The 71,492-nt window shown below is 36.6% G+C and overlaps 4 protein-coding genes and 1 pseudogene across 21 annotated transcripts; 4 read left to right on the plus strand and 1 right to left on the minus strand.

The window, feature by feature from the left end:
- The first annotated feature begins 5,053 nt into the window (after window positions 1-5,053).
- LOC121237619 (5'-nucleotidase domain-containing protein 4-like) lies at window positions 5,054-14,320 on the plus strand. Of its 4 annotated transcripts, none has more exons than XM_041134460.1 (17): window positions 5,056-5,578; window positions 6,104-6,230; window positions 6,853-6,928; window positions 7,345-7,434; window positions 7,554-7,669; window positions 8,981-9,080; window positions 9,968-10,039; window positions 10,127-10,174; window positions 10,257-10,334; window positions 10,416-10,535; window positions 10,892-10,997; window positions 11,788-11,951; window positions 12,221-12,355; window positions 12,597-12,727; window positions 13,581-13,643; window positions 13,783-13,861; window positions 13,968-14,320. In XM_041134460.1, the coding sequence occupies exons 1-17, from the start codon at window positions 5,263-5,265 to the stop codon at window positions 14,031-14,033; spliced, it is 1,887 nt and encodes a 628-aa protein (XP_040990394.1). In that variant the 5' UTR covers window positions 5,056-5,262; the 3' UTR covers window positions 14,034-14,320. The 4 variants fall into 4 exon arrangements, 3 of the variants coding, with proteins under 3 accessions (XP_040990406.1, XP_040990394.1, XP_040990386.1); XM_041134452.1 differs by having other exon boundaries at window positions 5,057-5,578; window positions 6,104-6,201; window positions 6,809-6,928; XR_005934945.1 differs by lacking the exons at window positions 13,783-13,861; window positions 13,968-14,320 and adding an exon at window positions 12,857-12,925 and having other exon boundaries at window positions 6,104-6,201; window positions 6,809-6,928; window positions 13,581-13,636.
- A 1,098-nt stretch (window positions 14,321-15,418) lies between these two features.
- On the plus strand, window positions 15,419-25,120 carry LOC121236123 (annotated as a pseudogene).
- A 786-nt stretch (window positions 25,121-25,906) lies between these two features.
- LOC121237807 (tRNA pseudouridine synthase A 1) lies at window positions 25,907-28,277 on the minus strand. 2 transcript variants are annotated; one of them, XM_041134693.1, is made up of 6 exons: window positions 28,156-28,277; window positions 27,932-28,055; window positions 27,343-27,482; window positions 26,888-27,250; window positions 26,603-26,665; window positions 25,907-26,507 (listed from the first exon to the last, which is right to left on the minus strand). In XM_041134693.1, the coding sequence occupies exons 1-6, from the start codon at window positions 28,252-28,254 to the stop codon at window positions 26,271-26,273; spliced, it is 1,026 nt and encodes a 341-aa protein (XP_040990627.1). In that variant the 5' UTR covers window positions 28,255-28,277; the 3' UTR covers window positions 25,907-26,270. The 2 variants fall into 2 exon arrangements, with proteins under 2 accessions (XP_040990627.1, XP_040990636.1); XM_041134702.1 differs by having other exon boundaries at window positions 27,932-28,052; window positions 28,156-28,276.
- A 30,356-nt stretch (window positions 28,278-58,633) lies between these two features.
- Window positions 58,634-64,011, plus strand: LOC121237520. Of its 10 annotated transcripts, none has more exons than XR_005934938.1 (5): window positions 58,634-58,863; window positions 59,451-59,800; window positions 60,062-61,979; window positions 63,122-63,231; window positions 63,564-64,011. XR_005934938.1 is itself a non-coding variant. In XM_041134293.1 (4 exons), exons 1-3 carry the CDS (start codon window positions 58,852-58,854, stop codon window positions 61,950-61,952), a joined length of 2,253 nt encoding a protein of 750 aa, XP_040990227.1. In that variant the 5' UTR covers window positions 58,634-58,851; the 3' UTR covers window positions 61,953-61,979; window positions 63,122-63,412. The 10 variants fall into 10 exon arrangements, 3 of the variants coding, with proteins under 3 accessions (XP_040990227.1, XP_040990219.1, XP_040990265.1); XR_005934939.1 differs by having other exon boundaries at window positions 63,122-63,213; XR_005934940.1 differs by having other exon boundaries at window positions 63,122-63,213; window positions 63,713-64,011.
- Window positions 64,012-65,243: 1,232 nt separating this feature from the next.
- Window positions 65,244-67,132, plus strand: LOC121237829 (late embryogenesis abundant protein D-29). Of its 5 annotated transcripts, none has more exons than XM_041134746.1 (4): window positions 65,253-65,741; window positions 66,053-66,144; window positions 66,178-66,738; window positions 66,935-67,132. In XM_041134746.1, the coding sequence occupies exons 1-3, from the start codon at window positions 65,414-65,416 to the stop codon at window positions 66,709-66,711; spliced, it is 954 nt and encodes a 317-aa protein (XP_040990680.1). In that variant the 5' UTR covers window positions 65,253-65,413; the 3' UTR covers window positions 66,712-66,738; window positions 66,935-67,132. The 5 variants fall into 5 exon arrangements, with proteins under 5 accessions (XP_040990658.1, XP_040990680.1, XP_040990687.1 ...); XM_041134753.1 differs by having other exon boundaries at window positions 66,211-66,738; XM_041134739.1 differs by having other exon boundaries at window positions 65,254-65,741; window positions 66,053-66,210; window positions 66,244-66,738.
- Window positions 67,133-71,492: the final 4,360 nt, after the last annotated feature.

Consider the following 71,492-nt stretch of genomic DNA (forward strand, 5'->3'; position numbering starts at 1 on the left):
GTTTTTAATTCTTTTTTAATTTATACACCTTATTTTTTTTTGTTTTTACATTTTTCAAATAATTTCAACAATAATTCTTTAAGGTTTTATTTTATAATTTTTGATTTTCTATTTTGTTTTAACTTTTTAAATATTTTTTCCACGTGGCAAGATGATAGTGCATGTATTTGATGAATGTAAACTTATTATTCGTTATGATGTGGCAATCAGGTGCCATGTCAGCTTTTCCCATCATAATGCTATCGGATGGACGAATTGGAAAAATCACCATTACCCCCGACGACTTATTTAAAACCTTTTAAACCACAAGTATCACTCCGATTGTAAGATCTTCTCATCTTAATATCTAACAGTCATGCTACTTACAACTGGCGGTAGGGAACCGTCGGGTAACCGAGTTGCCATGTCAACACAAGTATAAAAATATATATATATATATATATATATATATATATATATATATTAAAAACCGAGAAGACGACATAAGAGAGAAATGCCCAAACCCATTTCTTGGAATGGTTTGGCCAGAAACGTACTGCCAAACCTTTGGAGCCTTTGGATCATTAATTTCTTGGTGAAGATCATTTCTAAAGTAGGCCAATTGGTTCAGATATTTTGAACTGGGACGTTATAACTCAAATACCAATGCTGGGATCAGACGAAGACACTCGACACCACTCTCCAGTTTCTTTTTCACGAAGATGAAGATGAAGACGAAGACACCTTCCGCGATGGCCACTCTGTTTCGAAAACACAACAACGAGGGCAGACCCAGATCAGGAAATAGATTATTTTCTCAGTGTTTTTTTGAAAACTTCATATGTGCTTAAATTTGAGCAACACAGATGGTTTATAGAGGTATAAGAAACATTTGCAGATGGTTTACTCAGAATGAGGTAGAAAGAGAAAAATCAAAACAGTGTGTTTTGCCTTTTCATTATATCACGCCTGCTACGTAAATTAAACACAGTTGTTTCATTTATTGACGTGGACCCGGTTGCGCAGCATTTGTATTGGGCGGTTGCCTTTAGCATTTTTCAATATCTAAATATTATAAATATAAATATTCACTATAAGAAAACTGCTTATTTGTGGCCAGTTAATTCAAGCGAAATAATTATTTACAGTCAAAATGAGTCTGTTTTGGTCACAAATAGTCTTTTCGTCGCAATTAAATGGCCACAAAAGCCCGTTTTTCTTGTAGTGATTTTTTAATTTTTAATTTTCAAATTTTTATCTAATTATTATCTTATCATTTTTATTTTTTCAAATTTTTAAATACAATACAAAAAATAATTCAACTTTTTTCAAATCTCAAAATAAAAATAATATTAATAAAAATTAAATTCTAACAATATTTTAATTTTATAATATTTTTATTCAACATTTTTACTCTCATTTTTCAAAATCTCATAAAACATCTTAATCTAAACTATTTTAATACTATTTACAAATCATTTTATTACTATTTACAGATCATTTCATTTTATCTTACCGTACAAACGAGGTCTCAATCTATAAAAAACCGAGACTACAAGGACCTAAATGGTAATTTGTCCAAAATAATATCAATTGGGAAACTTAATGTTCTACATTTTTATATCACTTTCATTTCATTATGATAAAACGATATTATTTATCAATTTTTATTTTTATTTTTTAAATAAAGAATGATTTAGATGTCATTTGGATAGTGAGTTGATATAAGATGAGTTAAGATAAAAGTTAAAAATTGAATAAAATATTATTTTTTAATATTATTATTATTTTAGAAATTAAAAAAATTAACTTGTTTATTATATTTTGTATGAAATTTAAAAAAATTATAATGATAAGATGAGATGAGATGAAATACTTTCACTATCTGCTGGGCCTAAGATAAAAGAGTCTCATTTATTACAGTGAAATAGAAGTATATCATTCATCTTTGAGAAATATTATTCATCGTTCTCATAATACATATCAATTGATAACTAATACGTGTGTTTAAATAAAACTAAAAGATGTTACGTGCCTAAGGCACGTATGCCCAATTAAATGTTTTCTATGTTTTTATCTCATTAATAAGACACCTCTTTAATTCACAAAATTTTCACAAGTAAATAAACAAGTTCTATGAGGACTTTTCTCAAACACCGACTGTGCACCCATTTTCTTGTGGCTTCCAACGTTTTGTTCACTTTCTCCTTCACCATTTACATTACTTGTGCACCATTTATGCTGAGAAACCAATGTCCAAGAAGAACTTCGAATTTGACTTTACAGTCACTAACAAGTACTGGTATATCCAAGAAATTAAAATCTAAGGTATTTACTTTTATCCAGCCATCATGCTCAACGATAGTAGCCTGAAAAAGTGACATCGTTTTCCACTAACCCATTACTTGATAGGTGTAATTATTATATACCAGTATAGATGGGAAAAATGATCGATATTGCCTGACACCCAAAATGAGAATTTTATAAAACTCGAGATACTTGCAAAGATATTCCCAGATCTTGCTCTTTTCTCAATCGATCGAAGAAACAATTGGGATTGATCTGACCTTCTTTAGTTGCCCATCATTGCAATTCAATCCGCAACCACATTGAGGGCACTCCTCAAAGTTATCAATAGGAAAATCCGGACCAGCTTTCCCGACCGAGAATCCGAGACTATCCCCTTTCCTTTGTACTTCAACAATGTCAACCCAGAAGAAGAAGAGCTTCACACTAACGCCCTCCAAGCTCGAGAGCTTGCCTTGCGAAATAAAACCTCTGATAGTGGATTTGTACTTCAACTGGTACGACCCTTCGAGCGAGAAACTGCAACTACCGCCCAAGTAGGAGAAAATTTTCCCGTGGAGGGGTCAAGATTATAGCCTCGCATGCCTTTAGGGAGGATGCCGATAGGGAAGTTGTAGTCCTCGCACATCCCAAATCTTGCTCTTTTCTCAACCGATCGAGCTCTTTGTAAAGGAAGAGAGAAAGAGATAGTGTAAGGGACGATGATGACAAATGAAAATGAAGAACGGCGAGGTGGCTAGGGTTTGAGGCTTTGAGAAGAAGAGGTTGGTTCAAAAATGATTATCGGTGATCGGTTTCGACTGATAAGAGGATATATCAAACTCGTTAGTTGTTCTGGATCCGATTAACCCGACTGTTGTCGGGTGGCCTCAATTGGGGTCGGACGGGTGATCGGCCCATCGGGCACGTTGCACAGCCCTAGCTACTGCCTCTGTCCCCTGCACCCCCAAGTGAAGAGAAGACCAAAAGAAAAAGAAGATGCAGAGATGGTGTTACGCGGACCACGCGGAAAATAAATTACAAAAACGATAACAAAACCGTAATAAGACCCAACCACAAATGGCACAGATGGAAGAAATAAAGTGACTGTTCATTCCTGTTCATATGTTTATAGCCACTTTTAGGGATACTAGCAGTAGGTAACGTCAAGGACGTTTGCCTAATTTTTTATTTTTATTTTTTATTTAGTGATTAAAGAAGTATTTTTTAATGATGTTGTGAATTTTTTTTTAAATATTTATGATGATTAAAAAATACATAGAAAAATTAAAAGAAAAATAAAAAATTGAAATACACATTCACGACACAATTTTGGACTATTTTTTTGGTAATTGTAATAGTTCTTTTTAGTTAATTAAAAATATTATCATATTTAAATTATATTAAAACTCTAATTATTTATATAGTTTTAATTTTTTAAAAATATTTAACAAAATTTCATCATTTATTTAATGATGAAAGATTAATATTTTATAAATTAAATTTGATAATTTATTTTTGATATGATATTTATATGTTAATTATCTATTTTAAATTAATTTAAATCAGTATTTAAATTTTCACCATTGATTAAATTTGGAGAGTTATGATGAAATGTTAGATTTAAATTTCAAAAAGTTTCTTTTCCCCTCACTTTCTCTCTCTCTCTCTCTCTCTCTCTCTCTCTCTCTCTCCGCTCAGCCATGTCTTCCCTCTCTCACCCGATCTCCTCTCTCAAGCAGCCCAGCGCCACCGTGGGTGTCACCGACCACGTCACCAGCTTGCCCTCACGCCGGCGAGCAAATCCCACCTTCGAAGCCCCTTGGCAGCTCCTCACTTCGCCGCACGTGAGCAACCCGAAATGGGTCTCAACGCTTGCGCCACTGTGGCTCAACGCCTGCGCCACCGCACCACCACCATTGAGCTCTTCTTCCTTCAACGACCACCCCCATGGACCCAAGCCACCGTCGAAACCTCCATGGTAGCCCTCGTCTCCTCGCAACTCCTTCTCCCGCATGGGTCTGACACAGTTTCTCCACCATACCATCGCCGTATGTTGTCCCCACACCACTGCACCACCACCATCGAGCTCCTCTTCCTCCGGCGACCACCCCCATGGACCCAAGCCACAGTCGAAGCTCCCATGGCAGGCCTCGTCTCCCCACAACTTCCTCTCTCGAAATGGGTCTCTCCGTTTATTGATCATTACATATAATTCAATTAAGATATTGTATGCGGTGATTTTGTGATCTGTTGTGGTATTTTGTGATATTTTTGTGGTATTTTGTGGTGATTTTGTGAAGAGAATTGTTGTGAGGATATAGAGATGGACGAAGAAGAGAAACATAAAATAAGAATATTGTTTATCACTGTTCATCTTACTATTTATACTGTTCATTACTGTTCATCAGGCAATATACACTTTTAAGTATAAGGAGATAAATAATAAAAATAAAAAATCAAATATTCATATATCACATGGAAAATGATAACTAGAATTTGTCGTAATGTTATATTTCGAATAAAGATTCGTTCATGGTGCTGACTCTTTTGTGTTTGTGGCCTGTGGGGGTAAAGTTTCGTTGTCACCGATCGATTATTAAATGAAAATGTCAGTTTGTTCCTTTCTCATTTTAATCGTTCGTTTATTTAAATTTTTTTAATTAATAATTAAAGAAATGATTTTTAATATATTTTTTTATTTTTTAAAAACATTTAAATATGTTAAAAAATTATAAATAAAAAAAATAAATAAAAAATTGTTTACTAGACGGCACGCCAGAGATCAAAAGTTACTGGTTTGAGATATTTTTGTGGTCTTCCAAGTTGCAGTCTCCCTCTGCAAAAAGTAGCTCTCCAGTCTGCTCAGACTTTGAAGTGGCAAAAACCAAAGCCGTGTCCGCACCCGCACGAGGGTCATAGCACAGTTGCCAAAAAACTCTCCTTAACATCTACACCTTACAGCCTACGGAGAGAGAGAGACAGACACAGACGCGCATGTATGCGGCTGAGGTTTTGGGCAAATTCTCAGTGTACAGGGAGAGTGCCCCTCTATCTGTATCAATGGCCTCTACCCAATGTCTCAGAAATTTCATTCTAATTAGCCCACTCACAGCTCATATCAGTACGCATGTGATCTCCGGCAGAGCTCCAATGCCGCCGATGATGATGAGGTATCGCTTGAGAATGGACGCCAAGTCCGTCGGTGGCGATGTGTTCTCGGTGACGTCTTCGAGTACGTCCGACGTTGATTATCTGGGAGAAAGCACCAAAGGGGATTTCAATCTCAAGTCGGAACATCTTCAGGGTTTGGGTAAAAACTACATACATACTTTTTTCTGTCTTTTCTATTATTTTTGTTGGTTTTCCTTGTCAATGTCTATTGCTACTTGATGGCAAGCAGCCTTGTTTTCCCTTTGCACTTGTTCATTACAATTGCCAATAACCTCACCGTCTATCTTGTTATTATGGGAGGAGGAATTGTCATTTAAACTACAGTTCATTCGCTCTCATAGCACTTAAACCAACTTGTTTTTCTTAGTAGTTTTCTATTTGGCCCAATACACTTGGAACGTAGACAAATTCCTGGTGTACCCGAATAGTTTTGATTGCTGGGTTCTTGGTACACCTTGATTGTTGTCCTCTCTTCATAGTTTCCTGGAATGCCGAATGCCCAACATGCTGGCATGCTGCGCCAAAAGCAGTAAAGCATGCACGACTTGTTTGTTGCATTATTAAGTTTTCCTACTAACAGCTGCCAAGCAAATGAGCCGGTGATATATCTTTATGTTTTTTTTCAACTTTTGCTAATCACGTGCGTTTTGGTCTTCCTATGTAGGAATTGACGGTCAGGCAAGCTTAGAAGGTCCAATTGAGGAAATTGCACGGGTGGAAGCTCAGGAAGCTGAGGTTTTGCTTAGAGACTTGGGTATCCCGGTGCAGTTCATTTCCTACATTTGGTCCCTGTAATTTAATAACTATTTGCTTTCAGTTGTGCTCAGAGGATGTTTCTCAATATCAAGAAGCTATTTTCTGGTAGTCTTCTTTGTGCTTCTCCATATCTCTTTCATGTCTCATCTAAGTTGTGTTAACCTCTTCCGCAACTGTTATTATAAATTTGACAATACCTCTTCATTAAGATCTCAAGTCCGAAATTATATTTAGTTATGTCAATATGCTCCAAAGCTAGAAATTCAACTCGTTAATATCTCCTTATTAAGTCTATACATACTCCTTGCTTTGTTGTCGACGTACACTCATTTTCTCACTTTCCTTCCACACTATTCATGTATACTTTCTTTCCCATCTTGATATGACCCCTGGCACTTTAAGGAAAGAGACTATTTTTTCAATTTTCCTGCATGACTTGGGCAATGTCGCTGATCTTTGAAATTTTGAAGTTATTGGTGCCTACTAAATACTTGCATATTTCCCCCTTTTTTCTCCTCTTGCTCAGTTGAAATACTTGTGAGAAGCAAAATATTCATTTTTTCTTTATTTTTATTTCTTCCCCCTCCTCCTAACTTTTTTTGTTAACATGCAGAACCCTTCTTCGTCAAGAGATTCACCTCGTGGTATATTTTGCAGTCGTACTTTGAATCTTCGATCAATCAGTGCAATTGGATACGATATGGACTATACCCTGATGCATTATAATGTGATGGTATATATTTATAGATTTATAGATACTACTGTTGATATCATCATCTTCAAAATTTACTTCTACTAAATGAGGCATGCAATTGCAGATAGCTATTCATTGAGTCTCCTTTTTTGGTTTTCTCACATTTTAGTTCAAACGTTTTAGCTTAGATGAAGACTGGTGAAGACTTTATTTTCTCTTTGTGACAATTTGTATAGAGATCCCTATATGTTATATGTGCGATGCCAGAATTGAAGTTAGATGTTTACCTATATAACAGAAAGGGAATTGGAGTTAGATGTTGCTAGAATGTTTTTTAATAGGAATGAGGCTATTCACCTAACTCATATGCCAAAAGATTGTTCATTTAGAGAGTGGTGGTCTGCGTGTGTCATTGAACAACTGGAATTGTCTGTCATGCATCTGTTTTCTTGCAGGCTTGGGAAGGACGGGCATATGACTATTGTATGGAGAATTTAAGGAACATGGGTTTTCCTGTTGATGGACTTGCTTTCGACCCAGACTTGGTGACATCTCCATTTCTAAGCAATTTGAAGAGTCTATAGACAATGAAATTGTTCCAAGTCCTGAGATTTGAACTTTCTTTCCTGTTTATAAGCACATACTGTTTGATTTTGTCATTTAGGTTATTAGAGGCCTTGTCATAGACAAAGAGAGAGGTAACTTGGTCAAGGCTGACCGATTTGGGTATGTAAAGAGGGCTATGCATGGCACCAAAATGCTTTCTACTCGAGCTGTAAGGTATGCTTTGAATCTGACATCTTGATTATGGAAATTTATTTATGTGGAAGCTTACCTATCCATTGTGTAAACTATGGAGCAATATTGAGTCTGATAGTGTTCATGCAAAGCATATACCGGGCTATTAATTAGGTTGGGCTTGTCTCTTTACAAAAGGTTTGTTATGATGAAATCTTTTGGGCCAAAAATATGCAATCTTATAGGATTTATTCCCACTATATTGCCTCTGTTTAGCTATGTAATGCTAATTAGTGCACTTATATCCCTGCATGTGAATTATATCAACTGCTTTGTCTCAAAGACCACCTCATTGCCTAGTACACACTGGTGGAGCCATGTTGTAAGGAGTTGGTGCAATTGCACCCATTTTATATTTATAATTTTTTTTTTTAACTGTAATGCCCACTAGAAGAGTTTATGGACTTAATTATTGAGTTTGTACGGTAATTGAAACTTTGAGTACAAAATTGGTTTTGGTTTTGGTTTCTCTAAAAATAATTCAGCTTTGATGTTCAATCAAGGTTGGTAACTACTTATTTTGGCTTTATATATGTGACAACGGACTGTGATAAAAATTGATGTCTTGCTCAGTTTTTTCATCAAAATTTCAGGAGTAAATCTCACATTACTCGGTAGTCGTGTGCTCCAATAACAACAATGAGTTTTCAAAACTCAAAGGGATAGGTGTCCTGACTAAGAAACTAGTCCAAACAAAAATATATATATATATATGCATATTATAAATTGGTGTATTTGCATGTAAAGTTTGGATGATTTTCACCAATATCAATTGCAATTATAGAAATGTTATTTCTGCAATGAGTATTGTAAAGAATTGACTGTGTAACTGAACGGGGATGGTTTGATGAATGATTGCCTTATTATGTATATAAAGAGAGAGGTTTTCTCTAGCATCAGTGATGAAAATTATACAATGTTTTCAAATATGAAAACTCATAAAGAACAATTGTAATTAGTTTTTTATTAAAAATTCCGAAAATAGTATCATATCAATTATTTTACTTATTTATTTTAGTTCAAGTATACACCCACTAAAATAAAATCCTGGCTCCACCACTGCTAGTACATGTATTTTTTGGTTTTGTCAACCTGTAGTGTTTTGATGTATCACTTGTGAAAAAAATGGAATTACATTGTTTTATATATATTCTAAGCTTAACTTCTATGCATGGAAGTGAGATGTATGGGAGTTATTTAAAAAATAGTGTGAACTTAACTTTCGATGTATGGAAGTGAGATGTATGGGAGTTATTTAAAAATAGTGTGAACTTAACTTTCAATGTATGGAAGTGAGATGTATGGAAGAGAACTGGTGGATCTGCGGAAAGAGAGTCGATGGGAGTTCTTGAATACACTATTCTCAGTTTCAGAAGCTGTGGCTTATATGCAGGTAGCCTTGAACGACTTAGTTGCCTTATATTTAATTATTTTGTTTTTTGTTTTAGGCTTGAATTTTACCATTCCATGTTCACATTGCATTAATAATGATACTTTATCAATAGAAGGACCCCTGATTGCCTCTAATTTCCCTCAATTTTCTTAGAGGTCCCTTGCAGTTTCGTTTACTTCTGTTGCTCCATTTGATTGATAGAACAACACCCCCCCCCCCCCCCCCCCCCCCCCCCCCCCCCCCCCCCCCCCCCCCCCCCCCCGGCGTTGCCAAAAAAAAAACTATACACTTCTTCCAGTTCATTAAAGCTTACGTTAATGATGGCTGGTAGGGTTACCCTAATATTGATACTGAGGCCTTTTGTTCTGAGCCCACGCCAGTAAGAGTTCAAGAGAGCCATGGATTCAGGCTTTTTATATCAGTGGCATTTAAAGTTCTCTGAAATGACAGGAAATTTTATATGGAGTATTGTCGAGATTTTAAAAATTTAGAGAAAATGTGGAGATTTCTCAAATAAACAAGATCCTAGGAAAGAGAAATTTGAAACTATTTTGTATCAGTTAGTCCCCCTGATGGGTTTGTAATAATTTGAACAAATAGAATTGTTGGATACTTTGAGAGGAGATGGGTAATTAATTTGTTAATAACAGAGTCAAGTTAGAATCAGAGTGCAAGTTTTCTCATGGCAAAATTATATACAAATGGGCCACTGACGTTCTGTTCATATCATCTGTTCTGATCTTGATATCTAGGAACCTTTGGATTCTATAGCACTTATCTATTGTGACTCATTTATTCACAAAGATTCTGAGTTTTGACCTGTCACTGTATGTCATTTCTTTTTTCCATTACGTAGTCAACAATTAAGGTCATGCGATTCCTTTCAGATGGTCGACAGATTGGACAATGGTGCAATAGCTGCAGAACTTGGTCCACTTGATTATAAAGGGCTTTTCCAGGCAATATACTCCTGGAAATTTTATTAGACAATGGTGTATTAGTACTAGTTATTTTTGTTTCCTTCCTAACTCTTGGGATGGTTTTAGGCTGTTGGAAGGGCTCTCTTTAGGGCACATGTTGAAGGTCAACTTAAGGTACATATAACCATGGATATAGATTATCTGGTGTATAATGTTTTAGTTCTCAAGCACCTATTAATTTGTGGCATTCTTGCAGAGTGAGATAATGTCCAAGCCCGAACTGTTTGTTGAACCTGATCCAGAACTGCCTTTGGCACTTTTGGACCAAAAGGAGGTACTTTATTGTAAATTTTTAATTGGCATAGCATGTTAAATCATTTTGCTCCTTATTTAATTGGACATTTTCATATTTCAGGCTGGTAAAAAGCTTCTGCTTATTACCAACTCAGATTATCATTACACAGACAAAATGATGCAGCATTCCTTTAACAGATTTCTTCCCAACGATATGGGTTGGCGTGATCTATTTGACATCGTGAGTATACATCTTCTACTTCATGCTGCACTGATTAGTTATTATTCTCTTTGGTCTTTGCTAAGCGCTGCTAAACTATAAAAGGATAAGTGTCAATGAAGACTGCATTTTGAAGTGTGTTACAAAATTGTTGTTATCATTCTTTCCCTAGTCATGCCTGAAACATCATCCTCTCTGAAAATTTTCCTTCTCGCACCATTGAATTATTTTCTCCTTTCATTTTTAATGGCCAGTTTTAATCTGGAATTGGAGCAATTGGATGTAAAGACAGCTATCCTTCACGATAACTGAGCAAAGGAATTCTAAGTGCATTGATGAGTACTAAATATGATTTTTTTTTTCTCCCCTCTGTGTAGGTAATAGTCTCAGCAAGGAAGCCAGAATTCTTCCAAATGTCACACCCGATGTACGAGGTGGTGACAGGGGAGGGCCTTATGCGTCCACGCTTCAAGGCTCGCACAGGTAATTAATGTTTTAGTCCCTGACTTGTTAAATCATTTGCCTGAACATCTTAATTTGAAATGAATAAGTTCAAAATTTTACCCAGTAATAAATAACTAACAGGAGAGGATCATCAGAAATGATTTACATATACTGAAGGTTTAAGGAGTAGGCTTGGTGAGAATAAATTAGCACCTTCTCTCAACAAATTACACTCGAAATGTCAAAAGTGGAATGAATTTCGGGAAAAGATCTCAATGTATATGGTCCAAAGCACACAACCAGTCAAATAATGGTAAGGGGAAAAATGGATTTATGCAAGTTCCCATTCAGCTCTTTCATTAAAAATTTGATCATTTTCATTCCGCCCCATATGACCACATAATGCAAAGAGGAACTGTGCCCAAATCTTACCTTCATTCTATCTTGTTTAGTTTGTACACTGTGAAAAGATCTTTTGGCTGGTAGATGATTGAGTAATGAATATAAGCATATCTGATGCAAGCAAAATCATTGCTTATTAAGCTATCATGAGTGAATATGAAGTAATCACCAGACCATTGGGATGATTTTCTGTGAAGGTAAAGCTTCAGCTGAATGACTATATTCTTATATTGTTCAAATTTGCTATTTCTGTTCTCAACCAACTTTTTTAAAACTTCTCACAAATACTTTAAAACATGTGAGTCTATATGAACACCTTTTATGGTTGGCATTGTTCATTTATATTACTAATCTATTCTTTGATTTTGTCGACATTATTCAACATTCTCATGCACCTATTTTGCATTTCTACTATCTTCTTCTACAGGGGGCTTGTATTCAGGGGGAAGTGCTCAGATGGTTGAGAATTCACTAAATATCCATGGAGATGAGATATTGTATGTTGGTGACCATATTTACACTGACGTAAGTCAATCCAAAGTCCATCTGCGATGGCGAACAGCATTGATTTGCCGAGAACTGGAAGAAGAGGTTAGGGTAACTGTGATTTGCTTTATATGCTGTAGGGGTAGGGAATCATACCTGTTTTTGAAACTTCAGAAATCTCTAAAGTTCTCTGTTGTAATGATGGGCACAGTATGTCAGAAATAAGAATAGAAACTAAAATTGAATCTAAGAGAACATTATCTGGCCCTAAATGCTGCTTTATATTGAACTGTTTCTGTTCTACAGACTAAAACACGACCAATACCTTGCGCTAACAAGAGTATTTTGTGGTTAATGAAATATTGGAATTGCAGTATAGTGCTTTGATTCGTAGCCAGGGTCATAGAGCATCACTGATAGAGCTTATAAATCAAAAGGAGGTAGTAGGAGAACTTTTTAACCAACTACGGCTTTCTCTGCAAAGGCGAATAAAAGGACGTCCTGCTCAAGTAAGCTTTGTCCGTTCACCCTTCCTTTCCATTGCTGTCTCCATTTTGTGATTATGCACAATGAATCATGTTTCAGTGTGCATGTCCCTCATGTACTTGGTCTTGTGATGAAATATGGGTCATCTTTTGCCTTTCAAATGAATTGAGATCCTAACCAGATAAGTTTAATGATCTCATAAATAATGTGAGATAGGTGAGGTAGTTCTTGGTAATTCCTATGAAATTCTCCCTGTACTTTCAGACCCTTGCTGCAACCAACATGGATGATCAAGAACTCGCAGAAAGCATGCAAAAGCTGCTTATTGTTATGCAAAGACTAGACGAAAAAATTGCTCCAATGCTAGAAGCGGATGGAGAGCTCTTCAACAGAAGGTAAGATGAGGTCTGCGCACTCTTGGTTCATAACCTCTTTTCTCTCATTTACTTATCAAACCATCTGCATTATCTGCATATTAAATGTTTATGTCAAAATGAGGTTAAAGTTATTATTATCTGCTTCAGATGATGTTTAAAGTATAATTGGCAGTCATCATCGGCTACAGTTGCATTGTAGCATTAGGTTTGGATAACGCATGCCAATTCTTTTAACTGCTTGACTTACCTGACTCATGAATCACGATGATGATTTTATTCAGTTTATTAAGCTAGTGCAGAATATCTCTTATAAGGAATCAATGAAGTTCACATTTTCTTAATATGTTCTGTTATTGTGGAAAGTGTACTTCGTAACTAAAATATGTACAAGGAGCTGCCACTTCACGAATGTGATCATCGGTTGATATGCTCATTGGTTCCATGAGGATGTGCCATTTGCAATGTGGAATGGGTTGAGCATCATGCCGTGGAAGATGACTGTTTTTATTTAATACAGCTAGCTTTCAAATAGTTTCTTCGCAAGAAACTTTTATCTAAATCAGAATTGAAGCAACCCTCTTCAATACCTTGTAAAACTTGCAAATTGTTTTCAATGTCTCGACCTACTTTTAAAGATAGAAAAGGTTGGAGAGAGTGACTGCTGGGGTTACAGCTAGTTTTGATTATGTTGGGGCATATCATTATTGCTGAACCCAATGCCTTCATTGTAAATGAACAAATACGTGGAGTTTAATTTTGGTTTGATATAAGTGCATGGGTTTATTCTGAATAGAGAGTAGATTTTTCTTGTGATGTGCGACTCAGATTTAATGCATTGTGAACCTAACTTGCTGTATCTGTCCTGCATTAGGTGGGGATTCCTTTCACGTGCAGGTCTGTGGGATAAAAGCCATTTGATGAGACAAATCGAGAAGTATGCATTCTCTCTTTTCTTCATCTTACGTACTTCTGTTTTTGAGTTAGTGAATTTTGGTCATATCTGTAACTGAAGGTCAATTATAATTTTAAATATTCTCCTAAAGAATGGTCATCTTAATATCTTTATAATGCAGGTATGCTGATATATATACCTCCAGGGTCTCAAATTTCTTGCATTATACGCCCTTCATGTATTTCCGTTCACAGGAACAGGTATTTGGAGTATATCATGGCTTACTGAATTGGTTTAGAATATCTTTATTAAATGGTTTGGTTGATAGATTTGAGTTTGATATTATGCATATATTCTCTTGTGCAGACGCTTGCTCATGATTCGCATTCGTATTACCAATCTCAGTTCAATGGGACTGCTGTTGAGAACTAACCCCAACATTTGTGCTGTAAATTAACAGAATTTTTTATCGGTAACATTGTTACTCATGACAGTGATTATGGTCATGTAGAGCATCATTTTATGTGTATTTCATGACGATACCGACTCAAACAGTGTTCTGTACAAAGGTATAATGGTAACAGCCTAACACGGCATAATGAAACAAACTAAATAATTGATGTATGATGGATACCCTGAATTTGCCATTTGAGGGTTGTAAAAACATAATTTTGTATCATTTCTGTTAATAATTGGACGAGATTCTTGATTGATTTCAACATGGTCGAAGTTCTGGTCTTAGAATCTGAATTAGATTCAAATAATATGATGGCGAGTTCTAAAATTATTTCTAGATTATGAGTCATTATTATGATATTTATTGGATTTGCGTCGAGCTATATATGATCCTTGAAGAGAGATGCTGTTTTCATCTTAAATTTTTCACTTCTTTCATCACCTTTTTTTTTTTTTTTATAAAAAGAAAAGTCTAGGTCAAGGCTTCTTATAATTAAAACACCCTGAAGCTAAGGAACAACCATGATTACAACGTTTGCATACCCAAAAAAAAAAAACTAAGATTACATAGATGTCGAATATAAGAAATATCGAATTTATCCAAATGAAATAAACCCTGAAGTCGTCCTTGCACAAAGCCGTCTCCAATAAAATTTGAAATTTTACTGTTGGTACCCTATTTTGCTAAGAAATCGGCCACCATATTAGCTTATTTAAAATTATGCCGAAAACAGACCTTAAGCAAATGAACAAGTTCATTCACTTACTCCAAAAAATCTCATAAAAACCAATACTTACGAACACTATAAGATAACATCCCACCACCACTCTTGCGTCGGACTCCACCAATAAATCTTTCAAACCAAGCAAACAACGTAATTGTAGTCCATCAAGCAAAACTCTACACTATGCAATTTTATCTGTCACTTGACCGTAAAAATGATCAAAACCGGCCATAACTCTTCCATGTGAATCACGAATAATGCTTCCACCACTCGACAATCCCGAATTTTTATAAGAACCACCATCCACATTTAGTTTGAAACTTTGAACATCCCCACATCTGTCGACTTCCACGTAGCCAACCTTACATTTTTGCACGCACTGACACTTCTTTAATCACATTTAACACTCATTCACTAGCCTTGTTTAGATTTATAACTCAACTCATTTCATCTAATCATTACAAATTTTTTAAATTTCTAAATAAAATATAATAAATAATTCAACTTTTTTAAATTCTAAAACAAAAATAAAATTAAAAAATAAAATTTTATTTAATTTTCATCTCATCTCAACTAATTATCCAAAGTTTCACTTAACTCATTCCATCTCGTATCCTTACAACATTTCAAAATCTCTAAACAAAATAAAAGTGACTGGGGCAACAACAAAACAAAATCGCTAGGCGAGAGAGGGGAAGCATCTGTACTGTGCTATGGCGCCTTCAGAGGCCTTGAACTCCAATACCCTCCCTTTGATATACTTCTTACTGTGGGTGTGGCAAGCCAAGTGCAAGTGTTGGAAGAATTTTGAAAATCTTTTGCTAGGGGTGTATTTTAGTTTAGGTTGAGCATAGTTGCAGAAAATCGAATAGCTTTGGAAGGAAGGGGAAAGGATGAATAAACTGAGATGGGCAATGGACGGAGGCTTTTGGGACCTCGACGTCTCCACGCCCAGGACCCTTGACGGATTGGCTCGTCCGTTTCCTGGTGACCCAATTCCGCTGGGACTTTCGAGAGGCACCAGGCTCTCAAGGGCCAAGCAGCTGCACTTCATGCAGCGCTTTATGGCCGCACCATTTGTCCCGTCTTACGCCGCCGCTTCCGACGGATTCGCTCTCCATCGCGTCCTCACTATTCCCTTCTCTGAAAACTGGTTTTGTACTTTGTTGGGTCAGTTCAATTTGCAGAAGTTCGTGTCCTCCTTGATGAAGGAGACTGGGGAAATATCAGCACCACCGCCAAACTCGGCATCCTCATTGCTATATGATCAGCTTTTAATTTTGACTTCCAAGCGTAGAAGCTGTCAAAATAATACAAGGGTAAATCTCAAGATCGAATTCACAGGAACAATGAGTTTAGCAAACATTTCATTTTCGCAAGATAACATATTACCGTTTAGAATGACACGAAAGTTTGAAATGATAAGAAAAGATTAAACTAAATGAGTTAGCAATGAACAAAAAAATAATAAAAAGAAAAGAAGAATAAATTTTAGAACTTAACCGCTAACTATATTCACACCTAAATGGGGCTATTTACTAAAGGAGCGTGGAATGAATTATGAGAGAAATTGTCGAGAAGCTCAAGCATAAGTAAAGTTGAAAATAACAGTGAATCTATTTTTTTCTAAAATTGCTAAGAATCAAGAGATTTAAAGAAAATGTGCGGGAGTTGACTTAAACTTGTAAGAAGCAATTAAACAAACACTTGGGATGCAATTTTCGCCCACTAATTTGGTGATGGATTTACTTCTCTTTTCATTTTCTCTCAACCATTTTTTCATTCCTAGAAAATCATGGTCAGATGATATAGCAATGAACAACCATTTTTATTCTAACAAAACTACTTGACAAATTATATGACAATTATATAAAAGTGAAAGAAAAACATCAAAGTCATGTTACTTGTTCAAGTATCAATTGTGCCTTTACGTCTACAATTGATCTAAACCAAGAACAAAGAACTCTAATCTTTCCTAGATGCACATTGAAATATAATCCATCAAGTTAATCATCAAAAGCACTAAATATTGAAGAGAATCCAACCCCAAATAGTCATGAGTTACTCATTGAATCCCAAGCTAAAAATCTAGCCTATCATCTCTAGATTAACAAAATGTTCAAGAAGATTAAAATCCAACATCACTAATTACTGCACTAAGCAAAAATTGCAAAATGAAAATACTGTAATCTCTAAATGTGCTGAAAACCCCAATAGCCGAAGAAGAAGAACCAGCAGCAGAAAAATAATACCGAAAGAAAAATCTCAGAGTAAAAACAATGCTGAAGAAAAAAACCAGACGAAAACGGAAAAAAACAAAAAAACTAAAAACGGAGAGAGCGGCGCATGAAAATTTCTTTTTCTCTTTATACTCTCTGTTTCCTCTCTCAGCTGCGCGTTTCGTCTCAGCCCAGCATGCCGTTTTGGTCTCCTCCCGCATTCCACTTCGTGCGTTTCGCCCCTGCTGTGCGTTTCGATCTCAGCTCCTGCATTCCACTTCAATCCAGTTCTGCGTTTCGCATCTCGATTTCCTGCGTTTTGAGCGTGCGTGAGTCAGCCCAAGATCGCGTTCCATTTTCGTGCGTTTTGAGCCGCTCGATCCAGCCCAGGTTCCTGCGTGCTGCGTCTCCTGGAAGCTGCTATCCGCATGTCTGCCCCTCAGTTCAAAGTGTGATAGCGTGAGTCTTCAAGCATTCTTTGTAGTTGCTGTGTCAGTTGGGTAATTCCGAGAATACCCATATATCTTTAACAACTTTCCCACAATGCCCTGCAATCATTAACAAAAATATTAGAATAAAATTTGAGATATTAATCATAATTTAACATTGAGTCAAGCATTAAACTTTACTATATAATTAAGTGCTTAATTCATATTTTGGTTAAACATATCATTCATTTTAGCAACTTAATCATGTAATTTTTAACACTTTATCACTATAACAATTTGAAAGCGTTGGGAGACACCTTAATGAAATAGACTTGAACAGAGAAACGGAGTCTGAAAATATTTGTTTTCCTTGATTTGGAAATGTTTGATACATACTGCTATTTATACACATAAGTAGGAATCTTCTTTGTAACAAATTTTATCACTACAAATAGAAACAATACATCTGTATAATAGAAAGTTATTCTTGAATATTCTGGCTTGGTACGTCTTCTGCCTTTTCTGATGTGGTGTCCTTTGAGGGCTGATCTTGAGTGGTAGTGATATTGCTGATACATCCCTGCAAGCCAAGCATGTCTGGAAGAACAGTGAGGCTCGATCTTAGTGTTGAAAATCTGGAGATAGATAAGGGCTTTGTAAAAATATCCGCAAGCTGATCCTCGCTTGAAAGAAATGAAACTTGAAGTGCTTTTGCTTGAATTTGATCCCGTACAAAATGATAGTCAATATCAACATGTTTTGTAAGAGAATGCACCACAGGATTCATGGACAGGTAAGTAGCTCCCAAATTATCACATTAAAGAGTAGGTGGTTTTGTTAAAAAAATTCTCAGTTCATACAATAGAGATTGGAGCCACAACAACTCACAAGTGGCATGTGCAAGGGCCTTGTATTCAGCTTCTATACTTGATCTGGCTATAGTAGACTGTTTCTTTGAGTTCCATGAGACCAAATTTTTACCATAAAAAACATAATAACCACCGGTTGATTTTCTGTCATCGGGGCACCCTGCCCAGTCCACATCGGTGTATGCAGCCAGAAATGGAGTAGAAGATGATTGAAGAAATAAACCATAATGCAGTGTATGCTTTAAGTAGCATAAAATCCTCTTAACACTCTGTCAATGAGATAAGCATGGGGCATGCATGAACTGACAAACACGGTTGACAGAGAAAGCAAGATCTGGTCTAGTGAAGAGTAAGTACTGTAAGCTGCCCACTACACTGCGATATAATGTAGGATCTTCTACTGATGTGGAATCAAACGCAGACAACTTAGTGGAAGGAGACATAGGGCTGCTAACTGGCTTACAGTCCAACATATTCACCTCTTAAGTAAATCCAAAATATACTTTCATTGAGAAATCATAAATCCAGTAGCATCACGTCGACATTCAAGACCCAAGAAATAATGTAAATTGCCCAGATCCTTAAGAGAAAAATCAGTGCTTAACTCAGAAATGAAATGGGTTAAAACACTCGGACTGGAGCCAGTAAGCACGATATCGTCTACATAGACTAGAAAATACACAACCACCGATTGATGCCTATAAATGAATAAAGAGGTGTCTAATTTTGAAACTACAAATCCCAACTCAAGTAACTGAGAACTGAGCCTTGCATATCAGGCTCGTGGAGCCTGTTTAAGGCCATATAAAGCTCTGTTGAGTTTACAAATATATTGGAGAAATTGAGGGTGTATAAACCCAGGAGGCTGAGTCATAAAAACATGCTCATCAAGAGTCCCATGCAAGAAAGCATTCTGAACATCTAATTGGTGAATCGGCCAACCAGAGGAGACTGCAATGGAGAGAACTAACCTGATGGATGTGGGCTTGATCACGGGACTAAACGTTTCATTGTAGTCCAGGCCTTCAAGTTGATTGTAGCCCTTAGCAACCAGTCTCGCTTTTCTCCGTTCGACAGAACTATTTGACAAATACTTGGTTTTAAAAATCCGTCGACAACCAACTATATTTTGATTAGAGGCAGGAGGAACCAGTGACCAAGTGTTGGTGGACATAAGCACGTCAAATTCCAGCTGCATTGGATGCCTCCATTCGGGAAATTTAGAGGCTTGTGTAACTGAGGTGGGTTCCTTTGGAATGACAATGGAAGTAGCATGGGCGCGTGGTATCGGCCATGAAACTGTGCCGTCAATTCTTATTTTGGGACAGGTTTTGTTGGCTTTGGCTCTTGTTTGCATCGGATGACCAGAGCTGGGAGTGATTTTAGGAGGAGAAGTCGCGATGGGAAGGGAGGAGTCTGGAGAGGGTAAGTGTAAGGGTGCCCTAGATGAGTCAATGGGTGGGCTTGATGGAAGAGACTGTTCGGGTGAGTCTAACGGAAGTTGGGTTTGTGGGCTAGGAGTTGGAGATGAAAGGATATTGGAGATGAAGGGTGATGAACTGGGCCGTGTGAGATGTTGATTATAAGAAGAAGAAGGCCCATTATTTTGAGAAGGAAAAGGAAGTGGCAGCTGAACGTGAGATGAGTTGGACCGAGAATCATTTTCTGAAAATTTGTTTGATTGAGAGACCGAGAAAGGAAAATTATTTTCATCAAATAATACATCTCTTGAAATGTACATTCTTGCCGTAGGAATATGGAAGCACATATAGCCATGATGAGAAGAACTATATCCAAGAAAAACACATGGAAGAGACCTGAAGTTCATCTTGTGATTATTATAGGGCCTAAGGTTAGACCAACATTGACAACCAAAGTTTTTTAAAAACAGATAATCTGGTTTTTGATGGAATAGAACTTTAAAAGGAGACTTGTTATTTAAAGTAGGAGTAGGAAGTCGGTTAATTAAGTACATAACAGTGACAAAAGCATCAGACCAGTAAGAGTGAGGTAAAGAGGAGTGAGCAAGTAATGCAAGACCCGTTTCCACAATATGTCTATGTTTTCTTTCTACTGACCCATTTTGAGAATGAGCATAGGGACAAGAGAGGCGATGAGAGATGCCAAAAGAGTGTAACACATTATTAAGAGATCTGAATTCTCCACCCCAATCGGATTGTAATGCACGAATTTTTGTATTAAAGAACGTTTCTACATGACTCTTGAAAGAAAGAAAAACTGTGACTACATCATATTTACATTTTAATGGAAAGATCCAGGTAAACCGACTATAGTCATCAACAAAGGAAAGATAATATCTAAAACCACCACGAGATTGCATCGGTGCAGGACCCTATACATCTGAAAACAGAAGATTAAGAGGAGCAGGTGATCTATAGGAGGATCGGCCATATGGTAGTTGATGGAGTTTGGCCTTACAACACGAAGAGCATAAACCCGAGGAGGAAGATGACTTGATAGGAAGAGACACTTGTGAAATTATTTTGTGAACTAGTTGCATAGAAGGATGACCGAGCCGAATATGCCATTGAGAGGAGGAGACACGTTCACCAACATCAGCTTGAAGAGATGGTGATGTTTGCGGAAACACATACATGCCATCTTTAGTAGGGCCTTGAAGAAGAACATTTTGGGTTCGAGAATCCTTTACATAGAAAAAGGAAGAGGGAAATTCAAAAAATAGACAATTATCTTCACAAAATTTTCTGACTAAAATTAAATTTTTAGAAATGGAAGGAACATGATAGAGTTTTGAGAGAAGGAAATTGCCATGAGTGGAAGGGATGGTGGAGCTGCCAACATGATTTATTGGAAGACAGTTACCATCACCTATACGGACTTGATCATCACCCTTGTACTCCGATGGATTAAGAGATAGATTAGAAAAGTCATGTGTGAAATGGTGTGTAGCAGCGGAATCAGGATACCAGTTTGTGTCAGTGGGGTGTGAAGGTGTTTGAGTGGAGTGAGGTCCTGAAGTGAAATGTGCCGAGAGGGAGGGTGGAGGTGGTGATTGAAAACTAAAATCAAACCTATGGTAGCATGTGCTAGCTGTGTGACCTTGCTTATGACACACTTGACAAGTGGGTCGATTAGGTGCAGAGACATGTGGGGAGGGGGGAAACCACGGCCACCATTTCTGCCACGACCACCACGCCCTCTGAAACTTCCCTTGCCATGAGAGAAACCACGGCCTCGTGAGAAATTATTCCCAGTGTGTTTCTGAGTAGCATTAGCAGAAAAATCAAGAGAGGCAGTAAGACCATTGTTCTGATGAAGTATTCTTGACTCATACGTGAGAAGATGACTATATACTTGAGCTGGAGTGAGGGGATCCGCACGGGTAGTAATGGACGTGACTACGGAATCATAGTCAGTGCCCAAACCAGCCAAGAGATAACTAATGAAGTCAGAAGGGGATAAGATTTTACCAGCCATAGCTAGTGTATCTTGAAGAAGCTTAGCACGCCTGTAGTATTCGGCAATGGAGTCCGAACCCTTCTTGAGGGTATTAAGTTGCAGCTGCACTTGCATGGTGCGAGCTTGTGAATTTGCAGCAAATAGTGCTTCGAGGATATCCCATATTTCACGAGAAGAGGATGCCCCTAACACATGTGCAATCAAAGGTTCAGATAAAGAAGAAATGAGGACACTCATGATCGCTTGGTCCGGTTGGTGCCAAGCTAGAAAGGCAGAGGTTAGTTTAGAACTTTTATCAAGCAGTTGGGGGGGAACAATGGTCCCATCAATATGCCCGACTAGGTTCTGTCCTTTGAGGTAAGGCATGGTTTGTGCCTTCCACAAAAGATAGTTTTCATTATTTAACTTGACAGTAATCAAGTTAGAGGGTGAGGAAAGAGAGATATTCGTAGTTGATTTTGGGAGAGTTGGTGTTTCGGGAGTTTCAGCCATGGACGTGAGCTTTGTGCGCTTTGGACTAAAAACCCCGAGGAAAAGAAAGAAGAAAATATGGACGTGAGTCCTGACCAGCTCTTGATACCATAATGAAATAGACTTGAACAGAGAAACAGAGTCTGAAAATATTTGTTTTCCTTGATTTCGAAATGTTTGATACAGACTGCTATTTATACACATAAGTAGGAATCTTCTTTGTAACAGATTTTATCACTACAAATAGAAACAATACGTGTATAACAGGAAGTTATTCTTGAATATTCTGGCTTGGTACGTCTTCTGCCTTTTCTGATGTGGTGTCCTTTGAGGGCTGATCTTGAGTGGTAGTGATATTGCTGATACACCTTCTCGACAAATCCTTATACGCCTTTGGTTTCTCTTCCGAACTATTGTTAACTCCGATGATACTCTGCTTCTTAGCACAGATTCGCATTCATATTCTCATACCGATTAGAAGACACCTCGGAAAAAGCAGTCTTTCATCACAAGGTAACTCTTCTACTATTACCATGTATTCTCTGTGTTGTGTTACATTCACTATTTATTCACAGCTTATTGTTCTCGTACTGTGAGTTGTGTTGTGCCATTCATGTAAAGAAAAGGATTCTTCTTGTTGAGGATTATGTCATTTGGTTCTGATGTATATGCGTATTTTTGAAGTTCCCCAATCACAACTTAACGGTGGAAGCTGTTTCGCCAGCACTTTTTGTTGACAAATCTGGCAATTATTGGGACGTACCATTTTCCATGGTCATTGATCTGGCTTCTCTCTCTCCCAACTCTGGTGCCAGTTATCATCTATGTATGGACCATAACGCCGGGTCACCCACACAATTCAGAGGTGATCAGACCACCACCCATGAACCACCTGCTGCTCTCCTTCCTGGTTTGTCCCTCAAAACTGCTTTTTCCTTCAAGCAGAATTTTGAAATCTGGAGGACTAAAGCTCAGAAGTTGAAAATGATACAACCATATGAAATATTCCTTTCAAGTCCTCATGTTTCGGTATCAGGGATCCTCGGTAAGCAAACTCCTGTCTGTTTTTCTAACTTTAAATTCTAGAGGTTGGTCATCCACATGGGGATGGTGATGGTGATGTAGGATTTGGCACTAAGCTTTTTGTAGACTAGCTTCTGCTTCAATGGAGGAATACTCAGCGAGGTCAAATTTAAGGAAATAAACCATAAGATATTAGATTTTATTAATTTTCATGCAAGTGACTTCAGGGGGTGAAACTAATAACATTGAACCTATGCACTTGTATCTTTATAACTTTAAAAAAAATGTATTCTTGGCTCTGAGGTCAGACCTCTATGCTAAGATTTTTAATCTTGGGAGTAGCATAGTTCATGACATTGTCATCATTGAAGTTTCGCCCAGGGCTTCATGGAAAAGATCTAGCATTTATTTGGTCCTAGCCACAGTTTGATGCATTGCTTAGCATTTTGACTGTTGACTAATGGTAAAGTCTTGTGCAATCATTGAATAATCCGTAGGGTGTATGCCATTCTTTATTACATGCAGGAGCTGCTATGACTGCCTCCGTGGGAGATTGCTCAGTTAGATTGCAAGATGATTTTCAGGATCCCAACTGCTTCTCTTTAGAGGCATCTGGAGTAAAATCTGCCTTCCTTGCATACCTGTTTGCATCGGTGTCATTTACAGCCCAGCATGGAAAGTTCCAGAGGCTATTTCTGGATCTCACCCGGTTTCATGCCCGCTTGTGTTTTCCTTCTGGTTCCGGACTGCTTTCAGGTGCTACGAATGTAGTGCATGATCTTATTAATTCTAGACAGCCAAGTCTTGAAGATGTTCAGGCCCCAATGCCAGCCTACCTCTTCAGCAGCAGGTGCCTGCATCTCTCTCTTTATCTGTCATGTTTATATTTTTGCAAGTATTTCCCTTACTAGGATTTATTTTACAGAAGACGGAAACACAGTAGTTGAAAAAACGTAACTTTGTTCCCGTCTTTTTTCTGTAAAAGCAGATGGTTTTAAACATGTCTATTATTGATTGTTTCCTTTTACGTTTGAACCTGATTAGATTTGTCATGCACCAACGAAAGCTTTGAAATGCTTCTGGCCAGAAGTTTTTTATGAAATGCTAGCTGCCTCTAGATTTATACACCTTATTTTAATTATGGCATAAATTAGTGATGTCAACAGAAGATATAGAATGGTCGCAAACAACATAATGACCTTTTTTGTGCTTATTTAGTAAAATGCTGAAAAGGTTTGTTTTGATTTTCAGCTTGTGAAGTTCGTCTGATTAAAAAGAACGACATGACATGCTAGGAGACTTGGTTTAAAAGTTATCGTCTTTCTTGTTCTCTTTAACAGCCTCTATCATATGTTTTTACATATGCATGTAGCATTGAAGGTCTAAAAAATTTCCCTTTACGCATTTCAGATTGCTGGACCCTTTAGTTTTAGAGTCGATCCAGGCATTGCCGTTGACTTGAAGAACCGAGACCAGCCTTTACGTGTAGTTGAACCTACTTGCTATTGAATATGCATTGCAGGTCCTTGGTTCAGCAAAAGCTGTGGCATGGTATTCGCCAAAGCACCAAGAATTCATGGTAGAGCTTCGTTTTTTTGAGACATAAACCATACCAACTTGTTTGTGTTTAGAAGTCTCTGTTCTTTTGTGTTTACCCATTGTGGATCATTCGAGGGACTGAGGGAGATACTTCCCATACCAACTATCTGTGTTGCAGTTATAAATTTATGAATACTTCCCATGCCAACTATTTCTGCCACCATTGGAAAATCCTTGTTGTCTTTGAGATAATAACTTTGCTAAATATAGTAATTCCGGCAGCTGAAGCTCCATGTATGTATCAAGTTCAAATGTTCATTTGCTATGGGTGTCGTGTTTTCATGGGCATAATTAGTGCATACAGTTGTAGGGTAACGCAATTCTTCATTTTGGATTTTTTCATCTACACGCTGTTTTGAATAGCTTCATAACTTAACCACGGAAAAATCAGAATGAAGTACAGCAGTTCTTCTCTTTGGTGTATCATCACATGGCTGCGTGTGACGCCTTAAGAATCATGTAATCCGCCTTGTCACGTGTAGCTAGCCCACCAGAATGAAAAATTATGCCAAATTCATACGAGCTAAAACATAATGCCAGTGGCGTTCTAATTCCTTAATGACTCGTACGTTCGTTTTCAAAACTATAATTGGACCATTTTTCCAACTGCATACCTAAAATATGCCATCCTCAGAGTTTGGACTACCTGAAGTTTCGTATACCAACCCCTCTTGAGTATAGGATGGAAACATTAGATTTGAGTATAGGAAGACCTTCTAATGTGAATGCATCTCATCGCATATTATCAAAAGAACAAGCTAACCGTGATCAGTAGAACCATAAGATGCTTTGGAAGCCTTAGATATGCTTAGAAAAGGCTTCGCTTTTTGTGAGGTGGTGAAAATTGATTACTCTGTTATTGAAGCTGCTCATAGGCTTGCTTGGAAAGCCGCTTTCCTTCGTGAGTATTATTGCATCCTCCTATTTGTTCACTCGTTTATGTTTGTTTGTATAACCTGTACTCTTATTGGGGGAGGGGGGAAAAACCATATCAATGAGTTCACGGGTCGTGACATCAGAGAATTTTCAGCACATTTCCATACTTCAGAAACTACGTGAAAGAAAATCAACATCTAGCACCAACTTGATTTTCAATAATAATCTAAACAGATGTACTTCAGAATCTCATGCTGCTGTTAAACGCTTCTCATTAAACTGTTACATGTTGCATGATGCCTCTAACAAAAAATCCCCAATAAAAAATGATACGAAAAATAGTGTCTGCCCCTTAATGATGCAGTTCCACTGTTCAAAGAGATCATCCAACTAAATAAAACAGGTGAAGTGAACTGTTCCCATCCAGTCGGATAAGGATTCTCTCCATTTCAAAGGGCACGGAACAATTCCTATATTGTAACCACATATATTGGAAGTTACAATGGCATGAACAATTTCTCGAGCGATATTTTCTTTTTCCTGTTTTGACGTAGCTGGACCTTTAGTAGAATGGAAGCTTACATTTTCTCACTGTATGTTGCCTGCCAAAACTGGTTTTGGGACAGCCTGATGGAAGCCGTAGGTGCTCTTCATTATACCTTACATTTACAAGGCACAGCCCATGAGGTGGGGCAGACAAGGCATACTTAGCAAGTTCCTTCCGATCTTGACTTGTCAGAATCAAGGGAACAATATCTGGAGGAATTGCTCCCTTTCCAATTTGAATCAACAGAGCAACCTGGAAACGTTAATAAACAGAAAAAATGCTTCAACGCGGAATCAAAATACAAAAGCAATCACTTGTCACGGGGAATTGAGGAAACCATTATTTACCATGTTTCGCACTTGTCTATATAAGAAACCAGAGCCTTCAACTTCTAGCTGCAAAAGAGCTTCCTAGACAAGAATACAACCAACATTTCAGTTTTGAGACTTTGATCAGCTTGATTCAAAATGGGTGATACCTTTCTGAGTCTTCAGTTAATATCAAAATGGAAATGGAAAAAGAAAACGAAAAGAAGTAAATATGGAAATGTATAATCTGAGTTTAAACAGATTTCTTTCACCCAAGAGCAGCTATACCAACAATGAAAGCTTGTTTTTAGGCTTTACAATTACCAGTTCAATGACATCAAAACGGAATATATTCTTTACTGGATTTGGCACTCGGTCATTGCGGGATGCATTGACAAAAGCAGAGAAATCATGCTCTCCAATAAAATAACTTGCTGCTTCTCTCATGAGGGTAGTATTAAGTTTATAGGTACTGTGATGAGCACAGTGACGCTGAAAAGGGTCCATGATGGCGTCATTATATATTTTGTAATGATAAATCTTGCTTATTGCTGAGAATCGAGCATGGAATTCAGGCACTGCAGGGCTAATCTCTCGAACTCGGATATCAAGTGGAAGAAGACCATTGAGAGCTGCATGAATGCTTTCCAAGCTGTCATAGTTGAAAGGTGTAACAAAGTGTGCCACCTGAAAGCTTAATTAGATAATTAAATTGGTGGTTTATTTGCAGCTGGGATAGTAGATGGATCCCCTTAAAAGAGTGACAAATTCAGACAGACCTGACCCCAGGCATGAACTCCCGCATCAGTCCTACTTGCACCAACCAAACGAAGATCCTTCCTTTCGATCTTTGTTGTTCGAGTTAGAGCCTTCTCCACAATGCACTGTATGGTTGGTGGCGACAGCTGATATTGCCAACCTGAAATAAATCGTCATGGTGGTGTTGTAAGAACATGAAATGGGCAATGGCCAGGCCAAGTAGCTGCAAGATTACCTGGGAAAACAAATATTGTAATGCATGAATTCAAAATGTAGAAACTGATTATATCTGAAGAATCTAAAACTCCTGCCACAACTTTGAAGTCAAGTACAGTGCAAATTTCATGAATTAATTGTTTCCTAGCTTTCCATCCCACCAAGGAGTAATTTTGTTAAAGTAAGGACTGCCCTTGTGTCCCTAAGGACCGACTATTCCTCTAATTTTGTTCCAAGGAAAAAGTAAATAAATAATTTTCACATATTAGAAGCCAAAAACAAAAGAGAAATGAGAGAAAGAGAAGTAATGATAACAATTTGATGATAAATAAGAGTAACGCCAATGGCTTCTGTCAAACAGGGGCAGAGAGGGCAAAAAGAAAGAACGAAAACCTGCGTAACGGGTGCCATCGTATGCTATAACCAAACGCCAATTATACCCAGAAGCAGAAACAGTTGGCATCGAAGTATTATGGGTCGGGACCTCTGCGCAGCCGCCGCCACCACCCGTGTTCTGCTGAAATACCCAATTCAATAAGAGCTCCACAGCATTACGTTCCATTATCATAAACATCAGAGGGAGAGAGAAATAGAGAGAGGCAAACTGGTATTGTTACCGAGGCATTGTTGGGTGAAGAAAGAGATCCATTTTCATTACGAAGAGGAGGCGAAGAGGGAGAAGGTACCAAACTTGCTCTTACAACTGCGTAGCTCATCTTGTGCGTTTGCGTCTCACTCTCTCCAGAGATAAAAGAAATTTTAACAGTAACATGCTCTCTCTGAACCCTAAAACGGGGCGTTTTGGAAAACAGTAAAACAGTGTATTCCACTCATATCAGTATTTTATTATTGATTAACTCCTAAATATGGAAAAATAAAAAAATAAAAACTGATCTACAGTAAAAAAAAATTATCAACGTAAAAGAATGAGGATATAATTTATAGCATAATTTAAATTAAAAAATATCAGAAAAACCATACAAAAAAAATATCATAGGTTTATCGTTTTATTGTTTGGATTCTAATTTTACCCTTTTTTTTAATCAATAAACAGAAATCTATATATTAACTTTGAACAGTATCATCAATACAATGCTTTTCTTTTTCTAGACTATCAATAATAAAAATTGGCATATCTTCCATCCAAACAAGTTCTGATTCTAAACATAAAGCCCTCTTTGCTAACATGTGAGCCACTTCATTAGATGTCCTGTGAACATACTGCACCTTCCATTCCTCCTGCTGCTGCAACATCTTCTTAGCATCTTGAATTATACTCCCATAGATCGGATAGTCTGTGTTTTCTTCATTGATAGCTTTCACAATGTTCTGTGCATCACCTCAAAAACTACTCTCAGAAAACCAAGATCCCTACAAAGCTCCATGGCTTTCCAAAGTGCCATGCATTCTGCTATTGCTGGATGCTGCACATGCTTCTTTTGATCACAGCAAGTTGTTAATGCTTCCCCCCTTTCATCCCTTATGACTACTCCAATTCCCATTTTTTTCTATTTTTGATCTATGGCTGCATCTCAATTCACTTTCACTCGACCTCTACTTGGTTTCTTCCATCTCATTTGCCTCCTTATAGTGCTGCTATGACAATTCTTCTCTACCACTGTTTGAGCCAACTTAAACTCTCGGATTTGTTCCCTTGCTGCACTAATATCCTGGCCAGGAGATGTGAATTTGTTTTAAAAAACAAATTGATTTTTTCTTAACCAAATATTCCTAATTATCATAACCACCTCCTCCATTTCCTTTTTAGACAGTTTTTGCATTAGTTTCTCTATCAGTTCCAGCAAATTAACTTCACAAGTGCTCCACTTTTGAATTTTAGAACAAGCATCAAACCAAACATCATTAGTAGTAGCACATTGCCATAACACGTGTATGACAGACTCCTTTTGTTCCTTATAGATTGGGCATAGTTCACTTTCTACAAGTTTCTTAGACGTCAAATTACATCTTGTTGCCAGAAAGTTGTTCCCAGCTCTCCATAAAAATAGTTTAACTTTTCCTGGTACATCTAGCTCTCATATCTTAACCCACTTTTGATCAGCTTCATTCTCATTAGAAGATTCCCCTTTAATTCTTCTATTCCTTTTCAATTCAAGATAATAAGCACTTCTCACTGAGAATTACCTTTATGAGAATGACCGCAAACCATCTGTCATCACAGTCCAACTTACTCAAGGGTAAGCGAAGAATTTGATCCACCTCATCCTCATCAAAGATATCTTTGATTAAACCTTCATTCCATTCCCTGTCCTCCTTCACAATCAGTTCCTCAACCTTAGCCTTCTTATGCAATCTCGAACTGGGGACTGAACTCTAAAAGATGAAGGAGCTATTAGCCATTTGTCCCTCCATATTTTAATTCTTCTTCCATTCCCAACCCTCTACCTCAACCCTTCCTTGAATAAATCAGAAGCCTGCCAAACACTTTTCCATATTAAAGAAGGTTTGCTGCCCTGTTTTGCACTCAAAAATGAAGAATCTCTAAAATATTTCTACTTGTATATCTGCGCCACTAGACTAGAAGCGTTATTCAGAAATCTCCATCATTGCTTTGCAAGCAATGCTAAGTTGAAACACTCCACATTCCTAAACCCAAGGCCACCCTTCTGTTTTTGTTGCCCCAGTTTATCCAAGCTGCTCTAATGCACCCCTTTGCTGGTATTTTGATTATACCACCAGAATTTAGCAAACATGTTATTAAGCTCATAACAAATGGAACCAAGACACTCATCATATAGGTTGGGACTGCTTGAAGGACAACCTTAATGAGCACCTCCTTTCCTGCAATAGACAAAAAAGAATTTTTTCAATTTGTGACTTTCCTCCATACCCTCTCCTTTATACCTCTGAAAATTTGATATTTAGACCTTCCAACAACTGGAGGCAGCCCCAAATACTTCTCATAGGTCCCTTCCATCACTGCCTCACCAGCTTCTCTAATCAGAATCTTATCAAGCAAGCTCTGTTTGAGTTGAAAAAAATTGCAGACTTTTCTTTGTTAGAACCTAGCCAGAGGCTAGCTCATACACCTGCAGCATAGTTCGAATCTTTTGCCATTCCTTTACTTTAGCCCTCCCAAATAAAACACAATCATCTGTAAAAAGCAGATGATTGACTCTACAACCCCCCTTATTAACTCCCCTTGTATCCCCTTGCAAATTAGAAAAAGTAATAAGAGTAGATAAACCTTCTGCATAGAGGAAAAAGAGATAAGGAGACAATGGGTAGAATGTAGGACCAAGTTGGCCATTCACCAAAACTGAGTAAGAAACAGAGTGTACGCACCTCATGATCAATTGAATCCACCTAGCACAAAATCCCATTTTTGCCATGACAGATTCAAGAAACTGCCACTCTATTCTATCATAAGCCTTTAACATGTCTAGTTTAATAGCCATGGAACCCTCATTTCCCTTTTTTCTGGCCTTCATAGAGTGCAAAAGTTCATAAGCTACAATTATGTTATCAGTTATCAATCTCCCCAGAATAAAAGCACTTTGGTTGGGAGATATGATTAGGTCCAGAAATTTCTTCATTCTATTTGCCAACAGTGTAGACATAATTTTATAAGCTAATGGGCCTATACTCACTGACTTTAGTAGGGCTCTTGACTTTAGGAATTAGAGCTATTAAAGTATGGTTTATAGAGGAATCAAAAGGGTTACCATTCAGCCAAGAAAGCACTGCAGTGCTGACTGCATCTCCAATTATGTGCCAGTGCTTTTGATAAAAACATGCTTTGAATCCATCTGGTCTAGGGGATTTTAAAGGAGCCATTTGGTTGATAACTTCTTCAATCTCTACTATAGCAAAAGCCTTTTCCAGCCTACATTCATTTTAGCAGAACTTATGGTTCCATCTTCAACAGTCAATTCTCAACTTCTGCTTGACTTGGATTGGATGAGGTAAACAATTTCCCAAAGTAATCATTGAAGGCAACTTCTACGTCTTCTTTTCTTGACCAACTCCTACCATTTTCATCTCTAATTTCACTGATTTTATTTTTGGCTCTTCTATGATTTGCATAGCTGTGAAAGAATTTAGTGTTCTTGTCCCCAAGCTGATACCAGTTTGTTTAGCTCTTTGCCTCCACTTTAAATCTTCCCTCTCCAATAGCCTCTCCACCTCCTTCTGGATTGTTCTAATATCTTCCACATTGCTATTGCATTCCCTCTTTTGTAATCTCCTCAGCATCTTTGTTTTTTCCTTTAGCTCCCTTCCCATACCTACCCCCATCTGTCTACTCCATCTAGTTAGAGCATGCTTGCTGGTTTCTAACTTGGATAGCATCATAGGATCCCCCTCTTCCCTTATCACTCCTTTGCCCTATATTCTCCTCAAGACCTCAGTACACTCCTCCTCAAGACCCCAACTAGCTTCATATCAAAATATTCTCTTCCTCCTCCCCTCTCTGCCAAAACTCTGATTCATGCTCCATAACAATGGCCTATGATCAAAACTTCTGGTTGCCAGTACATCCACCCAACCCTCTTGAAACAAAGTTTTCCATTTTGCATTCACAATAGTCCTATCGAGCCTTTCTTTGGTAAAGTCTCATCTCCATGTTTGTTACTCCATGTGTATTTATCTCCTCTCTAACCCAAATCATAAAGCCCCCTTCCTCTAAAGCATTTCTGAAAGCAACCATTTAACTTTCTTACCTTTGTCTTCCATCCCTTTTCTCATCTTGAGAAACCACTTCATTGAAATCACCAATAACCCCTCACCCAATATTCATGGCAGGTTTAAGAGAGGAGAAAAATCTCCGTGCATGAAGCAGCTCTCTTGCTAGCATCAAGTTCTCCATGGTAACCTGTCAATAACCACATATCCTGCCTTCCTTCATTGGTGATCCATAGGCTAATATGTCTTTGAGAGTAATTAGCCACCTCAACTATAACCGTTTGGTCCCAGAACATGATTAAGCCACCCTTCCTTCCAACTGGTTCCACAACAAAGAACCCTCACACTTCAATCTTTATTTTTGCAGTTTTGTTATTATTGATCTTAGTTTCCATTAAGAAAACTAGATTGGGCCTCTTCTCTTTCACCATGTGGTGAAGGCCTTGACCTGTCCAAGGGTTCCCAAGCCCTTGACAGTTCCAACTTAGAGTTTTCATCGTGACAGGTGGGGTTGCTCAACAGCCACCACCCATTCATTAACCACTGCTGCACTCTATTCACAATCCTGAGAACTCACCATTTTTCTTACTTTTTTCCCTTCTCCCTCATCCCCTTGGTTTCCTTTTCTTTTTCTCACTTGAGTAAAATCCTCACACTGAATCACCTGTTGAACCACTCCCTTTGCTTTTCTTTTCCATGAGCCTCTCCCCTTGCCATAAACCTCTATTCTGTCCCATTTTCAGAGAGCACTTCAGCAGCTTGTACTGCATCAATCCCTTCCCTCACCATGTTATCATTCCCCTCATTCTCACCATGTTTCACAGCAGCCATCCCAATATTAGCTTGCTCAGCACTCTCTTCCTCCACCCCCTCTTTCTCACCTTTCCCTTCATTCTCAACGACTGCCCCTTTTGACACCAATAAGGAATCACTCTTCCCTGCAATTCTTTCACTCCTCTCCCTCAGCCTACCTCTCATCCCTACTCTGAGCCATACTCCAAATTGGTCCCTCCTGCATCCTCTTTTTTCTCACATGAACCCTCCCCATGCATAATACATCCGCATTTGAAACAAAAATGAGGTAATTTTTCATACTTGAAAGGGATCCAATATTTCAATCCCTTAACTAAAATGGTCCTTCCCCTAGCTAGAGGTTTGGATAAATCTATAATCATCGATACCCTTAAGTAATTCCCCCATCCACTACCATCATTCTAAGTATCCACATCTAAAACCTCCCCTACAGTTGCTCCAATCATTGCCCCCATTTCTTTTTTTCATACAAACCAAAGGCAACTCAAACATTTGGACCCACATCCTCTCCCTTGAGAAGTCCATCTTCTGTGCAGGCAGATAGCCATTGAATGGCAATAGAACAAACATGTAGCTAATAAAAAAGGCCATGGCCTACCATCCAATACCTTCTATTTATCAGCTTGGTTAGCAAACTGAATGACAAAAATATTCAGACCTACCTTTTTGAATCTGGCTTTCTAACTTATGCGCCATACCTTACCCATGGTATCTTCCAGCACGCCTGAGCTCAACTTCCTCTCCATCCAAACCTTCCCCACCACACTGCAGTCCCCTTTAATTCTTAGTTCCTCTGATATTTCATCGTCCACCTCAATGTTGAGAGACTCTTCCTTCATTAAACGCAGCTTCTCCCACCTTTTCTCAAGCTCATTCTTCGTTCCCCACCTCCAGCCACCTTGAGTTTTAGTAACTGCCACCCGAAATTCTTTTCCACCAGCTCAGTAACAATTTTTTGCCTTCTGTCGCACCCTCACTCCTTTCCACTCACCAATTCTATTAGAATCTGCAGTGGACTCCACCCTTCACCTTTATTTCTCCTGAGAGAGAAAAAGAGAGAAGACTATTATATAAAGCAAGCTACATTTGCTTGCTATAGTTACGAGGTCTATTATATTTATAGAAAGAGTCTAATTTTACCATTTGGTTCTTTTTAAGTTTGACAACTTTATCAAGTCATATTTCATGTATATCCTATTAACTAGCCAATATGATATTTCATGTCAATTTCATTATCTATATGAAGATGAATTATAAAATAATTATAAAAGAGTTATAAATATATCATTACTCATTATATCAAGCTCCGTCACTTCAAAAATCTCTAACAAACACTTTTTTAAAAGAAATTAGTTTAACAAAACAAAAATTCACTTTAATAGTTAATTGTATCAGTGGTTATTAGGCTTAACTACTCAAGTTTTGCTCCATTCAGGCTTACAACATTCATGCTGCGTTTTGGGGTTTTTTAGGTCCCATTTGGATTCAGAGACGAGATGAAAGTTGAAAAAAATATTGTTAGAATATTATTTTTTAATATTATTATTGTTTTGAGATTTGAAAAAATTGAATTGTTTATTAAATTTTGTGTGGAAATTTGAAAAAATTGTAATGATGAGATGAAATCAAATGAGTTGAGATTACTTCTCAATCCAAACGGAGCCTTAATTGGTTGGATTTGTAGCAGCTTGAGAATGGCAAACGATGGGTTTACTGTGTTCCCAGCAGTGATGGTTCTCGAGTGTATTGGTAAAAATTTGTATGATTATTGCTCTCAATGTTTATATGGTGGAGACTCAGCCTCAGATGCACATATTCTATCATTTTATAAACATTGTCACATGCTTTAATTTGTAAATCTTCCTCTACAACAACTCAACAAATAACTTGAAGAGCTTCCAAACTCCGTTTCAAAATATGATACTAAACAACATCTTTTCAGATCATGTGTACGATATTCAATACAATTTCTGTGTATCCATCATTTATGAATTTACAAAAAGAAGATAATATAATTTACACCAAAGTAATTTTAGAATAATAATGTGACTTCTGAGAAGCTCTACAAAAATAGGAATTTCAACTCCTAAGATACCAAATTTAATGAACACAAAGCTGGAGATATGGACCTTAACTACATAGAGACATTCAAAGGCAAGTAGATACAAGTGGAATTACAACATCTTCGGCTTCAAGTTTCTCTGCCCAGGCATTCATGCCATGGATCATTAACAGCAACACAAATTACAGTATCAATATTTTTTATATAGTTATAGATATTCCCTTCTATTGGCATATATTAGTACATAATAAACCAACAAGTTCACCACATAAACAGAGAGAAAACCTGGTGCTTGCATTATATGTTAGACTTTCATTCCAAAATCCATTACAAACTACACATATTTCATTAATGAAATTGATCAACATCTATTACAAAATCACTAGACCAACTAACAAGTCCATTACAATAGATGTTGTCTCATTGCATTTGTAAGCCACCGGCACTGTCTAATTACATTTGTAATTCCATTAGTTCACAAAATTCATAATTTCAGAATCATTAGTTTGTGATATTGTGGACTGACCATGTGAGAATCATTAGTTTGCTGCTAGAAGTGTTGATCTGAATTAGAAAAAGCATTAGTTTGTTGCTAGAAGTATTTGAAAAAGCATTAGTTTGCTAGAAATATGGCTTCAAAAAGCTCTCTTACCATTTTTACTCTATTTTTGTCTTGTTTCCTAATCCAAAGTGAATACTCTTTTGAACTTTGCAACAACTAATGTGTTCATTTTTTTTAATCAGTTTTTCCTTTTGGTTTTCTGATATTCAATAACAGATCCACTCATCTCCATGTAAAGTTTTGGACACAACATGCAATCTCTTGGCATATTGGTTAATCAGACAGAGCACATCAGTATGCATGAGTTTGATTTCAGTTTTTGGTCAATGAACCTAGTTACAAAAGCCTATTTCAACAACAAGTAATAGATTCTTGGTTTTGTTTACTTTTTGTTTATAGCTCGAATGTGTTTGCTTACCCAATGTTATGTGTCATATAAAATTGTATAAATTTAATTACTGTGTTTGTTTCCATTGCTTTGTTTACAATTAAACTATGAATTCTGTTGATTCTGTAAAATTAAACTTGAATCAAGGATGAACAACACATTTGATGATTCTATTGCAAAGTGGTGAACAAGGTATCTCCAGAACCTAATGGCTAACAAACATGATAATGTTGTACTCCAAGCAACACATTTGAAAGGTCAAAAAAGGCCACATAGTAAGAAAACTCAACGAGATATCTTTCACCATAGAGGAGGACAGTCTCCTCGTGTCGGCTTGGCTCAAAAATTAGCATGGGTGCTATTCGAGAAACTGACCAAAAATCCACACAAATGTGGAAGAATTTATAATTATTACAATGAATATAAAAAACCTAGCAATCCAGAATATTCTGTTATGTCATTGACTAATTGATGGTCAGTGATGCAAAAATGCACAAATAAGTGTTGTGCTCCTGTAGTTAAATAGAATCATTACATCCAAGTAATGCTACAGAATAAGATAATGTATAAATTTCTAATTGCGTCAATTCTGAAATTTCTTGGAGGAATTCTCTTCTCACATTCTCACTTGGCATATTTAGATTGAAAATGCAAAAGTTATGTACATAAAGATTAAGAAGGCCAACTAAATGGCAGTAACATATGTCGACGTTATCAGCGAGAAGGAAATCACATGGGAAACACCCAGCTATTGCAGACTCGACTCCACTAGGAGACGACACAAACGATGACAATATCGAGATCATTTATGAAAGCCATGAGTGATAATAGAACCATGTGCATGGTGGAGAGAAGACGAGCGATCAATAAGGCAGACTTTGATAAGTCTGGATTAGTAGCCCAAAAGAAGAGGAAGATCGATATGGAGATTACGAAATTAGATCTTGTTGGCATGAATGCAATGCTGCAAAAGTATTTCCAAAATTTCTAGAAAGAAACTTTTGAGCAGTCAAAGCGGTTTTCATCTACATCTCCATCTCAACCTTTTGGGGTGCATAGCCATTTGTTGTCTATGTTTCATCTACATCTACATCTCCATCTCAGTCTATTTTGTTATTTTCGGCTGTAAGTATGAGTATTACTCTTGTTATATGTTATGATGTAAGTATTGACCAGCAACTATAGGTACTGTTGTTGTTATGTTTTGGGCTATAAGTAAGGGGAGTAAGTATTGCCTAGCCTACATGTAAGTATGGGTATTGTTGCTATAAGTATTGGCACATATATTTTTGTTTTTTGTTATTTGGGGCTGTTTATTTTCTAGACAACAACATTTTGTGCACAATCATGTGATAATATGTAGGTTGTGATAATATGTGGACAACAATATATGGGTTGTGGGCAACAATATATTTAATAAAAAAGTAAGCGGTGATAATATGTGGGTAGCAAAAATGTATTTCAACAGATAAAAATTTTTTCTAAAAAAATATAAAAATTAATAATATCTTATTAATCGAAAGCTAATCAAATGTTCAAATTTTGAATAATTAGTCAAAAGTTAAAAAGTGACATATTAGCTAAACTTTGACTTTTGGTAGAGCTAATCCAATGTAAATGCCCTCCCTTGATATAAATGATACTCTCGAAAATACAAATTAATCCAGATTTCATCCATAGCAAACTCCATACAAAACCAATATCTTCCTTAGGCACCCAAATGCTTTTATAAAAGCCAACCCTAAGAAAATACTTCTTCCATACTTGTTTCTCATACATATTTTAGAAACTAAGATGACAAAATTATTTGGAGTACCCAATAAGAAAGATAACAACTTTGAAAGGAGTCAAACATAGATAAAATGCTATATTAAGATAAACTCTATGGAGTATAATGGTGTTGAACATTAAAAAGAGAATATAGTTTTACTATTGTTAGAATATGCAACAAAGCCAAGGACAAAGAGGCATGTAGCTATCTCGAACATTGTAAAGACAAAATTTTATTGAATCTTAATAAGGAAATTGTACAACAATGCCAAGTACAAGGGATTGTGAAAGGTCTTAAGTTGTACCAATAGTTAGAGGTAGTAAGCTTTAGAGAATATGCACTAGGTCCACATACTAATGTTTCTAGAAAAATGATTACACAAAACTAAGCTAAAAAACTGATGTAACTTGATATGGTATATTAGATTGTAAAGTTATTTTTATTATAAAATAATTATCACATGAAACTAAGCCAGTTTGTGAATTTATTTTTGTATATTCTCTTTGTGATTGTATCACTTCCCATGTCACTAATTTTCAACACCAACATTTCACAAACCCAATGCCACAGATATGAGATTTTCTAGAATTCAAATTTATGTAACACTTTTTCCATGAAGAATCCATAATTTGTTCTTCTTAATTTTTAAGATGTCCACAAACAACTCAAAAAGCTTCAGACTGCCCCTCAAAAAATCAAATTATACCACATTTTATCTAAGATGAATTAATAAGGAAGTCATTCGTTTGTGGGAGGCAAACTGCTAGATGGTATCCATGTATTGTTGGCAATTTCTAAGACATGAAAGACATAAACATAGAGGAAAAAATGTGAAACAAGAAATAATGGTAGAAAGAAACTTACACCAATTGTTTAGTATCCTGAAGGACTAACATAGACCAATTTATACACATCAATGCCATCTACAACACTAATACAAAATACTTCTTATTTTTTAGGTCGTTCAATGATGACAACCAATAAATGTCCATACATTCCTATAAAACAAAAGCATGAAGCATCAAATGAGCATTGCATGGCAGTAGCTTGGTTGAACTTCCATGCAATAATTTCAAAGTTGTGCTTTAACGAATCACATATGCTTGTTACATTAAGTTGTCTCACAAAGAATTGGGGAGAAAAACAAAGGATATTGGGGGGGGGGAGAGAGAGAGAGAGAGAGATCTAGAAAATGATTGAGGCACTCACAAAAGGAGAAAAGTTACAGGCATATTCAATGTCTTAAGACCAATTACTCACTAATATGGATAAGTAATGGGGTTTGAATGTAAGATTGAGGAGATTAAAATACCACACTATTGGTCAATGCAGTTGCAGAGTATGATGAGGCCTAAGATTCAAGAATAATAAATAATAGAAGAATACATGATTCTAGAAAGTACCAAGATACGATTGCCCACAAATCAAGCAATGCATTTCTGATTGAGTTGAGAGAATGGTTAAATGTATGGGCATTGAGTTAATGCATAAATAGCAAGTTCATGTTTTGATGTAGATGAGGGCCACAAATGGCAACCAATTACTCTAATGAAACTAGTTTGACATTCTGAAACTCTCAGTAAATTCAAGATATTTATGCATGCACTTCCGACCTGATTTGTGATTCTAAAAGGCTACTTATTTAAGCAAATATGTAAAAACATAATGTACCAAATGTAAGCAAATCCCAAAACACAAAAATGCTCCAAAAATGTAACAACTTTGCATTATAAGAATGAGATTTAAGAAGCACCTAGACGTGATTGTTAGAATTATTTAAATTAATGGACATATATAGGTTATAAAATCATACATACTATAATTGCCAAATATTAGGTTTGGATAGTGTCTGTAAGGCCTAATAAATGTGACCAATAAAGTGACAAAACTGGGTCACTGACACATCTTTAAAAGCCCATGATTTGAGTCAAATCATAAGCATTGAAGTGGTATGGACTCAATTGATGTGTAGAAACCCATTAAAGACTCATGTAATTCCATTATTTTATTATGGACAAAATTAGAATTAAGGTATTATATATAGGTCATGGTTCCACTCCAAATTCATCTTTTTGACTCTACACATCTCATTGTTTTGAGTTTTTCCAAAGAGTGGATATTGAACGTGGAAGATCATGCCACTATGCTCTTCTCTCCAATAGCTACATGTACACTCTCTTTGTTGGATTTCTACACAGATTTGACAAGTGATCTTGAAGATTTTGGATTTTATATAGATGCAACAAGTGGTATCAGAGCCTCATCGTTAAATCTGTGTAGAAACAAAGTTTCGTACTTGTACAATACGATTTTCATATTTTGTGAAGTTTTCACTGCTCATAGTCCCTTATGATTTGGTTTTTGAGTTTTTAGGGTGATCGGAAAGTTTCTCTTGAATTGCTGTGGGGGTCATTGGTGTGTAGCTCACTGGATCTGTAAAAAACCGCCACTTATGGTGGCCAAAAGTTTTATTTTATTTTATTTTTAGTTTTTAACTAAAACAATGGGCTACCAGAGGCATGGGAGGAGGCCGAAAAATTTTCTCATTGGTGTCCCTTCATCCAGATCTACTAGAAAAGTGGTCTGATTGGCTGGACCAGTGGTCAGAATAGTGACCGAAATAGTAACTGCTCTGGTGACTGTTTGCTGCTACATTAATTTGGGTAGCGTTTCTTATTTGTGTTGGACTCGGATCTTAACACAAGCCTTGGACTTGTTTTAGCTAGCCCAATTTATGAGTCTAGTTCTTAAAAAAACTAAGGTGAATTTGGTTTATATAATGTTTGAGTTTTATCTAATGGTTTAGTCCATATGTTGGGTCCAAGTTATAAGACCATTTTGTTTAATACCAGTGGGCTGAATTACTTCACAAGCCCACGAACCACTTTGATTGGTTGATTTTAGACCCAGTTGACCCGTTGATTGACTCGTTTGACCCTCCCTGTTTGACCCGAATTTGGATCCTAACTCGGATCTTATAGAATAGAATATTATTATTTATTATTTTAATAATATTTAAAAAAAAAATCTTAATATCTCTATTGTAGACATTGTTTAATATTATCTTATTTGTATGCTGAGTTATAGATGGTATAAGGATGGTATAAGGTTGTTATATGTAAATTGCATAATTTTTCATATTACCCTATGCATTCAATAGATGGCCCAAATGAATGTTTTTTTAGATTAACCTATGCATTCAATAGTCGGCCCAAAGGAAAGCTATTGTTTGGTTAGGCCTAGTTTTCTGCATTATTCATGATAACCAACTTTATTGGGAGAGGACCACTTGCATGTTGTAGTTATTATCTAAAGACTTGATTGCAATGATGCACTAGGTATCTCGTACGGACTTTTATAAAACCATAATTTTTTGTTTAATTTTATCATGTTGTTTGGTTGATTTTGTTTTTCAATTATACCAAAGTTTTCATGACGAAAGTTATTATTTGTTTATTAATCCTTCAAGATTGATGAGATATTTATTTATTGTGAGTCTTTTGTTTCTTAATAGTGAATGTATTTTTTATATCTGCCAATTTGAATAACATTCCGGTTCTTAATGGATCAAATTTTGAAAAATGAAAAAAGCATGTTACTATTGTTCTTGGGAGTATAGATTTAGACTATGCGCTTTGGGTTGATGAGTCACCCAAACCTACTGATCAAAGTTTTGCCAATCAAAGGACAACTTATGAAAAATGGGATCGCTCTATTCGCATGAGTCTTATGATAATAAAGCATTCTATTCCTGATTCTATTCGAGATGCAATACCTGAAGAGGAAAATGCTAAGAAGTACCTGAGCGAAATAGCAGATAGATTTGTTGCATCGGAAAAGGTAAAGACAAGTACACTTCTTAGCAAATTTATCTCAATGCGGTATAATGGCAAAGTGAATATTAAGGAATTCATTATGAAAATGTAAAATCTTGTTCCTAGATTGAGAACACTAATGTTAGAGTTTTTTTATGAAATTCTTGTGCATCTCATTTTGATTTCTCTTCCTACACAATTTGGTCCTTTCAAAATTAATTATAATATTTAAAAGGGAGAAATGGACTCTTAATAAGCTTATTGCTCATTGTGTGCAAGAGGAAGAGAGGTTGAAACAAGAAAGGACAAAAAGTGCTCGTATGACAATTTTCCCTAATGGAAATTTGGGCACCAAGAAAAGAAAGAGGAATTATAAAGCTAAGACAATTGCTGATACTGGAACTTCACAGCTAATTGTCTGACAAAAACAGGATAAGGTCTCTACCTATTACTTTTAAAAAAGGGATGGTCATGTGAAGAAGAATTGTTTCTAGTATAAGAAGTGGCTTGCAAAGAAATATGATTTTTCTATCTTTATTTGCACTTAAATTAATTTGGCTATTGTGTCACCTAACACTTGGTGGATAGTTTAGGAGCTACTATTCATATAATTGTTAGTATGCAAGGATACCTAAAGTGCCGAAATTCAAGTGATAGTGAAAAATTTATTTACTTGAAAAATGACAATAAAGGTAGTGTGCAGGCAATTGGAGTCTATAGATTAAGATTAGAGTTTGATTTTTATTTGGATTTGGGTAAGATTTTTTGTATGCGGTCATTTAAATGAAATTTAATTTATATTTCTTATTTAGATAAATCCGATTATTCTTATTCATTTAGAAACGAGAAATTCAATCTTTTCCAAGATTCAAATGTTATTGGTACTGACTTTTTGATTAATAATCTTTATTTGTTAGACTTAGATGCTTCTCACTTTAGGACAAATTAAGCCATGCATGGGAATATTTGTGGTACAAAGAGTATCGAAATGGAGTGCTAGATAATTTATTTTTTTCTTTTATTGTTGGTTGTCAATGTTATATCATTCAATAGAAAATTTATCAAATTCCTGTAGTAGTATAATAGTAGTATAAGGGTTCTCTCCATTATTGGCTTCAGATTAGAAACTGAAAATCAGATATAATGTGAAGCCGACGGATTGCTTTCGAATAATTCACGAGGGAGATTATCATATTCCTTTCTAATTCAATTAGATGCGAAATTTATAAATATTCTTTCTTTTTGTAGTTGTAGAAGATGTTTTTTGTTGGAACCCCTTTTTTTTTTTTTTTTCATTTTTAAGGAATTGATTAGTTGTCCAGTAACAAGTAAGACTAGTAGATAGTCTTCGATGAAAGAAAGAGAACAAGCAAGTAGAATAAGAATCAATATTCACGATGCAAGCATTGTTGTATTAGGCCCTTTGAGTCTTTCGTGACCTAATTAGAATTAGAAAGTCGGGGCTTTCTAATTTTAAAGACGATTAGATTCTGCAAAACTCTTTTTCTTCTTATTTGAGATATTATGTGAATGAACCTACTACTGAATCTAAAGAGTTCAAATTAAAGTAAAAAAAAAAGGAAAGTAATAAAGTAAGAGGCATTATACTATAAGGTCTTTTTTTGTTCGAAAATACACAATATATTCGATACAATAATAAAAAAAACGATGCTCCAACCTCGGATCGTTGGTGAAGAACATTATGAAACTGCGCAAAGAGTTAAACAAACTTTACAGCGGTATAAAGAACTTCAGGTTCTGTTACTAACATGTTTACTTCCATTGTGAGTAATGTATTTGGATTCAAGGCCCTGCGCGCTCTACGTCTGGAGGATTTGCGAATCCCTCCTGCTTATTCTAAAACTTTCCAAGGCCCGCCTCATGGAATCCAAGTTGAGAGAGATAAATTAAACAAGTATGGCCAGCAGATTAATCAATGAGAATTTCCTAATATTATGGTATAAGTGTTTGGGACATATCTCGAAAGAGAGAATTGAAAGACTTGTCTTAACTGGAATTCTTGATCCTCTTGATTTTTCTGATTTTAAAATCTATACTGAATATATAAAAGACAAGATAACAAATATAAGAAAAATGAGTGCCAACAAGAGTTCAGGCGCCTTAGAAGTGATACATACTGACATTTGTGGTCCATTCCCCACGGCATCTTGGAATGGTTAACAATATTTTATCACTTTTATAGATGACTATTCTCGTTATGGGTATCTATATTTGATACATGAAAATCACAATCATATTTTTAAGGCTTATAAAGCTGAAGCTGAAAAATTAGCTTGATAAGAAAATTAAGGCTATTAGATCTGACCATGGTGGTGAATACTGTGGTAAATATGACGGATTAGGTGAACAATGTACTGGCCTTTTGTGAGGTACTTAGAAAAATATAGTATTCTTCTTCAATACACCAAGCCAGAACCTCACGTCAAAATGGTGTAGCTGAGTGACAAAATCGAACCCTTAAGAACATGATTAGAATTATGAAAATTCATTTTTCTTTACCAGAATGACTATGGGGAGAGGTCATAAAGACCGTAGTTTACGTTCTTAATCGAGTACCTAGTAAAACAACAACTAAAATCCCATATAAGTTATGGATTGGAAAGAGACCTAGCATTAGGCATTTACATGTATGAGGTGTTGAGTCTAGGCCCTCTAAGCCTAGTGAAAGGAAACTAGTCTCAAGAACAGTCAACTACTACTTTATTGGATACTCTAAGAGATCGAGGGGTTTCATGTTTTATTGCCGTTCAGGTAATGCCATTATTGAGACGAGTAATGCTAAATTCATTGAGAATATTCAGGATAGTGAGAGTACACAGCCTAGGGATATTGTATTTGAAAATGGATAAATTAAAATTGTGGCGCCCCCAATCCCCCTTATATAAATACACAGGGATCGAGACACCAGGATGCTGACAACACGGTCACACATCCCAACGAAGTGCTAGTGTGTGTACATACAACAGTCTACAAATAAAATAACGCAGCGGATAGTCAACTAAGTACCAGAATTTATTTACAATCAAACATCAGTAAAAATTTAAATAGCAGTTATATAGTCATCCATAAAAATATATTTCAATAGTTTTCAAATAAACAAACGAGTGATCTCAGATCACTCCTCGGGCGGAGCTGTCTCCTCAGGCTCGCCCTCCTCCTCCTCATCTGCATCAAAATCTGCATTACCACAAAATGATATCGCAGGTAAGTATGACCAAAAATAACAACGTAATATAAAATGCATTAAATGCAACTAACATGCATGCACATGAAACATATGCATTTTACTCAACACATTATTTTTCCCGAAAATAATTATTTCAACACACGCCAAAATCACATTTTGGCCCAAAATATCCGTAAAACATTTTTCCAGAAAATGATTTACCCAGAAATCCAACTTGCACTATTTTCCCAGAAAATAGTGCATTAATTCCATATCCACCATGGCCTCCCCTATGGACCATCCGCACGTCCTGGCTTCGTAGCGGTGCTCAGTTTTGCGCCCGGCGCGTACATGGCCAAGCACCCACACTACGCAACGAGCGATGCCCAGTTCACGCCTAGCGTGTACGTGGCCAGACATCCTCTAGTCCCCGCCAGCAGAAGGACCACGGAGTCGGCATGAGACCATCTCGTCCGATCCCCTTGTCGTCCGGCCACAATCCAGGGGACGTTACTCAGTATATTCTGCTCCAGAGTAACCAGAGGAGCTCCACCGAGTTAATGCCCCATCTCGGCTTGGGGTCGTGATACACACGCACCCAAAAATAATATCACATAAAATCACAGCCTTTCAAATCACACATGAGCATGAATGCAATGCACGAAAACCCAGTTTTCTTTATAAACATGATCATGCATGAAATAATGATATGAATATGCACCAACACTAATCTAACATCCATCCAGAACCAATCCCAACAAATCCAATCAAAACAACTCATCAACAACCAAACCAAATAAACCAAATCAACCAAACAACTCCAATCACAAATCCATCGACCCCCGAACTCCTCGGATTCAGTCCGGCATGCCAAAAATACAGTGAAATGGGTTAGTGCAAAAATACATTTAAATTACGAAAGTTCTTTGGAGAAATACTTACAATGTTATATAATAATTTTCTGAGGATCACGGGTGCACTCGAAGTGGAAAAATAGCTGTCGAACAGTGTAAAATACACTATGGCCGTGGGTCACAGATACCCACTTTTCAACGGTGACAAACGAAGACTCAAATTTGATAGAGTAGGGCCTAGGGAGGTCGGTGAAGCTAGTGGTAGTGGTGGTTTGCCGTGGGTGTTGGTGCAATGGGCGGTAGAAGACCAAAATACCAAAATCAGAAATGTAGATGGTGGAGCTTCACCGGTGGCGGATCGGAGCTGGGGTTGGGTCCAATGGGTTGCTAAGAGGTCGAGGATGAAGTGGTGTGAAGATGGTGGCCAATGATGGTGCGATGGCGGTGTTGGAGCGAAAGTGACGCCGCGGCTTTGAAGGGCTACTGGTGGTTAACGGCGGTGCGAATGGAGGTGAGGTTGGTGGGGTAAGGTCGCCGGCGGCTGGGGAACCAAATGGGGTGGGCGGTGACGGTCACGACGGCGCGACGGCGGCGAGTTGGGTATGGGCGACGGACGCACGAGAGAGAGGGAGAGCAGGCTGGGCTTCGTGCGGGAGAGAAGGAGAAAAAAGGAGGAAAAAGAAAAGAAAGAAAAGAAAAGGAGAGGAAAGAAAAATGAAGGGAAAAGAAATGAGGTCCAATCCTCATAACTTGGGTCACAAAAATGATCCAACGGAAACGATTTCAACACCTCAAGTTAAATAAAATAATTTAAACGTAATGGTAAAGTCAAATTGAAATAATTAAATCCCATAGTAATTAATTAAATATGAAAAATAATTTAAATGCACAACAATAAATAAATATTAAGAAAGCACATAAAAATTAATTTTCACCAATTAAAAAATCCTAAAAATAATCCAATTAAAATCCAATAATTTTAAAACAAGAGAATAATTTTTGAATAAAATAAAAATAATACTTCAATAAAAATACACTAAAATACAGGGTGTTACAAAAATTCCTCTGACGATAATGAGGGTGGTGAGATGATCACACCTGTCATAGTATAGGATGCGTATGAAGATCATCAAACTATTCCTATGGAAGAGACAAAACAGCTTCAACAGAAAGTGTCATTAAAGAGATCAAATAGAGAGGAGATCAGGACTTCCAGATGATTACATTGTTTTCTCTAAGAATATGTGTTTGATATAAGGTTGGAAGATGATCTAATCTCTTTCAATCAAACCAAACAAAGTGTTAACTCTCAAAAGTAGATGGGTGCAATGCTAGATGAGTTAAAGTCTATGAAGGACAATGACATTTAGGACCTTGTTGAATTGCCTAATGGTACTAAACCGATTGTTTGTAAGTGAAACCAAACAAGATTCTAAAGGCAATGTCGGGAGGTATAAAGCATGTCTAGTTGGAAAAGATTATACTCAAAAGGAAGCCATTGACTATAAAGAGACTTTCTCTCTAGTTCCATAAAAGGACACTTTTAGAGTCATTATGACACTTGTAGTTCATTGTGACTTAGAGTTTCATCAGGTTGATGTAAAGAATGCTTTTCTCAAATGTGACATTGAGGAAACAATTTATTTGATGCAACTATAGGGCTTTGAGATTGATGAATTAAGTCATTGGTTTGCAAATTAAAGAAATCTATCTATGGTTTAAAGCAGATATCTCGCCAATAGTATCGAAAGTTTGATCGAGTAATTTTCTCTTTTGGTTTTAAAGAAAATGTTATGGATCAATGTATTTATCATAAGATCAGTGTGAGCAAATTTATATTTTTGGTGCTATATATTGATGACATTCTACTGACAAGTAGTGTCTTAGGCTTGTTACATGAAACTAATAAATTTATTTCGAAACACTTTGAAATGAAAGATCTTGGTGAGACATCTTTTGTGATAGGCATACAGATTTATCGTGATAGATCACGTAGTACATTTGGCTTATCACAAATGGCATATATCGAGAAAATACTCAATAAATTTGGCATGCAAAATTGTGCATTTGGGATGCACCCATTGCAAAAGGCGACAGATTAAATTTGTTCCATTGCCCAAATAACAATATTGAAAAGAAACAAATGGAGGACATCCCTTATGCATCAGTTGTAGGGAGCCTCATGTATGCTTAGGTTTACACATGCGCTCAAATATTGTGTATGCAGTTAGGATGCTTGACAGATATTTGAGTAATTGAGGCATGAATCATTGGAAAGCTGTTAAAAGGGTAACACGATACTTGCAAAGAACAAAAGACTATATGCTCATGTATCGGAGGTCAAAACATTTGGAGATTATTGGGTTCTTAGACTTCGATTTTGCTAGTTGCATTGATTGTAGGAGATCCACTTGAGGTCATGTTTTCATGTTGGATGAATGATCTATGTCATGGAAAAGAGTCAAACAAACGCTTACAGCTTCTTCTACCTTCGAAGCAAGGTTTATTATTGCTTGCTATGAGGCATCTAATGAAGCAATATGGTTGTGGAGTTCTATCACCGGTTTTCAAGTTGTGGATAGTATTAAAAATTCACTAAAATTTTATTGTGATAATAAGGCCGTTGAGTTATATTATAAGAACGAGAGGAGTTCATCAAAGTCTAAACATATTGACATAAAATTTCTTGTTGTAAAATAAATAATTTAAAATCATTAATTGAGTACATTGGTACAAATCTCATGGTTGTGAATCCTCTTACTAAGGCCTTACCACCTAAAGTGTTTAAGGAGTATGTAGCTTATATGAGAGTGGTTAGTCCTAGTGACATATTTTATTAGTGAGAGTTTATCTGTTACATACTTGACTTATTTGACACTTACGACGATCGTGTTTTGGGTGTATTGATGATTCTAACGTTACATTTTTTTCAAAATGTGGTAATACATAAGATTTGAAAAAATCATGCATGAACCATTTGGAAATAGGCATGATAAAGGATCACATTACATGAAATTTTCATGTTATACATTCGTACTTGATCTATATATTTAGTTATATTGATGGATGGGTCATATCACGATAAATGTGACAATGATTACCATGATCCTATACTGATATTATTCAATGAACTAGATTGTTTCAAAATAATATCCATAAAGTTTGGCAATTACAGTTTGAGTTTATGAAGTTTACAATGTTTGATTTTTTCAGAAATATATGTAATCCAAGTTGGAGATTATTTGAATTATTTAAATTAATGGACCTACATAGATTATGAATCATACAATGTACAATTGCCAAATATAAGATTTGGATAATGGTTGTAAGGCCCAATAATGTGATCAATAAAGTGACATAATTGGACCATCGATACATCTCTAGAAGTCCATGATTTTGGTCAGATCATGAGCATTAAAGTGTATGGGCCCAATTCATGTGTAGAGACCCATTAAATATTCATATAATTCCATTATTTTATGATGGGTGAAATTCAAATTCAAGTATTATATATATATATATATATATATATATATATATTTCATGGTCCCCTTTCTAGATTCATTTTCTTGACCCTACACATCTCATTGCTATGAGTTTTTTTAGAGAGTGAATCTTAGCTGTGAAAGATCATACTAATTCGCTATTCTCTCTATAGATGCAAGAGTTTGGCTAGGACTAGGTGACTAAGATTATAAACTTCATCTTATCTTTGGTTTCATAATTTGGATGAATGTAAAATATTTTGACTTTATCTGTGGCTATTTTGATTTTATCTAGAGGTTGTTGGGAAGTGTTTTAGATAAGTCAAAAGTGTAAAAGTCAAGTTTCAAGAGATAGATCTTATCTAGAGAAAAGTTTGAATGTGAAACTGTCAATACTGAGAAGGTAAGTATCAGGCGCTAGCAAAATCCATCAACAGAGTTTCACTGTGACTCAAACTCCTATCAAATTTGTTCCGTCAATAGAGTTCTATTGCAAGTCCAATTCCTATTAGATTGTTTATTTGAGGAATCCTATTAGTTAGGATTTGTAGAGATTTCGACCTTGGAGACTTTGGAGAGTCTTTCCGAGTGCTTATGTGTGAGAAAATTTTCTTAAGAAACTAGTTATTTTTCTCTCATTGAGTGCGTGTTTACTCCATGTTAGAGTTTGATTGATCTAGTTCATCCATTGGAGTTCCAGTTCTAGGAGAAAAGTCAATATTTAAAAATTGCTAGAGATTCTAACTATTACTGTGGTAAAGACAAACGGATCGTTTGTCGGGTCAAGTAAAAGAGTCGATTAACAAAAGTTTTGTTATTGAGAATTACTTGTAACTTATTTTGAAATAATAAAATTGAGTTTTTTGGGTTTGGCTGCCCCATAGGGTTTTATTTTTAAAGAGTTCTTTAAAAGGTTTTCCTTTGTAATTAAATTTGGTGTAACACACTTTATTTACTTTATGTATTTGATTAATTATCAAATTATTTCATTATTGATCACTAACAAATTTGTTGATTGAATTGGTAGAACTTAGTAATACAATACAAAAGTACTTGGCTAATTTCAATTGGCATTAGAGCGTGGTTCACTCATTTGAGTGTGATCTGTGTCCCTCTATAGATAATGTCATTGTTATATATCCTGCCATACTTTGATAGGGAAAACTATGCTTATTGAAAAGTTCGTATGAGGGCTTTTCTTAAGTTTTTGGATGGACGTGTGTGGTATGCAGTTGAATGAGAATGGACTAAACTTGAGACATCTCTTGACGCTTGGACTAAAGATGAGATCAACAACTACAACTGAAATAGCGAAGAACTTAACGCTATTTTCATGACTGTATCTCTCGTTGAATTTAAAAGAATCTCAATGTGTGAGATTGCCAAAGAAGCATAGACATTTTAGAGGTTATACATGAAGGTACAAGAATTATAAAAGATTTAAAATTACAATTGCTAACCTCAAAATTTGAAGAGATTAAGATGTTGGAAGATGAAAGTTTTAATGATTTCTATGCTAAACTTAACGATGTTGTAAATTCCAGGTTTAACCTCAGTGATAAGGTGGAGGATTCAAGGATCGTGAGAAAAATTTTAATGTCCTTAACTGAAAGATTTCACCTAAAAGTTACAACCATTGAGGAAATCAAGGATTTGGATGCTATTAAGGATGAATAATTGGTCGGCTCCTTACAAACATATGAGTAATCTCTTCTTCAAAAAAGAAAATATAAGTCCATTGCTTTAAAAATTGTGAAAGAAGATCAAGATTATTTTTTTGATGAAGAAAATCTGAACGATGAAGATATAAATCTCATTGCAAGGAAATTCAGAAAAATATTGTTTAACAAAAAAGCTTGTGAAAAATAAAAACAAATAAAGAATTTTCTACAAAGAAAAGTGATAAAGAAAAATGAAATAAAGATAAATATAAGAAAAAAGATAAGATAAAGTGTTATGAATATCCTGGATATGGTCATATTAGAGTAGAGTGCCTAGACTTTAAGAAAGATAAGGAAAAAACATTGAATGTCACACTTAGTGATAGTTCAGAATATGAGACTTCTAATTTATCGTCCGATGATGAAAATTCCGGTATAGCTTTTACCACTGTATTTTCATGAAGTTGTACTAACAAAATCTAAAAGTGGTGATGATGACAGTGACTCTGATATAGCTCTTATTAATGCTGACCATGAGCTAAGTATACATGAAGCTTAGAATGATTTATGTGAAGAAGTGATCAAGCTGTTAAAATTAAACAAGAAGCTATACAACAAACTCACAGCCATGGAGAATGAAAAGAATAATCTATCCGAGGCATTGAAAATTTCTGAAGTTAAAATATCAAGGTTGAATACTCAAAGAGGAGCCTTTGAGAAGGAATTGGAAAAAGCTTAAGAATACAAGCAAAAATCTACTACTCAGAAAGTGGATGAGATGTTGAGCATTCAAAAGTTCAATTGTGATTGCACGGGTTTGGGTACACGACTTCCCAAGGCAAAGAATTTCTAACCTCATCATCCACTGCCACTACTTCTGAAGGTATTATCTTTGTTAAAGAAAGCCAATGTATGGATGCTCCAAATAAAGTCGTGTCGAAATGTTACAATCCAAGAGCCTCTTATGAAAGTTCGAAGATAAGTTTGTTCTCACTTGCCCTCATCGTGGTATTTTTGGCCATATAAGGCCACGCTGCTTTAACTTGAGTAAAGTGCAAAAAAATGAAGGTGAAAAAAAAAAAAGAAGGTAAAGAAACTTGGAAACCAAGTTCAAGAGTCAAGCCAACAAATAAACACCTTAAGTGCCAATTTATGTGAGTTGTCTAAATTTTGTCTTGGTAACAAGGATAAGACCACAAAAAGCTGTGATGATGTAGAGATGACCTCAAAATTAAAAGTAAAGCGGGTGGTCAAAGAAGATGCTGTGTCACATTAATCGATAGGATCACTTGTATGTTCTTGCATTTCTTGCATATAATTAATTTTGGACACGCGTTTCACATTATTTTATTTGTTTGCATCTCATTTTGTTTGGTTTAGTTGAGTTGTCTTCTATTTTTTTTTTATTTTTTTTTTTTTCTGTTTGTTTGGTTTGGTTGAGTTGTCTTCTATTTTTTTGGTTTGGTCTATAAAATAAAATAAAAATATAAAAAAGGAAGAGATCATTTTTATCTTGCCAAATTAAGAGTACTCAAACCCTCACACTTCTCATACTTGGAGATGGAACATCTCTCTCTTTTTTGTAGTCTACAAGGTGAGTGTAGACCCCATGACTCATTTTGGCAAAGTTATATTCTAGTGCACTGTGAGGAACGTATTTTTCACAATTTATTCATTATGTACGTTCTATAAAGTTTCAAAGAGGCTGTCCAAAGGGGAGTTTATACCTTAAATTCACTTATATTAGTTGAACCTAGTACTATAAGTCAAGAGGTCTCTTCTTGCCGGACATAAATGTTTGATCCATATAGAAAATGTCGGTATTTTTTCATTGCGGAAAAAGACAAACACCTTACACGGATTTTGTTCCTTAAGTCTTTATAGAAACAAATCATTGCTCTATTTATTGCGAAGAAAGATGAGCAATAAAATAGACACATGAAGGGTCGTGCAACCTTGTGTTCGGAGGAGATACTCTTTCAAATATCTAGGCTCTCGCATAAAGTTTAACTTTTGAGGTCCAAGATAACCCATTAGGAAGTATTTATGTGAAAGAAAAAAAAAAGGACAAAATGAAAATATCTATATTAAATATTTAAATATTTGATGGTGGTAGTAAGTTGCCTCACTCACACACCCACATAGACTTTGGGCATGATGACTTTGTGGTGTTTCCACACTTTTTTTTTTTTTTTTTTTGTCTCTTTATTTCAAATAAGAAAGTATGAACCTCTTTCAAGGTTGGTTGTATGATTTGTACATTGTGCTTGGACACTTGGTATATTTAGGCAAGTGATTTGGTTTTAAAAGAATTAAGTTGCTTAATTTTTTTTAAAATCTTTTTTAATGCTCATTGCAAAACAGTGTTGGGTCAGATTATTTTTGGCATATGGGCATTAATTTTGTACCAGGTCAGTACTAGTTTATTTTGTTTTTGAGTCTTGATAAGGATGCACAATTTTGTTTAGTTGGTATATAGGCATTTTTCTGCATAAGGGCATGTTGCATATGGTTTGGAAGTTGTGTTTCAGAAGGTATTTTTTTTTTTGTCTCAGTGTTTAAGTCTTGGTGGAACTCTAAGGCATGGCATGGCAGGTCACAGTTAATGATATAAGTGGCTTAGTGGTTGGATAGATAGTCACCCCCTTATCCCTCGATACTTTCTCTCACACTCACCCATGACTGTCTCACTCTACGTTCCCCAGTCAAACACCACTTCCCACACTACTAGTGTTCTAGAGCATTTGGGTTCTTAGAAAGACCACAAAACTTCATGTCTACATGATTTTCAATCACAGTACAAGCACTATTAATTTTTTCCTCTTCTCCTAGGGTTTGGTTCTACATTATTTTGAAAATTTTTGTGATTGATGTGATTGTAAAGTGTCGAAGTGGATTATGGGGTTTTGGATTGGAGTTTTTAATGTTTGGGTTGTCTAGATTTGCATCTAGTAGTTGGATTATGTGGGTTTTCATGTATTGAGGATGGTTTTTGGGTGGGCTCTTGCACTTTGTTATTTAGTTTCTATGGACTGCCCACTAAGTGTTTGATTTTTTGTCTCAACCAAATTTTCTCAATCTTTTGTAAATTGTTTTACATGCATTCATATTCATACATCAGTTCTATCTAAATACGTGGTTGAGTTGAGATTAGAGGATGTTTTGGCCTTGTCAAATCAAGGAGTATCATCTTGTCTTTTACACGGCACACATAGATTTGGATCTCATTCATTTTGATTATGATAGTGTCACTGACTATTCACAGATGAGATTCACAGATGCAAGAGGTGTTGGAGAATGTCATGGACTCCGATATGAAAAATAGTGATCATTGTCAGATTAGTGCAAAAAATGGGAGTGAAGAGAAGAGCTAAGCAAATTAAGGGGGGGAGCAATTTTTTTTTTTTTTGGTATTGTGAAATTTAAAGGGAGTTGAAGTAAGTGTGTTGCTGAGGGGGAATTCAATTAGTTCTGTTTAAATAGTTTAATATTGAGGGAGAGAACAAAATTTGGACATAATTTTGATGTTGGATAAGAACATGCTTAGACCTTGAATGAGATTTTAAATCTTGTAAATTTTGATAGTACTAATCTTAGTCACTGTTCTATTTCAGTATTTTTTATTCTTGATTATTTACTTGAAATTTATACTCGATTTCTTAGTCTGTTGTTTGTGCTTTGATAGGTTTAGATTACATTCATCAAGTTGGTTTTATCACTAATCTGCCAAAGGAGGAGATTGTAGATGTAAAAGTTTGGCTAGGACTAGGTGATTAAGTTGATAAGTTTGGATAGAACTAGGTGACTAAAATGATAGACTTCATCCTATCTTTAGTTTTGTAATTTGGATGAATGGAAAATATTTTGACTTCATCTATGGTTATTTTGATTTTATCTAGAGGTTGTTGGGAAGTGTTTTAGATAAGTCAAACGTGTAGAAGTCAAGTTTCAAGAGATAATAGATCTTATCTAGAAAAAAGTTTGAATGTGAAACAGCCAATATGAGAAGATAAGTATTAGGCGGTAGCAAAATCCGTCAGCAAAGTTTCAGTGTTTCACTATGACTCAAACTCCTATCAAATTTGTTCCGTCAGCAAAATTCTACTACGAGTCAAATTCCTATTAGATTGTTTATTTAATGGATCCTACTAGTTAGGATCTATAGAGATTTTGGTCTTGGAGATTTTGGAGAGTCTTTCCGAGTGCTTATGTGTGAGAAAATTCTTAAGAGAAAGAATTTTCTAGTTATTTTTCACTCATTGAGTGCGTGTTTACTACATGTTGGAGTTTGATTGATCTAGTTCATCCACTGGAGTTTCAGTTCTAGTAGAAAAGTCAATATTTGAAGATTGTTAGAGGTTCTGATTGTTACTGTGGTAGAGACAAATGTGTTGTTTATCGGGTCAAGTAAGAGAGTTGGTTAGCAAAGGTTTTGTTATTGAGAATTACTTGTAACAGATTTTCAAATAATAAAATTAAATTTTTTAAGTTTGACTGCCCTGTAGGGTTTTACCTTTAAAGAGTTATTTAAAGGATTTTTCTTCGTAATCAAATTTGGTGTAACGTACTTTATTTATTTTATATATTTGATTGATTATCAAATTATTTCATTATTGATCACTAACCAATTTGTTGATTGAATTAGTAGAACGTGATAATACAATACATGGGTACTTGGGTAATTTCACTCTCTAATGGCTACATGTACGCTCTCTTTACTTGATTTCTACACAAATTTGACAAGTGATCTTAGCAGTTTCGGATTTTATATAGAACCAACAATGATATAAAATGATGATCTCTTTCCATGACATGAGAAGATCCTCCAACTTTTCTGTGAATAAAATATCTTTTCATGACCTAAGGATGAGAAATCCTTCAACTTCTCAGTGAATGTAAATTTTTTCAAAGAAATTTTCGTGTGGCATTTGAAACTATGCATTGTATTCGTGAAAAGAGGAGAGGATGTAGGGGTGTGATGTGATTGAAATTGGAGTAAAGCTTAAGATCGGGTGGAATGAGTTTTCTTGAAAGCATTATGTTGAAACTTGGTTTTGATCAGAGATGGGTGACTATTGTATTTTATTGCATTAATTTAGTCTCTTACAAGGTGCTTATTAATGGGGTGCCTATTTTGTCTGCGACAAGGAGACCTATTATCACCTTACTTATTTGTTCTATGTTTTGATGGGTTGTCTTCTCTTCTTCAAATTGCTGAGCAAAGACAATTGGTAAATGGTGTGAAAGCTTATCCTAGAGCTCATAGTGTTACTCATTTGTTTTTGTATATGACAACCTATTATTTTGCCAAGCTACTCGGTCTCAAAATGAAAATATGAAACATATGTTACAAGTGTATGGGTTGGCTTTAGGACATCAGATTAACATGGATAAATCTGAACTTCTGATTAGCCCAAACATAGGACCAGAGGAAGTTGATGCAATATGGCCATTTGGGATGCACATTCTCTCCACATCATGATTGGTATTTGGGACTTTCTTCTTTGGTAAGATGTTCTAAATGTAATACTTTTAAGGAGTTAAACATAGGGTTTGGCAAAAGTTGCAAGGTTGGAAGGAAAAGTTACTTTCACAAGCCGTTAAAGAAGCATTGATCAAAGCAGTTGTGCAAGCATTGCCAACCTACACTATGAGCTATTTTTGTTACCCAAATCCTTTTGTAGGGAGTTAGAATGTTTGTTTGCAAAATTCTAGTTGGGACAACACTAGTTTGAATAGAAGATGCATTAAATTAGTTGGTCAAAATTGTGTTCTCCAAAGATAAGAGGAGGTATGAGTTTTAAGAACTTGAGCATTTTAACTTGGTTTTTCTTACAAAAAAAGGTTGGCGGTTGATTCAAAATCCTAATTCCTTGATGTCTTGGGTTTATAAATCGAAGTATTGTCCTACTTCATATTTTTTACAATCAAATTTGGGTAGGAAGCCCTCTTATATATGGTGAAGTATTAGTGCCGCTAAACCTTTTTTGTAGAATGGGTGTATTTGGAGGATAGTGAAGGGTAATAGAGTCAAGATAGTTTAGGATAATTGGGTTCTAATTTTTTCATTACCTTAGACACTCCCATCTAACTATGTTGTTCAAGTTGATTTGATGGTAAACTTATGCATAAGAACCATGACTCTTGGGATGTGGATTTGATACAATCTGTTTTTCCTCTTTTTGTTGCTAATGATATCTTACAACTTTCTTTACTTTCAAGAGAGTGTGAAGATAAATTTGTATGGAATGACACTAATAATGATTTGTATTCAGTTAAGATTGGATATCACTTAGCATTGAAATTGTTTGATTCTAGAATTGGAGCTGAAAGTTTTCATTCCCATGGTCCTTCAATCTTTTGGCCTCAAATTTGGAATCTGAATCTTCTGAATAAGGTTAAGAATTTTGGGTGGCATACTTGTAAGGATAGCCTCCCTATAAAACTGAACTTACTGAAGCGGGATATTATTTCTACTGCAGGTTGTCCTCTTTGTCAATTGGCTATAGAAGACACCTGTCATGCTTTTTGTACGTTGTCCTTCAATTTTACCTTTGCGGGAGGTTTCTGGCCATTTTGCTGATTTGATTTGAGATTTGATGCAATTTGATTTAATTTTAATTCCTATTTTCATTATTATTTCGTGGGATGTATGATAGTATAAGAATTTGAAGTTATTTCAGAATTCTAATTATGTACTTCAAGATGTTGTTGATAATTGCTTAGCATATGTCGAGGGTTATACTACTATTAAAATTCACCAACTGATTGTACATAAGGAACTTGTACTCTCTTGGAAACCTCCCCATTAAGGTACAATAAACCTTAATTTTTATGGTGCATTATTTTGTTCTTCTAACTCTACGGGTGTTGGAGTTATTATAAGGGATAACAAATGTAATGTTTTATTTACTTTGAGTCGGAAAGAAGTTGGGTTGTTTGAAGTGGATGACATTGAGGTTTTGGCTGCTTTGATGGGATTTCAGATGATCTTAAATTTAATATTAAGTGGATTCTTTATTTGTGATTGAAGCTATTGGCACTAAGGAACCTGATTATTCAAGGCAAGGGAATATGATCTTTGAAATTCAAAGTCTTCTTCTTACTTTGTGGATTATGTTGTACTTTATGTGGGTATGCAAAGAAATTAAGGAGCTCACTTACTTGTGATGCACGCTCATTTTGTGGATGATGCGATTCTTTTTTTTTTTTTTTTTGATACATTGGGGGCGGGGGGTCGAACCCATGATCTCCATTTTGGAGATGTGGGTCTTATGCCATCAGGCCACATGCCCTTGACATGGATGATGCTATTCAATTGTGGTATCAATACCCATATTTTATTCAGTTTAGAGTCTTACTAGATACTAATTTGTAATTATTGGGTGTTAATTTTGTCATTGATTCTGTTGTTATGAATGCCAATGTTTTGTTCTAAAATATTATATATAATCGCTCATAATTTTGTATTCACAAATGGTCAATTTAATAAAATAATCCAATTAAATTTGAATTTGACTGAACTAATTTCGAGCATATTATCAAGTAGTCTTATTTATTTACCATCCTAAACATAGTTGGTACGATGTATTTTAAATAATAATTTCTATTTGAGTGTTGATGACCCTTAAAATGCAACTCAATGTCTTTTGGGATCGTTTTTAGGAGTTCAAGAAATAAACTAAAGATCATAATTCTTCTTTCGAAATGTCCGTAAGAAAATAATAAATAGAGAGATGATATGCGTTAAGAAGTAAAACCTAAAATTAAAATTATCGGTGACGACTGTCGTCTTAAGGTATCTCAGTTTCAAGTTACGTTGATAAACCCACTGTCGTTTCGTGACTAGAAAATAGAGGGAGAAGGGATTCGGGAATGGCATGACAGTCGTAAGCGAGGGCACCAGATAACATCTTTACTGGGTAACACACGGTGTTTCATCTCTCTCTCTCTCTCTCTCTCTCTCTCTCCCCGGTCGCGCGCTCTCCTCTTCGCTCTCTCTCTCACTTCCTCTCCGATTCTTTACCTACTTATTGTCGAAGAAGTTTGAACAACCACCAAACTGCCTTAAATGGAAGTAAAGGTAACATTGTCTCCAGAGCAAATTAGCCTCTTCTCTAGATTCTTTCTTTGTTTTTTTTTTTTTTTTTTTTTCTGTTTGACTCTCACCACCTATATAATTTTGTCGTGTCTTTTCTTAATTGGAGACTAGATTATTCCCGCTTCTTTTGAGCTTCTCTTCTAACCTTTTTATCTGGATTTGTCCATTTATTTACATCTTTCGTGTAAAGAACAAAAATCGGTATTTTGCCTGTTGCCCGTGAATTCTTCATCTGGGTGTTCCAAATTATGTTTCTTTTCTTTGTGGTGCTTTTGGTAATTTGTAATCATGGTGCAGATTATGCGGGTTTATTTGTAATTCTGTTTGAATTATGCTGAAGTCGGCTTTTTTTAATGTTTACCAATATGTGAAGCTTCAGAATTTATGAATGGAACGGTGAATTTATGTTGAACAGTGTATGTAGAAAAACTTGTAGTTGGCTCCTTTTTTTTTTTTTCTTTGCTAAACATGCTGCTCTGAATGTACCCCATTGCAAACATTTGTTTTCTGTCAAATTACTTTTTTTTAATCAATGTTGCTATGTAATATCGTTTGAAATATTTGGGCAGGCAATGGAAGTGAAGAAAATTATAGCAATATGCCAATCTGGTGGGGAGTTTGTGACCAATAAAGAGGGGTCTTTGTCGTACTCCGGGGGTGAGGCCTTTGCTATAGACATTGATCAGCACACTCAGTTAAATGATTTCAAGTCGGAAATAGCAGAAATGTTTGATTTTAGCGTTGATAATATGATTATCAAGTATTTTCTTCCTGGTAATAAGAAGACCCTCATCACAATTTCCAAAGACAAGGATTTGCAGCGCATGGTGAATTTTCTGGGTGATTCTGTCACTGTTGACGTGTTTATCATGCCAGAGGAGGCTGCAGCCCGAAATGTATCCAATATGCCTGCTAGTAGGTAGTTATTAATGTTTTTGCATATATTCCCCTGGATCCATGGCTTCTGCAATCACACCATGTTATGGAGTTAGAGGGTGGGCGTTTTTCATTTCAAAAGGGAATAATTCCCTTGTTTCTTTAGTCAAAATTGATCATTCCTCTCTGTACTGTGGTGTGAATTGTTGTGGTTGTGAAAAACCATAATGAGTATTTAGGAAAAATAACTTTGAATCAGAAATGTTCCTAGTTTAACAATCTTTTGGCATACTTGATCGTGCAGGTCGAGCAGGACGACTGTGTCGGAAGCAGTGATTCCTGTAGTTGCCCCTCTTAATATTCGAGTTGATACAGCTAATGGCAATAATTGTATGGATATCGACATGGTCAGTGGAACCCCTATAAGCTACCTTGCTGGTTCAGATGATGACAAGCATCGTAAAGCTGCACAACAGTGGGAAAACACCATCACTGGTGTGGACCAAAGATTTAACAGTTTCAGTGAATTCCGAGAAGCTCTGCATAAATACTCAATTGCACATGGGTTTGCTTATAGATATAAGAAAAATGACAGCCATCGTGTCACTGTCAAATGCAAATCCCAAGGTTGTCCTTGGAGAATATATGCATCAAGGTTGTCTACGACCCAGTTGATTTGTATCAAGAAAATGAACACACAACATACTTGTGAAGGAGCTGCTGTAAAAGCTGGGTATCGCGCAACTAGGGGTTGGGTGGGAAGTATCATAAAGGAGAAGTTGAAAGTTGCCCCAAACTACAAGCCAAAGGATATTGCAGATGACATCAAACGAGAGTATGGGATTCAATTAAATTATTCTCAGGCATGGCGTGCAAAAGAGATTGCAAGGGAGCAGCTTCAAGGTTCTTATAAAGAGGCATATAATCTGTTGCCCTTTTTCTGTGAGAAGATAAAGGAAACTAACCCGGGGAGTGTCGCCACATTTACCACTAAGGATGACTCAAGCTTTCATCGTCTCTTTGTATCATTCCATGCCTCGATGTCTGGTTTTCAGCAAGGATGTCGCCCTCTCCTTTTCCTTGATAGCACTCCACTCAATTCGAAATACCAAGGGGTACTATTATCTGCAACAGCTGTCGATGGCGATGATGGTATCTTTCCAATAGCCTTCGCTGTTGTAGACGCTGAGACTGAGGAAAACTGGCATTGGTTTGTAATGGAACTTAAATCTGCAGTGTCAACATCTCAGCAGATTACATTTGTTGCTGATTTTCAGAATGGCCTAAAGGAGTCATTGGCTGAGATATTTGATAAATGCTACCACAGCTATTGCTTACGCCATCTTGCTGAGAAACTTAATAAGGACTTGAAGGGGCAATTTTCTCATGAGGCAAGGCGATTTATGATTAATGATTTATATGCGGCTGCTTATGCACCCAAACTTGATGGTTTTAATCGTAGTGTTGAGAACATTAAAGGCATTTCTCCTGAAGCTTACAATTGGGTCATACAAAGTGAGCCGGAGCACTGGGCAAATGCATTCTTTGGAGGAGCAAGGTATAACCTAATGACATCAAACTTTGGACAACAATTCTACAGTTGGGTATCGGAAGCACATGAGTTGCCAATAACACAGATGATTGATGCATTGCGAGGTAAGATGATGGAATCTATCTATATGCGTAGAGTGGATTCCAGTCAAAGGACAACAAAGTTAACACCATCTAAAGAAGAAAGGCTACAAAAGGAAACTTCATTAGCTCAATCACTTCAAGTGTTACACTTACATGGTAACACATTTGAGGTTCGTGGAGAATCTGTGGATGTAGTTGATATTGATCATTGGGATTGTAGCTGCAAGGAATGGCAATTAACTGGTTTGCCTTGCTGCCATGCTATTGCTGTCTTTGAATGCATTGGTAGGAGCCCATATGATTATTGCTCCAGATACTTCACAGTTGAAAATTACTGTTTAACATATGCGGAGTCCATTCACCCAGTTCCAAATGTAGACAGACCAATTGAGGGTGAATCAGCTGATGCAATAGTTACTGTAACCCCTCCACCTACTAAACGACCACCAGGCCGGCCAAAGATGAAGCAGGCTGAATCCATAGACATTATTAAACGCCAGCTCCAGTGTAGCAAGTGCAAAGGCCTAGGCCACAATAAGAAGACATGCAAAGATTCCTAGTAGACATGTTAGGACATTGTTAATTAGGTAACACTCTTGCTTTCCTGCTGTATATTTTTTCAAAAAAATTTGTTGGCGGTTTGGTTTTGTGCTTTTGAGAGTTTAGGATGGTTTAGAATCTTCTCTTTGTAGCTCATGTCAATGCTGACCACAGTTTACTGCATATTTTACATCATATTACTCAACTAGTTCTTGTTCTCTATCCTGTAAATTGTCTTGTTCTTTTTCCTGTAAATTATACTGATATTTCTGTGGTGTGCATAGTTAGTTCTAGGCGTATATGTGTATGTTGTTGTCATATGTTTGTCCTTATAATAAAAAAACGTTAGGTATGTACATTGTTCATGTCTGTGTCTTATGTTTATTGTGTGTATATGCCTGAGATTGCATGTGCGTCTACAGGTGGACATATGGCTCATGCATGAGCATGAGATTTTGCATATTTCATGTTATAGCCATCATTGTATTTGTGTCTAAATACAAAAAATCTACCTAATAATAAGTAAAGGTAAATAATACAATGAGCAAGGTGATCCTAATGAATGATGGTGTTTGGACCGTTAATGATGTTAAACTTTGTGTCTTATTAACTTGATGTAAAACCAGATAGAGAGGTTGATAATGCACTTCCATTAAATGAGGACCACAATGGTTGATATATGTAAGCATGAATAAGAAGCATTAATTGTTTGGTTAGGCAACATACCCTTTTGGAGTAGGTAATCTGGGTTAGGCATTTGATATGTTAAGTGACCAATAAAGAAAAAAAAAAAGGCATTTGATATGCTGTCTTTCTCCGTCATGTTAGCATGTTTGGCATTTACCTGTGAATCCAAGTGGTCTGCCTCCATTATAGCGAATTGCAAATTTGAGGAGTATGGTTGATTAGATTTGGTGTCCTAAAAATATTCTTCTTCAACTGTGAGACCTGTTTCTATATTTTGATGGCATGGGGCTGAGCATGGTATGCTCATCTGTTTTACTGGCCTGATATATCAAACTCTACACACACCGTGTTTGCTCGAACTTTAAAAAACCTTGCACTTGCCTTCTCTGATTTAGTTGCATTAGCTTTATAATGCCTCATTGCTTCACCGAAGGAACCTTTTATAGGTACTTATAAAAAAAAAAAGGAACCTTTTATAGGTATTATTTTAACTCAATAGCAGTATTTTTGGTTTGCAAGCAGATTCAGCATCAAAACCATGGAGCATTTTGTTCGGCACCATTTTAAAGAGAGACGGCAAAGACATGACGCTTGGTATCTTCTTTGTCCAATGTATGAACCTGTACTGAGTTTTTGCTTCTGATCTGCAAACCATGTTCTGGCCTGGGAAAATTAGATGCAATTTGAGCTAGTAATCAGGTTTATCTCTCAAATTTGCTTCTTGCTATTAGACAGAGAACAAACTCTCATTTCTTATCCTGAATATATAAATTCCACGTGCTACAGAGTAGAATCAGAAGTAATCCACGGTCATGATAGCATTTGTTATTATCATAATCATCATCATCATTATTTTTGTTATTATTCACGTAGGAGCTTTTGTTGCTGAAGAGATGCCCTTGATGTTAATGTTGGTATCTCATTGGTGATTTTGTGGTGTCTAGGAGTGCTCTCACAACACACCTTACATCGGTTTCGGACAACAGCAGTTTTCCCTACACCCAAACCTTTATATAGATCAGCATATGTTGTAGACATGTGAAGGCTTCATGGTGATTCTATTGACCTCTATATTTTTTGCTTTTAACGTCAGGGCAAAGTGCTGTTTCCACCTGCATATCAAATGGTGTTTTACACTTTGCATCCAAAACTACCAAAACGAACATATTACACGTTCAGAGTGCTAAAACATTGCGATGTGCACCATTCATTAAGATTCATCCATCTTAACGACCATAATTGGACAAGTTTGCTACTTGCTATTATCAGTGTTAGTAGTTAGAGGGTAAAACGTGTCAGTTTTGATAGTTATGTAAGGTATAAAACATCCTCTAGTACGTGGGTGGAAACTGTTTTTTCCTCGCTATATTCTTATAAAATTGCACTGTTGTTGCCTTCCATTTTCTACAGTGGACTTGAATGAGCAAAATTCTGATTTCTTTTGGCCAGAAATTAACTTGCAGATGGCTCTCCTTTTTGAAAACCTGTAAAGAGGATTGCGTCTACTGTTTCCACAGTTATAACCATCTCTTCCTTGATGATTATTATAGCCTTCTTTTTCGTTTTCCTTTTCTAGAGAGATTATTATAGCCTTCTTGATATACTTGACAGTACATATTTGTGAGCAGAACTTATTGCAACATTCAACTTGTAACTTGAAGAGCTCTCCCAGCTGAAATATGCAAATTGATTGTGCTCTTATTTTGGAGTTGTAACCATTACCTCCTTGATATTTGTTATAAGTTATAACCTTCAACATTCTAAATATGTGATGGCTATGGTCCGTGAAATCTGCAACTGTTGCTACTTGTTGCTATGACGTGCTTTGAAGAGAATTTCAAGGCGTTATTTCAAAATGTTCTAGCAGATAAGACATGGACTTTTTCGAACTGTTGGAGTTTCACTTTGTAAGTGAAAACGTGAGGTGGATTGCGAGTTTGCTTTTAAATCTGGTTGCAGCAAAATTAACCTTAAAATGGGCATTCCTTCTTTGTATCGTTTTGTCTGAATCGATCCAGCATCTTGAAAATACGACATTTCCAAGATAATGTATCCTTTTCCAGTATATTATGATAATGCTCTCAACAAAACAAAGCATTGGCGAAGGTGATTGTATGATAATGTTGTATTGCATTTCCTGTTATAGTTGTGATATTTCCTTTCCTGTTTTCTAATCAATTTGAACTGTTGGGACCGTAACGCTCTCTGAAGCTGGCAAGCACGTGCTAGTATATTATATTAAAAAAATTTAAAATTAGAAATTTTCTTTTTGTCGTGGAGAAATTTGCATGCATTTCATCAAGTCCCAAAGTCGAGTTGGGGTGCGCTAAACAATTTAGAAAGAATTCTACTTTTGGTAATATCACAAGCCTAACACCTACGTAAGATTTTACCAATTGAATTATCCACGAGAAGCTAATATATACCTCCTTCGTGCATGTTGGTCCCATTGAGACGAGGACACGAACCTTTTTGGGTACTTTACATGACATCCGGGTAGCCTAAACCTGACACATGGTACCTCACATTCCAAGCTCTGCCACGTTGCCTGACTCGTGTCTTTGCCCAAGATCATCGTCCTCTTCCTTTAAATTCCCAGTCTCGGTAAATTTGCACTTCACTCTCATCCTTTCGTGATACGGTCTACGTGTATCATCACTCCAGTCGGTTTTCACAGCAAACCTGGTTCCCTAGCTTTGACACTTCGTATCACTCTCTCTGATTCGTCCCATCTTCGTCTGTAGATTAGAGTACGTTAAAGGGCAGTGAGTTTGTTTGATAATAATCCATTATAATGGCTTCCAAGCTACTTCTTCGGCTATTTGTTATGGTGGTGGTGATGCTGGTAGTGCTAGAAATCTCCTTTGCGGGGGGCTCTGTGCACTCAGCAAATGAGGAAGGTCGTGACTATGAGGAAGCAAAGAACAAGGCGAAACATGCGCAGGATAAAGCGGCAGAGACGGCGCAAGAGACCAGAGAAGCTTCGGAGTCGTGGGCCGAGTGGGCTAAGGAGAAAATTGGTTTGAAGCAAGAGGAATCCAAGGAAACTGCTAAGAAGGCTTCTGATACGGCGTCTGACGCTGCAAAGAAGACCAGAGACAAGTTCGAGGAGGTGGCTTCTGGTTTGTCTAAACTCTCTCCCCGCCAAACGACCTCAATCGTAATTCCATAGAAAAAAATTGACCAACCGTTATAACTATGAAAGGACAACCCAATGAGTTGCCAAAAGAATGTTGTCATAAACAATTGCTACTAATTGTGGCCAAATGGACTAGGTGGTTGTGTTTTCTATTTAGAAATAAGGTTCATGGATGAAGAATTGCCTTAGTTGTGAACGATCCTACTTCCTAGGATAATCAGGGCTTCCTTAGCATTAAAAGAGGTTGGATTATGGATTTATTAATTGTTGTGTTTTGAATCGATGGGCATGCAGGAGCGGGTCAATACAGTGCAGATAAGGTTAGAGATGTAAAAGATGCGACAACAGAGAAGGTCTGGGACGCTAAAAATGCTGCTACAGAGAAGGCTGGTGACATAACAAATGCAGCGAAGGAGAAGGCCGGTGAAGCGGCAAACGCAGCAAAGGAGAAGGCCAGTGAAGCGGCAAACGCAGCAAAGGAGAAGGCTAGTAAAGTAAAGAATGCAGCGACCGAGAAAGCCAGCGAAACAATAAATGAGGCAAAGGAAATAACATCCCGGAAGGCAGAAGAGGCATCTCAGACGGCAAGGGAAGCAGCAGATAAAGCTTCTGAAGCGAAGGAAAGAGTATCACAAAAGATAGAAGAGACAAAGGAGAAGACATATCAGGCGGCAAGGGAAGCAGCAGAGAAAGCTTCGGAAGAAAAACGTAGAGTAACCGAAAAGGCGGAGGAAGCGAAGGATGCAACGACAGGGATGGGAAGGAGTGCCGTGGAGGAAGCGAAGATGAAGACGCCCGAGGCGGAGGACCACATAAGTTGGGCAAAGGAAAAAGCGAAGGAGGCTTACGAAGCAGCTAAAAAGAAAGCAGCAGAAACCTTGGAGACAGCCAAGCAGAAGACGCATGAAATTAAAGACAATATAGCCGGTCGAGGCCGTGATGAGGAGCTCTGAGCTGATCCACGTGGCAAGATATATTATATATGAGTTATATATGAGTAATGCTATATATACTACACTCTTATCTTATTTTGATCATAGTGGTATGTGTCATATTCATCACTATTAGATGATCAAAAAATATGTAATAAATGATCATTTAATGATGATAAATGTGTCACATCATACTTAGTGGGATGAAAGTGGGGTAGTAATATGATTTATAGAATTTTCTAATATATATAAGGCGCGCAGATTTACGTTTGATCTTCTATTTCTGATCAAATTCTGCAGATTGTTGTATATGAGTTTCTGAGCATGTAATTCGTGGTTGTGTTTGGTGTGTTTCTGTTTTTGTGTCATTCACGGTGAAATATTCTGAACTTTTATATGGGTTGCGGTCGAGCATTGTATGCCAGAGCACATATTCTACTTGCAAGAACGGAGTCTACCTCTTTAGTATTTCCTTTCTTTCAAGCTATAGCCTATTATTAATCATCAGAACCATGAATGCAGAAGGAGACAAACTATAAGAATTTAAGGATCGTTAGGATTCTTATCAAGACTTGCATATTCTGATCTGTGCCATTCATTCGCACAACACAGCCAACATACAAGAACGCCTCTTTTACATTAATCACTATAAAAGAATCTCTCTCTCTCTCTCCCCCTCGTAGAGGTCCCACTCCTGTCCTGGTACAGGGATAACAGTTTTTACAGTCTAGAGATTCTCTCTCACGGAGCAAGAAGAGGAAGCTATTCAGGTGGATATGCAGAGGTTGGAAGATGCGATCATCAAAGGAGGGCCTTTGGAAGATGCGGTCATCAGAGGAGGAAAATGTGTCTGCTTCTCAAGCTATTGACGGGAAGACATTACAATAAGGAGGCCTTCAAACAAACGATGAGGAAGGCAAGGACACTAGTGAAGCAGATAAAGTTTAGGGATCTGAGCTCCATTCTACTTCTGGTGGAGTTTGAAGATATCAGGGATAAGGAGAGGGTTACAAGGGAGGGCCCTTGGGCTTTTGATAAAAGTTTAGTGATGATTAAGGAGGTGGAGGGATCCCAAAAAGTGCACCAGATCCAGTTTACAGAGGCGTTATTTTGGGTAAGACTTTATGATTTATCATTGATGGCAAGAAACGAGTACATTGGTAATTTTATAGGTAGTTCAATCGGTCGAGTAGAAGAAGTGGACATTGACAAGGGGAAATGGCTTGGGGAGAGTTTATACGAGTGAGAGTAACTATAGATGTTGGCAAGCCCCTTCTTCGAGGGAAGAAAATGAATATGGGTATCGATAAATCTTGTTGGGTTCGATTTGCATATGAGAGACTTCCCAACTTCTGCTACTGTTATGGAAGGCTGGGTCATAGTCATCGGGAGTATACTCAATGGGAAGAGAAACAGAAAACACTTGAGGAAGAGGGATTCCCATACGGTCAATGGTTACGGGCAAAAGGGCGTGGTGGTAAGAGGTGGGAATGGCGAGACAACAACCGAGTTGAAGGGGTGACAATTCCACAACTGATTTGAACCACAAAGAATAGTCTGTGGTACCTCATAATTAAAGGTGCACTTAGAAAATCAATGCCAAAAAAATCAAATATTAAGATCATTACAAGAGAAAAGTCAGTCTATGCTAGAGATTGGACCTTGAAAAAAATAGCAGATGAGAGTAGCGAGGGTGCAACGTTGAAGGGGTATATTAAGTATGATCCCGATGAGTGTAGGAGACACCTAGTTTGTATGGTCATCATGGATGAGCTACATTTTCAAGTTGTTGATGGGAAAGGGTTCCAAGCATATTCTCACTACTTGGAACCAAGATTTAATCTTCCTTCTCACCACACAGTGGCAAAGGATGTAAAAAAACGTTATTGGCTTGAAAGAGAGAAGTTGAGGGGTCAATTGGTGGGTCAATTTGTTTGCCTCACCACTAATACTTGGACATCGGTCAAAAATTTTAATTATATGTCTTTGATTATGTATTTTGTTGATTATGACTAGACATTGCACAAAAAATTATAAAATTTTGTCAAATCACCGATCTCAAGGGTGAGACGATTAGGAAGACCTTAGAGGCCTCAGTAAAGGAGTGGGGGTTGATACGAGTTGTTACAGTCAATTAATAATGCCTAATCTAACAATATCGCATTGGAACATCTTAAGACTTATCTTAGAGAGACAAATAAGACAATCATGGGTGGTAAGTGTCTGCATGTGAGATGTGCATCACATATTATGAATCTTATTGTCACTGATGGTTTGAGAGATCTTCATGACTTGAGATTGTTTTGAGATATGTGAGATCTTCTCCTTCAAGATTGGAGAAATTCAAGGTTGCTGCGAGGTCTGTGGATCTAACATCCAAGAAGGGCATTTGTATTGATATGCTTACACGATGGAACTCAACATTTTTTATATTGGAGGTGGCCCAAGAATATAAGTTGGCATTTGTATTATTAGGTGATAAAGACATCCAATATGTAAAATATTTTAATGATCACAGGGGATTGTGGAAGCCTATGGATGATGATTGGGAAGTTGTATCTATTTTTGTAGATTTTTTTGAGACTTTTTTACGAGGTCACCACGACGCTATTTGGAATTTTGTACCTTACATCCCATCAATTCTGTCAGCAAATATGTAAGGTAAAAGAAGAATTAGATGACATGGTCACGAGTGGTCACATTAGGTTGCAGGAGATGTCATTGATTATGAGGATGAATTACAACAAGTATTGTGGAGATTTCACTAGAGCTAATAGTTTGTTATATGTAGTTAATGTTATTGACCTTCAGTTTAAGGTGGATGATATGGTATTTGGATTGAGAATTGTGTCCAGGCAAGCATGGGTGGAGCATATTGTAGCAAGAGTTAGAGAAACCTTTGGTAGATTATTTGATGAGTTTACCATCATGTGGGGTGGTAATATTGCGGCATCTACACCTACCTCCCACTAGTTCCAGAAGCCAAGATTGAAAGAAGACATAAATTGGACTAGGGTGAGAGGTTGGAGCAGAACCCCTTCATCCGGAGTTATACAGAGGCTCAGTCAGAGATAGACAGATACTTGGCAACGGAGCTTCAACGATTTTCACAAGACTTTGATATATTAAGTTGGTGAAAGATGAATGCAGTGAAGTATCCCGTCCTTGGAGAGATAGCCCGCAGTATTTTGGCCATCCCTATTAGTACCGTAGCCTCAAAGTTGGTCTTTAGCATCGGAGGGCGCGTATTGGATTTATTCCGGAGTTCATTAGCTCCTACCACTGTGTAGGCTTTGATTTGCACGCAAAATTGGATCATAGGGACTCCAATTCATGTTCTGGATATTCTTAACTATGAGGAGGCCGACGTCGAGGAGGAGGGTGGTGATCAGCCTGGATCTGGTAATCGTGGGACTTGAATTTCATTTTCTTATTTTAATTTATTTATTTTCATTTAATCGGTATTAAATTCAAATTTAATTGTTATAGTGATACATAAGACAACGTCTATGGCTACCTCCGATGCAATATGACTTTGTGTGTATTGGACTCACCATTGCCAATTTGCCATAGTTTGCACAATGTGCATATATTTTAAATTTTTTTTTCATGTTTCTAACTTTATAATTCTAATTTCTTTTATTTTTAACTTATTAACATTGCAGGTTTTATGATCTTGACACAATTCAGTGAACTCATTGCCACCCCAAATTGATCAAATTTGGGATGTTATGATTTTGTTAATTTACAATTAATTGTAATGTTGCTATAATAGTTAGTAGTACAATTTGTAATATTTACTATTTTTATATTAGTTTGTAATTTTATAATAGTTTATTAGTTCCCTTAATTTGTATAATTGTAATAGCTTAATGCCTTAGTGATGATTATTAGTTAATACTTAATAGTATTAGTTGAAACTTAGTATATAGTTATTAGTTAATAGTTTCTATCCAATATCCATAAAATTTATTTTTGTTTTCAGTTTTGTCATATATTTATTTTTGTAGTTAAATTCTGGGTCCAAAATGGCACAAAAAGAAGTTTGAATGTGTTTCTTGATTATTTTGGGCCCAGATAACTAAACTAGGGGGAGCGGGCGGGGGGCGAAAGGATGGAGGTCCACCCCCACACCCCGTGCAGCAGACAGGATACCCCGCCCCCATCCATATGGGGGCGGAGTGCGGGGAAAAAATCCCCACCCCTGCCCATGCGAGGGCAGGTAGCACCCCTAACCTACCATGTTATCCCACCAAACTGATCTCGACAAACTCATCTCCCAAGCCAAAGCATTAACATAGAATGACTAAAAATTGGAACTAGAGTCGGAGGTAACAAGAAACTTCTCAAATCTAGCTTTGGTTGGAAAGCTCGTCTCCTCAAAACCCCTCAACAAGCAGACATTCCATGCCACTATAAAGGTCGTCTAGAGCTTTGCAATTGGCCTTATTACTGAAGACATTGAGGTAAATACTTTTCTTTTCACCTTCTCAACAAATCAAGAAAAAAATAAGAGTGTTGGAAAATAGGCCATGGAATTTCAAGGGGTTTCATATGGTACTTAGGCATTGGCCTCTGGGTCTTAGCATTAACGAAATCCCTTTGAATTTTTCAATCTTTTGGGTGCAAATTTGTAGTCCACCATTGGAAATGCTAACCAAGCAAAATGAGATCAAAATAGGGAAAGTAATAGGTAATCTCATAGAGGTTGATTTTGCTTCAATATTTGGGGTGCCACTTAGAAGATACATAAGAATAAAAGTCGAGTTTAATGTCTACAAACCACTCTTGGAAGGATTTGA

Source organism: Juglans microcarpa x Juglans regia, chromosome 1D, assembly GCF_004785595.1.
Source record: "Juglans microcarpa x Juglans regia isolate MS1-56 chromosome 1D, Jm3101_v1.0, whole genome shotgun sequence".
Lineage (NCBI taxonomy): Eukaryota > Viridiplantae > Streptophyta > Magnoliopsida > Fagales > Juglandaceae > Juglans > Juglans microcarpa x Juglans regia.

Excerpts from the sequence above, each read along its gene's own strand:
- LOC121237619 (XM_041134452.1), top strand. The coding sequence starts at position 5,263 with ATGTATGCGGCTGAGGTTTTGGGCAAATTCTCAGTGTACAGGGAGAGT. Across the intron at positions 7,670-8,980 it reads CTTTCTACTCGAGCTGTAAG|TGAGATGTATGGAAGAGAAC; the intron begins GTATGCTTTGAA and ends AATGTATGGAAG. Across the intron at positions 10,175-10,256 it reads ATGTTGAAGGTCAACTTAAG|AGTGAGATAATGTCCAAGCC; the intron begins GTACATATAACC and ends GCATTCTTGCAG.
- LOC121237807 (XM_041134693.1), bottom strand. The coding sequence starts at position 28,254 with ATGAGCTACGCAGTTGTAAGAGCAAGTTTGGTACCTTCTCCCTCTTCG. Across the intron at positions 28,056-28,155 it reads CTTCACCCAACAATGCCTCG|CAGAACACGGGTGGTGGCGG; the intron begins GTAACAATACCA and ends TGGGTATTTCAG. Across the intron at positions 27,483-27,931 it reads CGATGGCACCCGTTACGCAG|GTTGGCAATATCAGCTGTCG; the intron begins GTTTTCGTTCTT and ends GATTTATTTCAG.
- LOC121237520 (XM_041134293.1), top strand. Across the intron at positions 59,801-60,061 it reads TCCAATATGCCTGCTAGTAG|GTCGAGCAGGACGACTGTGT; the intron begins GTAGTTATTAAT and ends TTGATCGTGCAG.
- LOC121237829 (XM_041134724.1), top strand. The coding sequence starts at position 65,414 with ATGGCTTCCAAGCTACTTCTTCGGCTATTTGTTATGGTGGTGGTGATG. Across the intron at positions 65,742-66,052 it reads GTTCGAGGAGGTGGCTTCTG|GAGCGGGTCAATACAGTGCA; the intron begins GTTTGTCTAAAC and ends ATGGGCATGCAG.